Source organism: Primulina tabacum, chromosome 4 (assembly GCF_025594145.1).
Source record: "Primulina tabacum isolate GXHZ01 chromosome 4, ASM2559414v2, whole genome shotgun sequence".
Taxonomy (NCBI): Eukaryota; Viridiplantae; Streptophyta; class Magnoliopsida; order Lamiales; family Gesneriaceae; genus Primulina; species Primulina tabacum.
This window is the reverse complement of record NC_134553.1, coordinates 46,907,705-46,973,529: the sequence shown is the minus strand read 5'-3', so window position 1 is coordinate 46,973,529 and position 65,825 is coordinate 46,907,705. Positions and strand designations below refer to the sequence as shown.

General features: G+C 32.8%; 6 protein-coding genes and 1 pseudogene across 6 annotated transcripts; 2 read left to right on the top strand and 5 right to left on the bottom strand.

The window, feature by feature from the left end:
* Positions 1-4,027: 4,027 nt before the first annotated feature.
* Positions 4,028-5,761, bottom strand: LOC142543516 (putative methyltransferase TCM_000336). Its single transcript, XM_075650825.1, has 4 exons — positions 5,530-5,761; positions 5,068-5,460; positions 4,710-4,973; positions 4,028-4,584 (listed from the first exon to the last, which is right to left on the bottom strand). The coding sequence occupies exons 1-4, from the start codon at positions 5,638-5,640 to the stop codon at positions 4,240-4,242; spliced, it is 1,113 nt and encodes a 370-aa protein (XP_075506940.1). The 5' UTR covers positions 5,641-5,761; the 3' UTR covers positions 4,028-4,239.
* Positions 5,762-7,722: 1,961 nt separating this feature from the next.
* On the bottom strand, positions 7,723-8,950 carry LOC142543518 (uncharacterized). The gene has a single exon (XM_075650826.1). It carries the CDS (start codon positions 8,848-8,850, stop codon positions 7,870-7,872), a length of 981 nt encoding a protein of 326 aa, XP_075506941.1. The 5' UTR covers positions 8,851-8,950; the 3' UTR covers positions 7,723-7,869.
* A 5,164-nt stretch (positions 8,951-14,114) lies between these two features.
* Positions 14,115-17,855, bottom strand: LOC142543515 (protein argonaute 7-like). The gene is made up of 3 exons (XM_075650824.1): positions 17,277-17,855; positions 15,743-16,970; positions 14,115-15,666 (listed from the first exon to the last, which is right to left on the bottom strand). Exons 1-3 carry the CDS (start codon positions 17,614-17,616, stop codon positions 14,208-14,210), a joined length of 3,027 nt encoding a protein of 1,008 aa, XP_075506939.1. The 5' UTR covers positions 17,617-17,855; the 3' UTR covers positions 14,115-14,207.
* Positions 17,856-23,307: 5,452 nt separating this feature from the next.
* On the top strand, positions 23,308-30,357 carry LOC142543513 (serine/threonine-protein kinase VIK-like; annotated as a pseudogene).
* A 165-nt stretch (positions 30,358-30,522) lies between these two features.
* On the bottom strand, positions 30,523-33,685 carry LOC142543514 (transmembrane emp24 domain-containing protein p24delta9-like). Its single transcript, XM_075650823.1, has 4 exons — positions 33,280-33,685; positions 31,585-31,794; positions 31,011-31,087; positions 30,523-30,917 (listed from the first exon to the last, which is right to left on the bottom strand). Exons 1-4 carry the CDS (start codon positions 33,496-33,498, stop codon positions 30,773-30,775), a joined length of 651 nt encoding a protein of 216 aa, XP_075506938.1. The 5' UTR covers positions 33,499-33,685; the 3' UTR covers positions 30,523-30,772.
* Positions 33,686-43,929: 10,244 nt separating this feature from the next.
* On the top strand, positions 43,930-51,619 carry LOC142543511 (rhamnogalacturonan I rhamnosyltransferase 1-like). Its single transcript, XM_075650821.1, has 8 exons — positions 43,930-44,763; positions 45,607-45,674; positions 45,751-45,839; positions 45,919-46,081; positions 47,199-47,488; positions 50,298-50,502; positions 50,865-51,022; positions 51,121-51,619. Exons 1-8 carry the CDS (start codon positions 44,508-44,510, stop codon positions 51,392-51,394), a joined length of 1,503 nt encoding a protein of 500 aa, XP_075506936.1. The 5' UTR covers positions 43,930-44,507; the 3' UTR covers positions 51,395-51,619.
* Positions 51,620-51,935: 316 nt separating this feature from the next.
* On the bottom strand, positions 51,936-54,536 carry LOC142543512 (ribulose-1,5 bisphosphate carboxylase/oxygenase large subunit N-methyltransferase, chloroplastic-like). Its single transcript, XM_075650822.1, has 6 exons — positions 53,960-54,536; positions 53,835-53,863; positions 53,416-53,627; positions 53,164-53,289; positions 52,473-52,877; positions 51,936-52,392 (listed from the first exon to the last, which is right to left on the bottom strand). Exons 1-6 carry the CDS (start codon positions 54,457-54,459, stop codon positions 52,177-52,179), a joined length of 1,488 nt encoding a protein of 495 aa, XP_075506937.1. The 5' UTR covers positions 54,460-54,536; the 3' UTR covers positions 51,936-52,176.
* Between the last annotated feature and the right edge of the window lie 11,289 nt (positions 54,537-65,825).

The window sequence follows — 65,825 nt, the reverse complement described above, 5'->3', positions numbered from 1 at the left end:
TGCATGTTTTTAACATATGAATCACATAATTTCACAGTCATGTTCTATAATGTTACATATTATGACATATGAGTCATAATTTCACAAGTATGTTACATATGTTTTGACATATAAGCCACAATTTCACAATTATGTTATATGTTTTACCATATGAATCACAATTTCACGACTATGTTACATGTTTTAACATATGAATCAGTATTTTAACATATGAATCAGAATTTCACAACTATGTTACATGTTATAACATATGAATCATACTTTCACAAATTTCACAATTATGTTATATATTTTAACATATGAATCACTGTTTCACAACTATGTTCCATGTTTTAAAATATGAATCACAATTTCACAACTATGTTCAATGTTTTAACATATGAATCACAATTTCACAATTATGTTATATGTTTTAACATATGAATCACAATTTCACAAGTATGTTACATGTTTGAATATATAAATTACAATTACATAATCACAAGTATAGTATATTCTATAATGTAATATGTTAACTTATTATGTTACATGTTTTGACATATAAATCTCAATTTCACAACTATGTTACTATTTTAACATATGAATCACAATTTCAATTGAATTACATGTTTTAACATAAAAATCACAATTATATGTTATCACAATTTCAATTGAATTACATGTTTTAACATAAAAATCACAATTACATGTTTTAACATATGGATCATAATTTCACAACTATATTGCATATTTTAACATATGAATCACAATTTCATTACATAATATTACATGATTTAACATATGAAACACATATTTAACTTAGGTCGCCAAATTAGCATTTATGTACCAACTTGGGTCGACCCAAAGTTCCAGTCTTTTGAGTATACCTAAAATTCCAATCTTTTGGGTCGACCCAAAATTTTATTGATCGACCCAAAATTTTGTTGGTCGACTAAGAAGAAATTTCTTCTTGGTGGACCAACATTTTGGTCCTTTGGTCTACCAAGAAGAAATTTCTTCTTGGTAGACCAAATGGTGGTCCTTTGGTCTACCAAGAAGAAGACCACCATTTGGTCTACCAAGAAGAAATTTTCTTCTTGGTCGACCAACACCAATTTCTTCTTGGTCGACCAAGGTGTTGGTCTTTTGGTTTACCAAGAAGAAATTTTCTTCTTGGTCGACCAACACTAATTTCTTCTTGGTCAACCAAGGTGTTGGTCTTTTGGTCTACCAAGAAGAAAAATTTCTTCTCGGTCGACCAATTTAATTTTGGTCGACCAAGGTGTTGGTCTTTTGGTCTACCAAGAAGAAAATAGAAATTTTCTTCTTGGTCGACCAACACCAATTTCTTCTTGGTCGACCAAGGTGTTGGTCTTTTGGTCGACCAAGAAGAAAAATCGACCAAAAGAAAAATTTCTTCTTGGTCGACCAAGAAAACTTTTCTTGGTCGACCAATTTTTCTGGGTGGAAGGATAGATGGCTCGTAAATTTTAATTGGGAAATATGTGTGTCGACCGAGAAGAAAGAGAAAAAGACAATTAATTGATTAAGTTAAAAGTTTAATTACGGCTAATATAATAATCAGGAGTCAACTCCTTGTTTCTTAAAAAAAAAGTCAGAGTCCTCGTTTTTTAAATAACTTCTTTCTTACTCCTACTTTTTTAATTGTCCCTAAAATTTATTGATGACGTCAGTGCGTTAATTTTATGAAAATTTAGGAAAAAGGTACTTGATCGTGATTTATTTTAAAAAAAAATCAACAAGTCAATTTATATAAATGTCCTTCTGTTTAAGTATAAATATACTATTAACTTAAACTTTTAATATTAATTTCATCCATCTCATTCAGTCGACTCCAAACTAGATTTCTCTTCCGTCAACCTCTTTCCATTTCTTTTCCGATCGTATTTCCCTTCTCGGCAATTCTCTACGCAGATCCGTCCAATCTAAGCAAACTCAATCAGACAAATGGTTGACAAAAATATGATAATATAAACATTTATTTCGATTTATTGCTTCTGTTTTTTCGACTCACTTGAAAAAAAAAAGTCTACCAAATTTTAGATAGACCTGGGTCTTGATCGACCCAAGCAAAATTTTGCTTGGATAGACCAAATTTTGGTCTTTTGCTTGGGTAGACCAAATTTTGGTTGGTCTACCCAACATTTGGTCGACCCTTGCAAAATTTTGATTGGGTCGACCAATAGTCTACTGGTCGACACAAGCAAAATGTTGGGTAGAATCTACCCAAAATTTTGGTCTACCCAACATCGATCAAGTTTGGGTTGACTCAGTGCTTGTTTTTGTATTTGATTGAACATTGTATTGATCTTTTAATTATTGGACATTGTATTGATCTTTTTAATTTCGATTTAAGTATTTATGGTGGAATTTTGTTGCTGATCAGTTTTTTGGTCGACCAAGGTGATTTTTGGGTTGATTATGGGTCGACCATGGTGATTTCTGGGTCGACCATTTTTCTAACACATGAATCCATAGATTTGACAAATATGACCGATAATTATTTAATTTTGACGGATAATTACACAATTTTGATTAATGTTGCATGTTTTTAACATATGAATCACATATATTTCACAAATATGTTCTATATTGTTATATGATTATGTTACATGTTATGATATACGAGTCACAATTTCACAACTATGTTGCATGTGTTTTGACATATGAGCCACAATTTCACAATAATGTTATATGTTAATATATGAATCACAATTTCACAATTATGTTTTAATATATGAAGTTAAATCACAATTTCGCAACCAACTATGTTACTTTTAACATATGAATCACAATTTCACAACTATGTTACATGTTTTAATATATGAATCACAATTTCACAATTATGTTACATGTTTTTAACATATGAATCACAATTTCACAAGTATGTTATATAATATTACATGTTTTAACATATGAATCACATATTTAGCTGGGTCGACACAAAGTAGACCTTGTTGTTTTTGGGTCGACCCCTATTGCTTTGCTTTTGGGTCGACCCAAAGGTATATCCTACAAAATTTAACAAAAATTAAGAGATTAAGATAATTAGAATAGACAAAAATTAATATTAATAATAATAAAAAAAAAAACAAACTTTGCATAATTATGGGTTCTTCTTGTCGACCAAGAAAATTTTGGTCGACCAAGAAAATTAATCTTGGTCGACCCATAATACTTGGTCGACCAACTTAATTTTGGTCGACCAATTTTTCTGGGTGGACTCTTATTTTTTCTCAAAGTAGATTTTGGTTTGACTAAATTGATTTTGGGTCGACAGATCTCGATTTGGGGAAAAAGAGGTAGATGACTTGTAAATTTTAATTGGAAGAAGATGTGTGTCGACCGAAAAGGAAAAAAAGAGGAGAATTAATTAAGTTAAAGAATTTAATTGCAGTTAATGTAATAATCAAAAGTCAACTCCTTGTTTCTTAAAAAGAAGTCATAGTCCTTGTTTTTTAAATACTTTCTGTCTGATTCCTGCTTTTTAAATTGGCCCGTTAATTTTATTATCCCTGTTTTTATTTATAATTAATATGTACTTCGAATTTTATAAATATATATTTTTAAATAAATACTTTAATTATTTGACTTAATAAATTAATTTAAATAATAATTTTAATTAACTTGAGTAAATTTTGCCCCCTTACTTCCAATTTTTAATTTTTTGATCATCTATAACATCCAATTTAAATTCAACAACAGTCAGGTAATTTTTCTTGATTTGAATTAATAGTAGAAAAGAAGTGGAAAAGACAATCTAGGCGATGTAGATTCAATATCTCACACGTGAAACTACAATCTAATAAAAAATGATATAAAAAGACGGTCTCACGGGTTGTATTTTGTGAGACAGATATCTTATTTGGGTTATCCATGAAAAGTATTACTTTTTATGCTAAGAGTGTTATTTTTTATTGTGAATATCGGTAGGGTTGACCCATCTCACAAATAAAGATTCGTGAGACCGTCTCACAAGAAGCCTGCTCAAAAGAAATATCAAAGATTCCGGAGAAAACGAGACCCAAAATTGAATATATAATCTTAAATCGTTATGGAGTAAGCTAGTTCAAACTTTTAATTCACCTATTCAGCAATGATAACTACTACCATATTCGTTGTTGTTCATCTCCCAAAGACAGGTTTTTACACGTTACTCATCCATCCGTCTCTGGAAACACCACTCCCGATTTACATGATATATAGAGAAAGTGATGAATATATCATAGGTAGACCGTGTTAATTAATTTTAGTAAGAAGGAGAGCAATGGTAATGGGGCTGATACTATTATCTAGTTTGAGCATCTGTTGATCAACCAAATTGGCATAATGATGGAACAAATTGTCCAACATCAATGTCTCTCCAAAATGATTCACAAGCATTGATTCTTGAATGGATCTCACTGTTTTCGCCACCGCTGCTCCGTAGCTCGAACAATCTCCATAATCCTTGTCTGTTTCATACATTTCCACATTTTCCAGTTTGAATGACCCCTCTTTTCTCACTTCCTCTTCAAGTTCTTCCATCGATGGCGCGTAAAAGTGAACCTCATACGACTCCAGTTTTTCCTCCGAAACTTCACCCTGTCGAAAATCAAATGATTTATTATTTAATCATCTCCACTATACGTTTGAGTTTATATGTAAATAATTATGTACTGCTGGCCGAAGACAACGATTTATAAATGAAAGCCGATATATGTAAATACCTGGGCAACTAAGATAGCCAAAGATTGGTAGAGAATTTCCCAAAAGATATCGTGGACATGGTTACGACCAACCCTCCCCAACAAAATGAGCACCATTTGTCCTCCATGTACGAGTTCTCGGAACCTTGACTTGAGAAACAATGAAAAATCTCGTTGGAATTGTTTGTGGTACGCTTGTTGTACTTGTGGTGGGCTCTTGTCTGATATGTATATGCTCTTTTTGTTTATAGACATACCATGCTCATCATAAATACCTGAAGGAACCTGCAATTAATCAAATGGACAGAAGTACAAATAAAAAAAATGGAGTGCTAAACTAATTAATATGTAGCTAGTTAGGGGGAAGTAGCTAGCAGACCCTGGATAACCAATGCAAACTGTTTGAAGAATAGATGAAGTGCAAGCAACTATCCGGAAACAGCCTGCCATAAAACGAGCCCGGATAGGCAGCTACGTAAATACAACTAGGCGTCTTGAGCTCCCTATACCATTCGGGTAAGGCCTGGAAAACAGTGTTGAAATCATTGGTAGGAAGATCATTGAGATACACCCTGAATTCAGGTACTTCTCTAGCGGTGGCAGTTGCTGTGGTCTCCACAGATTCCACGATATCTTTGATGTTTAAGAGAGTGTTAGGCCCCGAAGAACACCCGAGATCGGCTATGCCTATGCTCTTGGGCCAGCTTGTTGCCACCAGAACTTTCTCTATGGCCTCTACCATTATGTGTTTTACCTTATCAGAGGCCTTTTTCTGCACGCATATATGTGTAACATTAGAATTTGTATATGACATGCAAGATGAGTAATCACAATTAGAAACCTGAAGAGAAGAATTCTTGGAATAGCTATTCTCTCCAAGCCCTCCATTCATGTGGAAAACATTCTCTAGATCCATGAGTTGGAGCAAAGTTAGCATCCAATGCCCCAACATGCAGCTAGTTTTCTTGGTTTATGCCACATTTTAAAGACACTAGCGTGCACGTATGTTATCAAAGTAGATATTGATGAATTAATACCACAAAGTAAAAGCGTGCCGTTGACCAATTGAAAGTGGGGGACTCCCCCTATTGTAGGAAGACATATGGGCATTTTTTTTATTATTTTTATGATGTGAGAATCCACGGACTTATCGATACATATTGGGTAATTCTCTGGATTAACACAATATCTTATAAACTACGTTAGCTAGGTAAATATATACTAAGAAATTCAAGTGAGAAACTCGTCTGAAAAAATATTGATAAAAAAAATCGAATTATTAATCATTGATCAAATACTCACTCGTCTCGCCGAATTAAACGGCCTTAGGAAAGCAATGTCTGATTAATTTTAGTAAGTGGAAGTGCAGCTTTGCTTTAATCATGACCAGCTAATAAAATTATTAATTCTTTTTGGTCAACTTTGGGCACTATCATATAAAAACTTTTTTTAAATAACGTGATTATTTTCCCAACTTAGCTATGATTCATTTCCTTTTCAGTTTGTTGGAAGAATGAGGGCCTCTCTTTTTCGTCCACTTCCAAAATCACCACCACGTTCGAATACTGTACTGACTTTGACAAGTGTCGGACAAGGGGCACTGAGTTTTTCACTTTTATCACATGAACCAATGACAATTTTGGGAAAAAAAAATTAGATTTTGACTGGGTATATTGTCTTTTCTTTCTTAGGTACAGAAATTTTGCGGAGTGAGTTTACGGAATATGAAACTAAAGTAGAGTTCGTTTTATGTCCTTTATCCAAATGTGTTCACAGTGATCGGGTCTATGTTACATCGAGAAATCTAGTCTTGATTTATCATCTTATTTGAAAATAAAAAAATGTGGAGTTTGTCAATATTTTTATTTTACGGTGAAATGATTCACCGATCTTATACAAAACACACCAAAAATAGCATAACCTCAGCCTCCAAATTGTATCATGATAAGGGTTCGGGAGCAAGACATTTTCTCTCGAGGCAAAATTATTTTTTTTAAAAAAAATTGAACAAGAAATTTTAAAACAAAGATAATGATTTAAAAAATAATCACAAAATAATACTAGTATATTTATTATGTTTTGACATATATTTACAAGAAAATTGGTTATAAAAATAACTTTACTTAAATATAATAAAATAAAAAAGCTATTAATTCAAAGTCTGTGATACCGGTCAACCCTACCGATATTCACAGTAAAAAGTAACGCTCTTGGCATAAAAAGTAATATTTTTTTCATGGATGACCCAAATAAGAGATCCGTCTCACAAAATACGACCCGTGATATCGTCTCACACAAATTTTTGCCAATATAAATAGACTTACAAAACATATCCAAAACGTCTATAATTAAGATGAAAACAAGCAAACAACAAAAAAATATGTCAACCTATTTTTATTTCGCAAAACGTAAAATTTATCGTATAAAACAAAATCGAAAGTTGATAATTTCTCGACCCGCCAAAATAGCAAAATGCCTCTGACCCACCCCGCCTAGTTGCATAAAACAAGTGGATGAAGTTGACGGTTTCATTATTCACAAATAAGGCCAGCCCCCTCATGACTTGCTAGATAAAATCATATTTTATTATTTTATTATTTTATTTTATTTTGTAAATATAATTTTTTGGAGGTGGCTTCAAGTCTTCAACCTAGCCATCCACCCCGCAAACGTCCTGACGGACGCTTATACCATGATTTTGGAGTATGCAACAACGAAAGAGTAGGAGGGAGCACAAATTTAAAAGCTGGTTTCAAATCCCCGGCTGAGCTACAGTCTTGTGAATACTAAAATGGAAAGTAACGCAATCAAGAATGACAGCAGAAAGGCCTTTAGGGATGGATACTGAATACATCTCGCGGCTCACAGGAAGGTGGTAATATGGCCTAAGTCATGTGCTGTATACTTTATACGATCAATGCATATAATAGTAGACTTTTTGAAGCCGAAGATTTCAGTGCTTGGATGTTATGATCGACGGGCATACTTTACGGATACCGCGCCACGGACATAGTCTAAATGCACGATAACATACTGTTATGAAACACAATCCTGCTAATGAATCAACTATCAAGAAATAACTTTGTTCAAGTAAACCATAACTTGGTTCAAGTACACCACAACATGATACAAAATCAGTAATTTTCTGTGATGATTAATCACAAGGGTCTGTTTCTCAGCTCTAGGCAACATAAACAACACGAGGAACTTTCCCGTCATCAAACGGCAAGCAAACATACTCCCGCGAGAACTCTTGCGCAATCTCCAACGCCAATTCACCGTGCAACGCCTTGCAATACATGAACAAGACGACATTTGAAGCCGCGGCATAGAGCATCCATAGAGTCATAATACCCGCCTGAACTATACATATAACGATGAGAAACGCCTTGTCAATCCACCCCGCACTATTCGGGACCAACCTAAAACACGAAAAGATATACGGGACCAACATCAAACACGAAAAGGACATGAGCCCAAGCCCCAAACCAAACAATACGATCATGGAAATTCCAACTTTCTTCATTCCCTTCATTAAATGAGAGCTCCTCTTCAATGGCGCAAACCCCCACTCTGATTCAACCACCACAATCACATTCACCAGATGCCATTCAGCTAAAACGTAAACCACCAACCCGATAAGCAACACCGCGATCAATATACCACTAACCATACAAAATAAGCCATCGTAGTCGATTTCAAATCCAAATAACAGGAGCCCATTAAACGCCAACCACGCAATAAACCCAACGCCAAAGCAAACCAACCCCACAAAAATGGCAGCTATACTAACAGTCACAAGAAGGGGGAGAAAAGAAAACAAAATTGACTTCATCGAGGAAACAAATTTCACAGGCCTACCGTAGAATCCATGGAAGGTGCTGTAGGTGATGGATGCAGAGGCGAAAAGGGAGAATACCAGAACAAAGAGCGCGTAAAGAACGGGGATAAATTTGTCGGCAGGAGGGACTTGTGCGAGAAGAACTCGGTTATAGCTGGACAGAATTGAAGTGGGATGAGAAAGAAAAGGGTAAACAATGATGGAAAAGGATAAGGGGAGGAGGAAGAGAACTGAGAGAGCTAAGAAGTGGCGGGAGTGGGCGTTGATTATGCATTTTGCTTCGGAGATGACTCCGCGGAGGTTTAGACTGTGGGTTGACATGGTCACAGATCGAAGCGAAGATGTAACGAGGGAGACGGAGATATGAAGAAATTAGACGACGGCGACGATGGAGAGTAGAGAGAATTACAAATTGATACTCCAATGTTTGTTAAATTGGCAATGTTGTCCTTCAATTAATTGTTATTTATTTTTATTAAATTCAGTAGTAAACTTAATTCCTAGAATAAGATAAAGATATCTAAATATTTATAGGAAATTGAAATAAAATCATATTGTGAATATCGGTAGGGTTGACACATCTCACAGATAAAAATTCGTGAGACCGACTCACAAGAGACCTACTCAAAATTAAAATGGAGTTTGAGAAATTTCAAAGTCAAGAAATTATATTATGTTGGATACTAAATTATATTATAACTAGAATTTAAATTAATAATAATAAGTTTTACGAGTTATAAAAATTAAGAATAAATTAATTATTTCTCATGATATAAATTGATCGGTACTTAAATCAATAAAAATAGATAAATAAACATCCATGTAATTGTTATTCTGATTAGCTTTCAAATAGAGCTCATAATATTTGATATTACAATAATAAATAAAATCCTTTATTTATTTATTTATTTTTGATAATATATAGTGAAAAACCTATTTAATAATTAAAAGATATTAAAATATATTATAAAATAATATAAATAGGTCAACTAGTTGAGTTACTTAAAAAATAAAAATAAAAAGTCCATTCATCCGTTGCATGGTTAGTTTTTAAAACAGAATTAAATGGTTGTCGCTCCATGGACCTGTTTAAATAAGCCCAAAAGAACTTTTCTTGGGCCTTTTGCCTAGAAGGCCCAATTTTTATTTATTTTTTTATTTTTGTATAACATTTTTTTCCCAATAATTTCACCAAATGACAACTCGAAATTATAGGTCAATACGTGACTTTGACTGTGATACTTATTACTAGTGAAATTGCGAAAGAAAGATGATAATACAACTTAAATTTTTTAAGTCGTAAATAAAGGAAACAATATGATCCGATTATTGAATTAATGCGTACTAAGATAGTAGATGCCAAAAGTTATGCAAATCGAAGGCAAAAACTGCTCAATGTAAGGACATCGCAATAACGACCTTTTTAGTTTATTTTCACCATTCAATTAGCATAAATTTTTTTTTAAGTTTACGATGAATTTGATTTAGAACAAGATATTTGATTTAAGAATGATCGATTTGAGATATTGATTCAAAATGACAACGATTTTGAGTGTCTTTAAAATCCATCACAATCACTATAAAATTTTCTAAATTTAATGTGTAGTAATTTGAAATCCACTTAATTTTCTCCATCAAAACGAAAAAGACAATGTATATGACTATTTGTATTTTGTCTATCCAAACAAATGCAAAAACTTGTGTGAGACGGTCTCGTGGGTCGTATTTTGTGAGACATATATCTTATTTGGGTCATCCATGAAAAAATATTACTTTTTATGCTAAAAGTATTATTTTTTATTTTGAATATCGATAGAATTGACTCGTCTCACAGATAAAGATTCATAAAACCGTCTCATAAAAAACTTAATCTTAAACAAAACAAAAATTTGAAATTCATCGTTTCGAACCCGTAAATTCGAAGACAACATATGACCGTATTAATCCAAAGATATTGTCGATGTAGTAAGATCGACTGTGAGTTGACTATTGAATGGAGAGAAAAGAATCTCTACTCTACTTTGCAGTGTACGTAAAATGACATCTCCATCACGTACATGGGGCCCGTGAATTGACAACCGTTAAAATCAGAGGCCCGAGATGCCAACTAACGGACTGGATTGAACACCTCTGCAGTTGATGTGATTAGCAAAAGGAGCATCTGCTGGATTCTTTTCTTTTTACTTCCGGGTCCCCGTCACCTTTGCCAGAAACATAATCTATTTATCATACATTATCTCTATCTCATTCATGTATATTTTTGAACATTTACAAATACTTTACGAGTCGAACTTGAGTCTAATTATTTAGAGTAGGTCTTTTGTGAGACAGTCTCACGAATCTTTATCTGTTAGACGAGTCAATCCTACTGATATTTACAATAAATAGTAATACTCTTAGCATAAAAAATAATATTTTTTCATGGATGACCCAAATAAAAGATACGTCTCACAAAATATAACTCCTGAAACCGTCTCACACAAGTTTTTGTCGATTATTTATTCGTCTTCTCGTGATCCATATGAGTAAATATGGAACTGGGATATAAAAAATGGTTAGTTTTCGAGTTATATTTTAATTATTTGTAATAAATTTATTGGAATCACACACACACATATATATATTATGTATAAATATTTTTAGAAGTAATTAATGTGACACAAAATTTAAAAAAAAATAATTTAAAGTGGCACTTTTATCCCAGTGGGGCGAGTCAGTGGTCTGCAGATGGAAAAAGGCTGGGAGAAATAATACTGCACGGCAAGGCAGAGGACGCCAACACATGCATGCACGTCTCATTTATTATTATCATAATTATTATATAGTCAGAAACATTATTACTTAAGAGAAAAAATTTAAATGAAATATATTATTATTAATAATTATATAAATATTGATGTGACTTGGGACAGACAAAATGTAATTATTTAGAAATAATATGTATATTATATTATATAGTAGGAAAGATGAGGAGACAGAAGAGGAATTGGAAGTCGGAAGCAGATTTTTTTATTATTATTGTTATTTTCACTTGGAAAGTGTCGATTTTATTCGGCCTTTCTTTTGTTTCCACCTTTCTCTCTTTTCTCAATCACATTCATTATCATTCTGTCACATTCTGCTTGCACAGGTCCTACTTCAGTTTCCACACCTATATATACAATTTTATCACATAGACAGACACACACACATACATATACACACATACACACACATATACACACAATCACTAATGAACGTTTCTGTTTGTATAGTTTTTTTTAATTAATTTGCTTTATATCAAATAAGAATAATATTATAGTTACAAAAAATTTATATTATCATATAAATGATAAAATAAATTTAAAAACAAAAAAAATGTAGACCAAGATAGATATATATAAATCTTTTTACTTAATTTTTAAATTCGGGAAAAAATTAATTTTAACTTCAATATAAATCATAAAAAAAAGTTCAATTTTTAGATCACTTGTAAATTGGTGGCGGACCTTGTGTCATTGCCACAAAAGTGGTTTTTATCTTGTGTTGAAATATATATAATTGAAAAATAAGTCTTTTGAAAGAAAATCTCACGTGTTTATATACTTGAGAAGAGCTTATTCAATTTAAATTTGGAGTGCAAAATAATACTTTTGACATAAAATGCAATATTTTTTCTTAAGGGGGATATAGTTGGATATGAGACGTGTCTCACAAAATAAATATGTAAGACAAACTCATATAAATTTTTGTGATAATTCAATTATGCGAGTCTCTTGTCTTTGGATGTGATATTGCATGAAGAGGGCTTAAATCATGTCATATGAAATACAAAACTATATATATTATGACAAAAACTTGTTTGAGACGGTATAGATCGTATTCTGTGAGACGGATATCTTATTAGGGTCATCTATAAAAAAATATTATTTTTTATGCTAATTGTATTACTTTTTATTGTGAATATCGATAGGGTTGATCCGTCTCACAGATAAAGATTCGTGAGACCGTCTCACAAGAAACTTATTCATATATTATTATAGATTTTTTATATTATATCGAGAGATCTATGCCTTAATTGTCATATTTAGTGACTATAAATGCACGAGGAGTAAATCTCCCGATAAATACCAAAATTTAATCCTATCATAAAAAGAGAAACGAGCTTTCTAGAATCTAGAGCATGGGGAAAGGCTCAGGTATGGGAAAAAATATAAAAGGATATATAGGCGGATCATCTATGGACGTCACCTCAGAAACACGCTTTTAAGTATTCAGTCAGACTTTTGTTTCGCGTTTCCCGAAAATGGCCCTAGATTCTGCGCCTCTCTTTGTACATTCTTAAATTGAGAATGCGACTATTCGTATTTGTCACAATGACACATTCTCAGGTTTCTCTCTCCTTTTTATATGTTACGACCCTTCATTCTCCCACTGCCAAAGGATGGTACTCTCAATACTTCCGCTGTACAAACTACAAACCTACTCCTTTATTTTTAAATGGAGAGCCCGAGTTTTAAATCCGAAATATCGTCTGCTGCTTGAGATTTTGATATCAGATGAGTTATGTTACTTGAGATTTTGATATCAGATAAGTTATACTTGATTTATACTCTGAGTGAGTTTTAAATCCAAAATATTGTCCGCTACTTGAGATTTTGATATTAGATGAGTTATACTTAATTTATACTCGGACTTGAAGTGAATGTAAGGGCGAGAGCCACCTTAAGGCCCAGTCGGCACCTCTCAATTTTTAAAATAAAATTTTAAATTGAGATTTTGGTTCAAGCTTGTATTTAGACCAGATACCTCAATTAAAAAGTAAAGACAAAAGGAAGAAAAATTAAAATTTTCGTATTTAACACAAGTAATCAAATAGAAAAAGAAAAACATATATAGTCCAATAAAATTAAGATTTTAATATAAAAAAATCTAGTTGCAATGAAATAATCGACACTTAATATTTTATATTCTGTAAGAATTTTTGCATCCATCACTTAGTTAAGTGAATGTACAATTTTGGAGCCATAAAAAACTTAATTATTCATTTATATGACGATATCAATAATCTTTATGCTAAAAATGTTTCATCCTCATGAAAATGGAAGCCCAATCTCCATTAATGTCAACTCAATATAAGTAGGTTTGAGTTCCATCACAAAACTTGATTATTAAATTGTCACAAAATGTCACATGTGCTTCAAGATATGTGTCCAAATTTTTTTTATGTATAGAATATATAATTGTATCCAACTGTCACCTGCATGTATGTACAAATTTTTTATCTCACCATCTGACAAATTTCTTGTATTACATGACAATTTTACTATGATTCTATTGTTTATATAACAGTGATGTATACATTTATTTGTTTAATCTGGCCTATGTCTGATTTTTGAAGCCATAAGTTTGTCTTTCTTAGGATTAGTTCTTGTCCTTTTATCATTGGGATGCAGTATTAGTCATTGTGTTTTGTCATTAAGCAAGATAATAACTAGTTGGAGGACCATTAAAATATTTAATATGGAGTGGGTCGACATGATTGTTGGAGGCAAAATAATTAAATTTAGAAAAGATGGTAGGAGCAAAATCATATTCTTATTTTTTTATTTATATAAAATATGAGAAAAAATTTGAAATGGAACTGGATTTAACATAGTTTAAAGGTATAATATTGGCCTAAACAAGTGAATTTTATATCAGCAGTAAAACATTAGCTTCCTAATATTCTCAGCAAGTTTGGGCAAAGGTGTTGTCTTAGCGGGCGATGTCCTAGAAACAGTGGATGTTGGGGTTGAGGCATTTGAATCCGAGTGCTCAAGATATAACCGGCCTCTGTAGGCAGCAAGATGAGCATAATATGCAGGAGGGACCAAAGAAATAGGCTTGGTGCACCTCACAAACGTGTAGCAAAGATTGTAAACCAGCTTCTGCATCTCATCGGATGTGAACTCATTTTCATCCCACAAAATGTGGTAATGAATGGGCCGACTCGTACCCTTTACACCCCAGTGGCTACAGAGGTAGAAGTCGAATGCTTTTGGATGAGTTATCACTGTATCCACCACGGTTCCAGGATGTATATTTTCATCCGAGAAGTGATTCTCTGTGAAAGGTGGATCGGTTTGATCGCAAGGGAATAGCCGAGTATGGTGCCGTTTCTGCACTACTGCGAAAGTGATCGGAGGGTTATAACTTGGGAATCTTGAACAAGCATTTCGAATGGCTTCTAATTCTTCATGCAAAACTTTTTCGAATTGTGTTTCACTAACCCCATCTCGAAAAAAGATGATTCTTTGTGGAAGTTTTGAGAGTTCTTCGTAAAAATCATCTAATATTTCTCCTACCATTGTGCTAAGGTCTTGAATAATCTCTTGCCGATGTGTTTGGGACCTCATTCTTGAAACATACTTGTTTGCCGAAGGCCAATTGACGCTTCCAACAACAGCAGCAACTGAGGGACTAAAATCGTCTAATGGATGGGGATGTGTCACATCAGCGCCCATAAAGATCACCGGATTGTCTTGCCTGAAGAGCCTTGGGATTTGAGAAGGTAATGTGTTGTAAAGTGCAACAGTGCATCCCCCAACTTTGGCATTTATCTTGAGAGCCAAGTTGGCAAGAAACTGTGAACTTAGCTTGCCAATATTCGAGTATAAACAGCACTGGCTAACAACTCCTATACTCGTTTCAGCAATTCGCTTCAAATCAGCGTATCCTTTGTGTTTCCTCTCCATAACACAGATAAGCAGTTGAAGATTGTTGAAGGCAGCTTTATGAATTTTCCTGAGTTTAGATTCCAAAAGCCTCGCATTTCCAAGGACGTGCATTGACTCGAAGATTGGACTCACAACTGTGTTTTTGTGGAGCAAAATGCCCAAATTTTCGCATCTTTTAGACAGCTGGTTTATGAATTTTGGAATGCAAGACTTTTGATCTGAGGTGCCACCAAAACTTACAATCGCCCACCGCTCAACTCGAGTACCCTCAAAGACATGGCTATCCAAAAGATTCCACTGTCGATCATGACGTGAAGGAGTCAGGTTTCTTACATGACCACCGTTGCCAAGCCTAAGTTTGGGAGGTTGAAGAATTCTACCGGTCAATCGTGTCATTTCTTTCGAAACTTTGAGTTTAAATTCTTTTTCATGATCGCCGCTGAAAAAATAAGAACAAATGAATTAATCACAAGCCAAAATACCATCCATAAAATGGCATATGTTAGTAATTTTACCTAGTTGGGCCGAATGATCCTTCCATAACACCGGCGATGATTTTCTTGCGTTCTCGAGGTTTTTGACAGCCCATTTTAAGCACTTTCACGGTCTGATCATCAGAGAGTTTACCAAAAAACTTCTGCCCTTCACAAATCACACAAAGCTCCATGGGAAGATAACATGCTTTCCTCCTACTAATCTGCAAGCAAGGCAAATTTCGATACTGCACATCATAATCATAGTGATCCTTGAAATAGCTAACAACCCGTAGTTTCGTCCCATCTCTATCAAGAAATGATAGATTTTCAGTAACTTCTTCGGTTAAGCTATAAACTCGGTATCTTTGAACGGTTTCTCTATGGCGAACAAAGACTCTGATGTTCTTCATTGTTTTCTCCACTTCTTTCCTCTCTTCGTTCGTCAAACTTTTGGCCTTGTTTTGAAAGACATCATGCATAAAATCGAAGCGCTTTTGCAAATAAGGGATCACACCGATACTTTCATGAAAAGCTGTCACCGAGAAATCAACATTTAGAGCAAGGCCTTGTTGTGTTGGCCTTAAACTCTGGAAGAATCCCCCAAGTGCAACGGCTCCACCCCCTATTTCTTTTTCCCCAACGATCAAACTCGTGTAAAATGACCTCCCTGCCGCTATACACTTTTCTGTTGGACTCTCCCGCAATGCGACATCCAATGCATGGATATACTCTTGGGGAAGGGGAGTGATATCATCTCCTTTACTCAAATAGCTACTTAAGGATTCACCATCAACCTTTGAGACGAGCTTCATACTAACTCGAAAAATCTTATGTCTTGTATTTTCTTGCGGATTCATCGATTCTACACACATTAAAACCGGTTTACCATCAGCTATAGGGAGGCTAACATAAAACTCAAGCCTGTCATCTTGGAATTCTACAGGGCTATAGATAGTCCTTCCACCATCATAGACCGGAAGAGCACCAGATAGTCTCGCTGAATTCTCCTCAACGAGTTTTCGCTTGATCATTCTCGAAATTTCCTTAGAGGGATTCGGAGATATTTCAACATCGTAATGAAAAATTTCTTGCGCTGGATCGAATTGGACTAAGAAATGATTAGCAAGGAGGCTAACAACCCTCCCTTCCACCCCGCCGGAATCCGGCCTTCTTGCAACAGCCAATGCTTTTGGCTTAGCGTCCGCAATCTTTCTTCCATTTCTCTTTTCAAAGGGCAGACAAATTTTCTTCTGGATCTCAATTTCAGCTGCAAAACTTCATGGAATTAGCGAAGCAACATAAACATCACCGACGCAATTCTTATCAACACAAATCTTACAAACTCAACAGAAAGCATAAACATGACCAATATCCTTAAAAATAATTAAAAAAATGTCGCACTTTTGACTGCAAAAACACTTTTTTTTATCCACTATCCACTCTTGGAACATTACTACGCATGATTGCAACACACCCATTTTATTGAAGTCCAGCACACAAAAGAGAATAAACTAAAAAAAACAAACAAAATCGATAAACACAAGAAAAAGGGCATTCGACACCATGAAATTACCTTGAGAAACCGAGAACTCTCGAACATGGGAATCAGAAGAAGTGGCGATACGAGGATTATTTTCCTCCAACGGGGATTTCCGAAAGTGGGTTTTTGATTCAAAGATGTGGTTTTGAAGAAAAGGAGGTGTTATTGTAAGATGAAGAGGTATAGCCGGAGGTAGAGGAAGCAAAGCCGGGTAAGTTTGGTACATATTCTGATAACCAAAACCAAAGCCAAAGCCATAACCATAAGCAAGCCTGTTAGAACTCTGCAACAATTGGTGATGATAATGGTAGGCATGAGCACTTCGATTTCCTGAAAAACTCTTAGTGGTGCTATTTGACTCTTCGTCTTCCATAACTTAGCTCAGGAGATGAAACAGCAGCAAGAGTCAGCAAAAGGGACTATTTGCATGAAAGAGAAAGGAAACTTATTCGAGCAAAAATTACAGTCAATGTCCCACAGAGAGGGAGAGTTCTTGGCTTTGTAGGTTGATTTTACTTGGGAAAAAACAGCAACAGCTTCTGTTCTTACTTCTTTACGAAGAGCTTTGTTCTATTTGTTCACTCAAATTCTATGTTTCTTGTTCAATGTATGACTTTGCCTTATGTTATGATTTACATTTCGTTCTCAATTTTTATCTATTTTTTTTGTATGAAAATGAGCAGTGTATGTATAAATAATAATAATTATTATTGTCGGTATAAAATATTGATTTATTTTATTTTATTTTATTTTGAAATCTTGACATTTTAAATTTAGGATGAATATTTTAGAAAGCTTGTTTTTGCAAGGGGAAGCTAAGTTTTGGGAGGGGTGAGCAAAACATTTTAACTTGTATAATTTTGATTGTTCTTCTAAGACAATTATTGTTACACTTAACAAAATTATCGAGAAACAAGTTTGATTTTTAAAAAAAATGATTGAAAACAAGTTAGTAAAAGAGACAAATTAATTAATACTCGATTTGACTCCAACACAAAGAAAGAATTGAGTAAGTTTCTTGTAAGAACGAGTTTATAATCGTGAGACGAGTTGAAATGATCCACAACTATACTGTATAGTAATATTTTTAGCATAAAAATAATATGAATTTTTTTATGAAAAACTCTATAACCGATGATATTGTCCCTTTGTCTTCGATTATTCATGCATTAATTATATAATGGGAAAGACCTTGTTGTCTTGTTTAAGGTTAAGTAATATTACAAATAATCTTGATATTGATTGGACTCTCTATTGATCCATTCACCTAAAATGACAAATCTAAGCAACAATGTGTTTGCTTTCTAATCAACAAATTATTCCACGGAAATCGTAATGATCGTCGTTATCGTCATAATTGTTGTCGTTTCGAAATTGATTTTTTGATAATCGTTTAGTCATTTAGTCATAAAAACATTGATATTAGAATGTTTACAAGATTAGACGTTAATTTGGATTTAGTGGACGCGACGTAGGCAGATTCTTAATTAATAAATTTAATATATTGATTTTAAAAAATTTCAAATTATTTACTAGAAACATCGTTTCTCAAAATACTTAGAATTTTATTTATCATAATTCTCCACGAGTAAAAATATAAGCCGAATCATTTTTTTTAAAAAAAAATCTAGGGGTGTGAATATTTTTACAATGAAAGTGAGAATTTAAAAAAAAAAATATTGTATTTTTCATAAATCATATGTTTTTTTCTGAGTTAATTAAGCCGGTGAAAGTTCTGCAAAGAGCCACAAAATTTTCGGTTGCTATTAACTTTAAGATAGTTTTTGACTTGCTTTATTGCTTGAAATCTGGCTTTTTTTAGGTTCTTTTTAAATCCCTATTCAAATTGCAATTTAACATACAAATTATAAGAATTGTGTGCAATTATTAAAAAAATATAGGATCGAGTGCTTGTCGTTTTATCAAAAGCTATAACTAGTAGTAATGGTACAACTCAAATCTTTTAAACCGCACAGCAGCTCAAGCATCAAGATTCAATCGCTCTACCAAGGAGAGACAATTATTGCACCCAACAAAAAACACCAAGATGATTGTTTCATTTTTTATAGAATTTTGAATTATATGGTGTTATATCCATATCTAAAAATTAATTTGAAGAACTATATACCTTAAAAACTATTATCATTTTTTAAAATAATAAATAATACATATTACCATTTTTTTCTTCACATTTTCTAAATATAATCATTATGTTAAATTTGACATTTATTGTTCCCAATAAATACCAATCATTATTATGTTATAACCTAATGCGTCATATTTGAAAATTTAGAATATCAATTCAAGTATAATTTAATAACAATTATCAGATAAAATGAATCGAGCCCTGTTGATTATTGCCCCTAATCCATCCTTTCTTTTTGCCTCGACTTTTGTCAACATGTTAAGTGGTGGTGGGTTACCAAAAGGGTGTGCTACATTTACTTGAAAATTCGGTTCCATTTTAAAAAATAATAAACCTTTTTGAAACCTATATGGTTGGATTTTGATGTCCTAAGAGACATTATTACAATGAGTTGATCATTTGTTTAGAGAGGACTGACTATCTTTTTTAAATTAAAAAACATTGAGGTAATGTTTGTTGACAAAAACTTGTGTGAGACGATCTCACGGGTCGTATTTTGTGAGACTGATATCTTATTTGGATCATCCATGAAAAAGTATTACTTTTTTATGCTAATAGTATTACTTTTTATTGTGAATATTGGTAGGACTGACCCGTCTCACAGATAAAAATTTGTGAGACCGTCTCATAAGAGAACCAATATATCACATATGATCAACACGTGATATTAAAACTAATATATCGACGTTCTTGAGGAAACTTATAATTCTCTGTAACTAATTTTTTAAACATTATTTTAGATCTGATATGAGACGATTGACTCACTCGACTCATATTATGTATAGGTCTGTGTATAATATATTACTATACATGAAATAGATAGATTATTTTTGGACAAAATCAAGTAAATACATATTGAAATTAGATATATATCTAATATTTTTCAATATAAAGTTTATCAACTTTCTACTAACACAATTTTTACATTATGGTTTTTATAATTCATTAATTGAGTGAATTTGGATCATTAAAATCCCATAAATTTTTAAAAGATAGTTGATGTAGCACAAAACCAGGGGCAAAATGAGATCATGGGAAATGGGAATCACTCTGCTCCATGTATGTTTGTGTGTGCTACTATCCCAATCCCTAACACCAAATATTCAATTTATTCCAGGCCATTAAATAATAACTAGCTATCTTTGGCAAACGTGCTTTTATATATATATAAGTCATAGGTTCAATTCCTAGTTTATTTTATCGATTTCTCGATATTTTTTACAATTACGATATGATCGTCATATATAAATTAAATTCATTAATATGGTAAACTCACTGCATTCACTAGGTTACACATAATTTGCTTAAGAAACTTGACATTTTATTAATATGTTGGTGTAAACACAATTTGAAAATATTAAAAAAAAAAAAATCATCAAAACTATTCATCATCCCCCTTTTAATAATAATAATAATAATAATAATAATAATAATAATCTACTTTGTTCTCAAGGAGAGACAAAATTAAAGTGATATGAAGTGAAGCAAGCTGTTTATCGATTTATTTTTTGAAAAATACGTTATAAAAAATTAGTAACTTGTTATAAATTATTGTATTTTTGGACTGATAAATTTTAAATCTATTTTTGTTGTTTTAAATAAACAAAATATATAAACTCGAAATTTATCACGTATATGTTTATATAATATTTCATGTTAATTAAGATGAATTTCAAGTTTATTAAATAATGGTGATATTTGAAATTTATTATATTCTGTGTAATTAATATATAAATAAGTAAGATATGAACGTAAGAATGAGACGTAAGCTCACCCTTATGCTATAGAATTATGGAATAAAAAGATTATTTTATCCATCAGGAGCTTGAAGAGAAGTCACAAAGGGGCCCGTGAAGAAAGATGTAGAATGAAAGGCACAAAATTAACTGTCATGTTTTTGCTTTTCTATTTTCAGATACTGGAACATGCTCTCACCGAGGAATCATTCGAAGCTAACATGTAGGACCGAACGCTTGTTGCTTTACCAAAAGCTATAGCTGGTGGTAATGGTGCAACTCAAATCTTTTAAACCGCACAGCAGCTCAATTACTACGGTTCGATTGCTCTACCAAGCAGAGACAATCGGATCCTACGTGATATTCGTGATTAACCAAAGCAAATCATATTTGTGACAATGAAAACCGGCGAAAGATTGTTGTCAGCCATGAAAACAAAAGGCCTTGTTCATGCATGTGCGATCAAGTCACTCTGCTGCTCTAGCGACGGTTTTGTAACAGTCGCGAAATGTAGACCGTCGCTAAATTTAAATACCGTCATTAATTTAGCGACGGATATCAAACCGTTGCTACTTTATCGACGGTGTCTTCGGTTTTAAACCGTCGCTAGTAGCGACGGTTTTGTCAAGTTGTGGGAGTTGGGGATTGGTTTGTTCTATGTTTAGCATGTGTGTGTGGAAATTTTATATATGGAAGATGATGCATATAAGACCTGATCATGTATATTTTCTATATTCATGTGTTATTTTGTCGTAACGAGATGGTCTCATGTGAGACGGTCCCACGAATCTTTATTTGTGAGACGGATCAAACCTACCGTTATTCACAATAAAAAGTATTATCTTAGCATAAAAAAATAATACCTTTTCATGGATGACCCAAATAAGAGATTCGCCTCACAAAATACGACCCGTGAGACCGTCTCACACAAATTTTCGCCTAACTTGAATGATGTGTTATATTGTCTATAATTGTGATATTTAACAATACAGATTTTTAAACATAATTTAACAATAAGAATTTTTTATTGTAGCTCATATTAACAAAGAATTTTAAAAAATGATCTTTTTTATTAAAAATTATATAATATAGTTTTTCTTAGTTTAATTAATTAATAACACTAAACTAGCTACCACATCTTTATATTTTTCCTCGATATCAATAAAATATTTCAACTTAGATAAATAAGATTACCTTTTCAAGATAATTGAAGTAAAACTATTTCATTAAGCATTGTTTATTTTTTAAAGAAATAATTCATGACACTGATATGATAATAATACAAATAATAATAAATGTGTTGTTGATTATTATCAACAATAATGAATTATTATCTTTATCAATTTTTATATGATAGTTTATTATTAATATTATTTTTATTTGTTATTAAATATTTTTTGTATATTAAAAATTATTGAAAAAACAAATAAAATTCGCCAAATTTAGTTGGCCAAATGCGGTAGATTTTTTCAAATTTTGAAATGCTATTTAGTTTAGTTCTTTCAAAATCAATCTTTATAAATATACACTAATTGATGTAAAACAAAAGACAAAAACTTGTGTGAGACAGTCTCACTGGTCGCATTTTGTGAGACATATCTCTTATTTGGGTCATCCATACAAAAATATTACTTTTTACGCTAAAAGTATTAATTTTTATTGTGAATATCGGTAGAGTTGACCCAGTCTTACAGATAAAAATTCGTAAGACCGTCTCACAAGAGACCTACTAAAAAAAACTCAATAGTCTATAAAACTTTTAGTATCAATATGAATTAAATAAAGATTAAATAAATTTGAATATTAAACAAATGCAAGAAATTAAAGCCCAATTGCAATAAAAAAAATCTAGTAACTCCATGATTATATATTGTATTAACTCAATTTCATATGCTATGTGTTAATGTAAAAATGATCTAAAAAATATATTTGAGACTTAAAATTAATTTTTAAATTTAACATTTATTAATGTATTTGTCATCGAAAACTATTTTAAACTAGACCAGGCTTGTAGCCCAACCTCATGTCAGATTAATCGGTTTTTTGGGTTCGATTTTCTCTCTTCGCGTGTGTTGTATTAATAAAAAAGAAAACTATTTTAAAAAACTCCTCGCAGCTAAAACATTTCTCGTCTTTTTGCATCAATAAGGTGAGACTAAAAACAAAAACTATTAAATGTAAAATGATATGTAAAAGTACAAAATATATTAAAATTAAACTACCAAAAGCAATGAGCGACAGTGGCGGAAGCTCGGGGTACTCGGCTACCGGAGATGAACATCCACCGCCGGAATCTGGGGCTGCGGAGAGGGTGAAGAAGAAGGAGAAAGCTCGTGTGAGTCGGACGTCTCTGATTCTATGGCACACGCACCAAAACGATGCCGCGGCAGTGAGAAAGCTTCTGAATGAGGATCTGTCTCTCGTCCACGCAAGAGACTATGACAATCGAACTCCGCTGCATGTGGCAGCTACCCATGGTTGGATCGATATTGCCAAGTGTCTTTTAGAGCACGACGCTGATGTTAACGCCCAAGATCGATGGAAAAATACAGTGAGATTTTTTTTTATCACATTTACTCATTTACACGCTTGTATGTGTGCGTAACTACCTGTTGATTTTATGGGTTAGCGGAGACGATTATATCTGTTGAATTTTTTTTTTACTGTGATTATTTTTTTCGTTGGTTTTGTAATGCCTGCGGAGTTATTGCGCACGTTCTCTCTGCAAGAATTTGAGAAATCAGTCTTTTTGTTTGGTGCAATTTTATGTTGGGATTGTGTGTATTCAGCTCTTCATCCATGAAATGTGGGTGTAGTTTGCTGAGATTTCCTTTTTCTTTGCTACTGTTTCAGCAAAAAAAGTTTGATTTTGATTAAATACAAACTTTTGAACACTTATTCTTAAATTGCATTTCAGCTCAACTTGGCAAGAAAACTAACTCATTCTGCTAGCTGGTAGTAGCCAGCATAGTGGTTGTGTGAGTAAGATGTATGTTTTTTTTAATCATGAATGGTTGACAAGGCTGTTGAAGCATAAGTTGATTTAAGTTAAAATTGGAGTTTATAGATATATTCGAAATCACATGGAGCATTCCTGGTCTTTAACATGCTACAATCATGATTTCCTGTCCATAAACAGCCCTTCAAATTATAATGGACATTAGCTATTTTTGTGCTACCTAGTGTGTTAGAAAAATCCATCTGGGTCTCAAAGTTCTCATCCAGGTCTTGAATTGCAAGGCAATCATGCAAAATTTGTGTGACGAGTTGTAGCATTAGATTATCTTCAATAATTAATAACGGAATGTTGGTAAAATATGGTTTCAAATTTTACTCGCTTGCTAGGGTGAAAGCTTCTATTTCCCAGGCATAAGGGACAAAGAATTAGCGCCATATCAAATAATTGGGAATAACTTTTTCAGAACTCATGCATGTTTGATGATGGCACACATACAGATCTCCAGATGAAAAGTTCATTTATAATATTAATTTTAATTTGAAAAGTAGAATATTATAAGTTTTTTTACCTATAATTTACATAGTCATAGTTAAAAACCTTGTGTCTCACTCATTTTTTTCTTAAGATCCAGATGTTTTATGAGAATACTTCACAAGTTAGGTGTTTGGAATTTTTCTGCACAACTATGAGTTTTAACTTTTGACTGTTAGTTTTACTTAAGTTGAACACTACAATTTATTGACGTATCTGAACAATGTAGATATATGAAGTGAAAATGAAAATTTCCACCTTATAAGCAACTTCTTTCCAGTTTTGCACAAGACATTGTCCCACTCATTATTTCGTGTGCAATGTTCTGAAGCTTCAAGCAGAAAATGTGTTTTTAAAGTGTGGGGTTGAACCTAATCGTCGTGGCGGAGCCAAAAATATGGCTCTGCCCGGGTTGTAATTTAAATTCTAGAATCTTTTAATATTTTAAATTGATCTACCCGGGCTAATATCATATTATTCCAAAATTATACAAAATTGAAATATACATTTTTTTAAAAAATAAATTGGGCCACCTGCGCTAAAGCCCGGGTAAACAAGCATGTGTCTCCGCCCCTGATCATTTACAACTACTACATATTCTTAATCACTATATAAAAATGATTAACCCGGATTAATATAAGATTACATTGTATTCCATTATATACTATTTTAAACCTATTTTTCTAACATTTGGTTTTTGATAATGCATGATATATTAATATTATATATGCACATATTTTATATCTCCCTAAAGTGTATGTATATAAACATCAATATCTCCACATGTACATGTAATACATGTATTGACATATTAATTAAATTAAATAATTATTATCTAATTTATATAATCTACTCATTGGTTAATTAATTCAAGACCCCTATAGAAGATTTTATGATAAGTTGTACATATTAGTAGTCACTACTACTACTAGTACTATCATTTAATTATATATTATACTATCATTTAATTATATATTATTTTAAACTTATTTTTCTAACACGTGGGATAAAGAGTAATGCCATCACTCATCCTTCAAAATTTGATGTACATGTCTGCCTGGACCTCTCAATCTACCAACACCGAGAATCTAAAGGTGACTTTTACTTGTTTTACTGGTTCAAGAGGTGGGTCTGTAGATTTAGCACTCGAAATAATTATTTTCCAGTGTTCTTGCTGGTGATCATATCTGATACTATTCTGTCACGACCTGGACTCAGACCCAAGCAACCGTGACTGCACAATAAGCTCCTGTAACAACTACTTCGTATTCGTCATCGCTTTACGAAAATGATTAATTTAAGTTGTTATTGGAGTACATTGTATTCCATTATATACCATTTTAAACTTTCTTTAACCAATGTGCGATAAGGGTACTACACTAATTGTGTAGTTCTTTTGAGATGATTTTAATCAAGTGTTTACTTTGTTGATAATATTTTCAATGGATATTAATTAGTTCCACAGTAACTGCTAATTTAGAAACTAAAGTACGCCATTAATTGGATAAATGTTCATTCAACGTATTGTTGTATGGAACTGGTATATAGGTTAAATTTTGTGATGTCATGTGATGTAATTGTTAAGTTCATCTTGGAGACTTCCGTTCTTGCTAATGGAACTATATCTTGCCATCACGTGCGCGAGAATTAAAATTTCTGTAATCTCTTTTTGATCATTGCTATGGAATTTACTATAGTCTGTGATGGAGAATCCATCTATTTGCTGTTCTACATTAGCATCATCTCCTCGTTATCTTCTTTCTGTATTTTTCAAACAGCCTTTAGCTGATGCTGAAGGAGCAAAAAGATTTGGCGTGATTGAATTATTGAAGTCTTACGGAGGTGTATCTGATGTAAGCCCCTCTCGTCTCATTTGCATTTTGATTGAGACTGGACTAGTACTAGAATGCTTTGACGTTATGCTGTCTTGGATTTCATTTTCATTTAGAGAAGTACTTTGTGCACATTACAGGGTCCGAATGGGAGTCATTTTGAACCAAGGCCTGTACCACCTCCGCTACCAAATAAGTGTGACTGGGAGATTGACCCTGATGAGCTGGACTTTTCGAGCTCGGTTCTTGTTGGGAAGGTCTGAATTCATTTGCAAAATATGATTTATATCCTCCTCGTTAGTCAATACGTTGGTCATTCTTCTTCTAGTTTTTGGAAAACTTGCTAATAAGATAATATGGCTCTCTTCATTTGAAATAACTCAAAAGCTTGACATTCACAACTTGTTCAACTATAAAATATTGAGGTTTTGCAATCTTCATGCTGGGGTGTGGTTTTTAATTTTCAGCAAGTAGAACAGTTCTAATGAGGCATTATGTCAGCCTGTTTACATTCACATCAACCCTACTTGGATGTGAAGCTTTTTGTTCGTTCATTTATTTCTTGTGTAAATTTATACGGATTTCATTACCACAAGTGTTGAAGAAATTCACCCACTCCTGCACTGTGTTTTCTTATTATTTATTTAGTTCTTTATTCGAGGTGGATCTAGAGGCAGTGGTGGGTACATTATGCCCTAGCATGCAATATTGTTCTGAGTGTTTTTCGTCTTTGTTTCTAGAAAGTACGAGCTTTTGATAATGTTTTTGACCTTTTAAATTCATCAATGGTTGTTTGTTGTTGCTCGTTACTCAAATTTATTTGCAAAGCACATTGTTGCCGATGGCAGCTAATATTTGTAGGGCTCTTTTGGTGAGATACTAAAAGCTTGTTGGCGGGGAACACCAGTAGCTGTCAAACGCATTCTTCCAAAGCTTTCGGAGGATAGATTGGTGATGTACGCTTGTCAACTTCAATCTTACAATGTTTAACTTTCCAGTTCTTTATCTTATCTACTATATATCAGAGATTTGAATGCTACTTCCCACGAACTCAATTTTAAGAGCTTGTGATGTAAGGTACAGCTACTTTAGTATTTGTTTGACAGTAACCGTAAGATTCCATATCACTACCACATAATCTGCTAAAGCTGTTTTTTTCTGCTTTATCGTGCTTACTTTAAATAAATTACCTTATCTCTTGCTTGCAATTCAGCCAGGACTTCAGGCATGAGGTCAATTTGCTAGTGAAGCTTCGTCATCCAAATATTGTCCAATTTCTAGGGGCAGTTACTGAAAAGAAGCCTTTAATGTTAATCACAGAGTTCTTGAGGGGGGTGGGTGAATGTGTTTTAAATCTCTTTAAAAGGATTATTTTTTTAGTTCGATAATTGTTCTAACTCTGGTTTCCCATACTATATTATATTCTTGTGTAGGGTGATCTTCATCAGCATCTGAAGGAAAAAGGGGCTCTAAGCCCATCTACTGCAATCAATTTTGCATTAGACATTGCCAGGTAAAATGGAATATGTTGTTTTTCCCGTTAGAGTTGATAACTCTAGCCTCAAGGTTCAGCAGTCTGTGATCACCCTTCTCAATCTTTTACACACTATCACCAATATAAGTCCTGATACTGATGCTTCAAGTTTTTAAATAAGAAAGAGAGTTTTATTTATAAATTCTCAACTTTAGTGGGATTGCATTTGAGTTCCGTACTTTCTTATTATTTTCATGTTTTATTATTTGGGTGGGTAGGTTGTGCATAGTGTGTGGGTTTTGGACTTTAATCTTTTTTCATGCAAATATATCATCAATAATCACCAGACAGGCATGCCTACAGAAGGAGTGACAATGTGATGTTCTAATATATCTTGTGACATTCAGCACCATAAAATGTGTTGTGTGGTACTCTTATTTGTTTGTCTTGTTGGACAGAGGGATTGCTCATCTCCATAGTGAGCCAAATGTTATAATTCACCGTGATCTAAAACCAAGGTTAGTTGTTATGCTTCTTACAATTGTTAAATATATACCATAACGATTCTACTGTCGGTCCTCATGTTTCTCAGCAAAAACTATTTTGTCAATGCTTCAAGATCTCTCTCTCGCCCCTCCTGCCCTTCTCTCTACGGGTGTATTGTGTGTGATGAATTTTGTGCCAAATCATTCTTTCATAGGGTTTCCTGGCTTATGGTAATTTTCCAGGAATATTCTTCTTGTCAACACAAGTGCAGACCATTTAAAAGTAGGAGACTTTGGGTTAAGCAAGCTCATCAGGGTACAACATTCTCATGAAGTGTACAAAATGACTGGCGAGACTGGAAGCTGTAAGTAACTTGAGAACAATTATACCCAAGTGGGGGTTTTGCACTGATGGTTAGTGGCTAAAACTAGTTTTTTTTAATTTCAAAAGACCGTTACATGGCACCTGAAGTCTTCAATCATTGGAAATATGATAAGAAGGTGGACGTTTTCTCATTTGCTATGATATTATATCAGGTAAGTTTTGAATTTTTTCATTGTTTGTATCGAATTAGACTTAGCTAACGTAATGTGAAGTGAACGCGGAATGTCGCAGATGCTTGAAGGTGATCCTCCAATGTCAAATTATGAACCGTATGAAGCAGCCAGATGTGTTGCGGAAGGAGACAGGCCAATCTTTAGGGCAAAAGGTTTCATTCCTGAATTGAGAGAGTAAGTACCTGTGAAATCTTTTATCATGTGAAATAAAAATAAGCATGGCTGGTTTACAAAACAGAAAACATATACCAGGATAACCATCGAGCACCTTTAATTGGTTGCATAACTACGTCGTAATGTCACTTAGGTTCCATAGTTGGAAAAAAGTGCTGGAAAGAAAAGCTGGTGGAATTGTGAGAATCACAAAATCGAGATTCCCTCTTTTTGTTTTGACCGTCTGTGAAAACAGGGACATGACAGCTAAATTTCTTGCTTAAATCACCAACAACACAATCTACGGCTACTTTATAAATATTGTTCTTTTGCTAATCTTCCTTCATCGGCTTTAGTATTTTCCTGGTTCAGTTTCAATGCATACATAAATTTCGCAAATGTAAAATTTTGGCATCACGGCCTCTAATATCAAGATGCCTGCTGCCACGAAGCTCTTTTCTAAGGAGTCACGATGTACTCAGTTTTTCTTGATTTCCCAGTTTTAGCTTCATTTTTTACTCAAGTAGTTTAATCCATCTTGATTATTTATTCCGAATTATGATTCTGTATTTGCATAGTTCTCGTCATTAGATTCCATCATCGTCCTTAACACACAAGGTTGACTCTAATGTAGATGAGGATGTAAGATACTGACCATCTGAACAGAAAAAGAAAGCTCCTGTAACAAATTTGGCAGAGTTTTTACGGACCCGTTAACCCTTATACATTGTTCTTGAATTTTCAACTGAAAATCGATTAGGTTAACCGAGCAATGCTGGGCAGCAGACATGGACAAGAGACCTTCATTCTTGGAAATTCTGAAAAGACTCGAAAAAATAAAGGAAAAATCTACCTTCTGAGCATCACTGGTCACTGGCAGTGGCAGGTGATCCGAAGAAGCACGAGATATCTAGATGACGAAGTCTGTATCTTTCAACCTCTCATGTCACCCCTTAACTTGGGTATTAAAAGGATCGTGAATAAAATCCGCCGGGCTAAATCTTACTCGCATCAGTTTCATGTTGTTCAAATTCAAAATGTTACTGTATTAATGCTAATAGGTTTCTAAATTTCTGCTGTCCCAAATATCAAACATATTTCTTCTCAGTTGTCCTGTTATTGTAGTTTTCATGTAAAGCCGAAGCGAACCCACTGCAGGAGATTTTAAAAGTCATGTACTTAATTGCCTGTTGACGTTTAGAAGTTCATAGACAGGTATTATTTGTTTTCTTGAAGACATATTTTTTTTTAAAAAAAATCTTTAACAACAATATAAATCACTTTGATAATTTGTTGCAAAGTATTATAATTTCAATTTTTCTTCATGAACTTTTTTCTCCTCTCTCTCTTCTTTATAAGATCCCAAACATGAATCTGCAGCATTGGAAACAATCAGATCAAGAAGTGAAATACAAAGCCATTCACTATAAAAACATCAAAAAAAAAAAAAATACACATCATTTCCATTGCTTTCGATTCATTTTTCCTCACCAAAAAGTGTAAAACTGGCTTCCTAAATAATACCACCTCGCAACTCAATAATACTTTACTTTAACCCTGATCGCATTGAATCGAAAACGTGAATAGAGTTGAACCTAAGCTCAAGGAAAATTGTACTGCTGTCAATAAAACGATAAAATGACTCAGAATTGCAATCAAATGAGCTTCTTTTTCTCAAAGAAGGATTTCAAATGCCATAGCTGCAGCCCTGCTACAGATAAGCAAACGAAAAGGGAGAGAATGCTCAACCAAGCCATTTTTGAGTTTGTAGATCTGTTGAGTTCCTGCATCTCTTCTTCTCTGCAATCGCGACCGAATGTATGAGATATCGTGGAAATGTAAATAAAACATCACTTGTTGAGTGAAAAGAAATCGGAAATTTAAAGCACTAACCTTTCACGTAGAAAAAACATCTCATCGTGGATGGATTGGACAGTATCAAACATTTTCTTCAACTCTAATTCCATCGACTAGTGGCGAGAAAACAAAGAACGCAATATTAAATAAGGAAGAGAAGGTTTAATATTTCAACACAATCGAACTGATGAAGTTCAGTAAACATAACTCCCCAGATTTAAATCCAGCATTTCCATCTCACTTCATTCTCTTTTCCCACGACATATTTTCCTCACTTCCACGTCTCTCAACATAATTATTCATTTAATTAATATTTTATTACTTCCCAATAATATGCAATTATTACATCATACTCAACACAAACACATCGTCGTTTTAAAATTCTATAATAAATTGATCTTATATATGAAACCTTTGTTAGGCCATTTTCTCAGAACAATATCAAACGTACATGTATTCCCACACAATATTTTTCTACAATTATTTACCCAAGTTTCTTTTTCAAGAACACAGTAATAGAAACCAGACAAGGCCATATAGTTCTGACTAACCTGTTAGGACATAAGCATAAAACATGAAGCATGAGGATGGATGGAAAATGACAACTTACTTCAACAGAACCTTTCTTGGCTACATTTGTCCAATCCTTGGCGGCAATACCAGATTTCCAATCAAAGTCAATGGTGATGGTAGTTGATGGTTTGTTATCAGCAGCAAAAAAGCAAGCCATGTACTCGCCTGCCTCTGTAGCTTGAAATGCAAAATGACCTTCGTGGACATGGTCTGAATAGTGATAGCTATTGCCATATGATGATGTTACCTATAGTTTCAACAAAATAAAGACAAAATTCTCATAATTCACATCTATCACCGAAAGAAAAGGAAATTCTCGAGCAAAATTCAATCAAAAACTGTTTTCTAAGCCAACTAGCAAAAGCAATAACAAATTTACCAATTAATTCTGAAAGATCGTGTCATTGACAGTAAATCGCGACAAAGAAACACGAGAGCAAAAATTCACCACCAAATGCAATGTTATTCTTAATCTAAACAGTACAGCCATATGAAGACTTAATACATAAGGCAAAAAGAACATCTTCTAAATTTATTTATATGGATTCATTCCTTTACATTATTGGTTAATCTCTACAGCCAATATAACACAAACATAAAGATATAGCATTCTAAATAATAAACAATCTTCTGAACTTAAATCCCTTGCAATCTGGGAGAGCGAATGTGTAATGACTTGCAATAGAAGAAATGTTAAATGATACAGGCCAAAAAAGGTGAAGATATATTGTAACAATTTCACTCCAATGAACAACTAACTAATCGCAAATCCATGTAAACAATATCCTTAGATTTCAAGCTATGAGTTATCAACTTTATTTTGAAAGCTTAACTCTCATTTAAATCCCATGCAATCAAAAAGATAAATGTTGTATTGAAATCTGGAATATGAGGGGTGCAGTTAATAAAGCAAATAACAAAATGATATAATTACCAAGTTAGAAGCGCAATTAAAGAGAGAGAACAAAATACTTGATGATTTATGTGGTTAGTTAGATCTAGAGCAAGTCCAGTGAATAGAAAACAAAATTACCGAATTGTTTTTCTGTAATTGTATTTCTAATAATCCCCATATAACTGCTCAGATACCTCACACAATGTAATTGTGATTAGATACTTAGATTCAGTTGGTGACTTGTTTAAGCAATAAAAGATACTGTTTTGGAGCTACAATCGTTTATGCTGGTTATCGAGGGGTATCTCACACAACAAAAGACCCAAGCAAATGCAAGATGCTATTAAGACCGTGTTTTGTTTTGACGGAGGTAAGAGTAGAAAACGGATTCAGTGCATGCAGCATGCTACAAACTAAAGTGGGCAATCGTCTTCTGACAAGTCTCGCTTAAAACTTGTTTATTGTTTCAATAAATTGAGTGACTATGGAGAGTTGGAGACTGGTAAATGGTGAAGGTGGATCCACTCATCCATCCATTAAATACAAGCCAAATTTAGGATTGGTTAAACTAACTCAAGCCACACAGTGAGAAAATCTCCAGTATAATAAAGAGCAGACGTGCAAAAAAATCAACTCGCTAATAGTAGAACAAACCAAACAATTAATAACGTGAAAATAACTATTACGGGGAAGAACTTATAAGGGAATTTCATCAAGCAAGATAAACCTTTTCAGCAAACCCGGAAATCAATCTAGTAATCTAACCCACAACGTATTTCCAATAAAACGAAAATTGACTATTAAAAAAGATCAGAACTTCGGATAAATAAAACTTACCCGGACGGTAATTTTGTGAGAATCAGGCAAAGGGTTGCCCTCACTGGGATTCACAACATGATACTTTCCAACAGTCATGGAATTGCTCTTGATATCCTCGGTTATACATTTGGTGTGACCCGACTCCAGATCGAATCTTATCGATTCGACCAAAATGCAGAAACCCAAAATCAAAACTAGGAAAAGACTCCTTTTTTGGGTTTGAATTTGAATATGCATATTCGAAAGTAAAATAGCAAAATAACCAAGGTTTCGAAAAGATAATGCTCTATTATATTTTGGGTTTTGTAATTCAAGGTGAAATTTTGGATTATACTTATATTTTGCGGGAACAGGAATTGGATTGATCTGGAAACGTGCAGGACGGTAGGGCGGTCTAGGTTTCTTGAATCTAAGCTTCTGAAGGTGAAGGTTAAATTTATATAATTGATTTATTTGATCGTCTCGTATTATTATTATTTTTTAAAAAAATTGATTTTATTAATTTGATATTAATTATCCTTTTGACCATCAAACTTGATTATTTTTTTTTATAATATTACAATTCATCTAAATTTATCGGCTATTATACTACATTATATTATTGTTTTACCATATTAATTATTAGAACTTATATATAATCAAGTTAAAAATATGATAATAAAACGTTTTTCTTTTGAGTAAGTCTTTTTTGAGATCGTCTCATTTATACGCGTGTTTTTTTATATTATTTTTACGTTTTGACTTGAAATAGGAAAAAAAAAGACCAATACTACTGATTATACACCAATATATATGACCCAAATGGAAACATGATCTATTTAATTTATCTTAATTTCAATAGGATTGTTCAAATTAGACATCATCATATATCTATATATATATAAAAGTAGAGTTTTTGCCAAAAATATTAATTTCTCGCCAAAATGTCATTTCTAAAAAATGAAATATTTATCATGAATATTGACATATGTGTACTACAATAAATGATCACTTTAATTATTGTTTGCATTGATTATATCAATTCATTTAATTCAATTTTTAATTTAATTAATTTTTATATTAATTCAAATGTAATTTACGTATTATATGTTTTTTTATTTTTTTACTCAAATTAAAACTAAAGTCTATTGAAAACGTAAACTATATTAAAAATTTTGCATTGATTATATCAATCAGTTTAATTTAAAACTATGTAAATAAATTTAAAAGACAAATGATTGCAATGTTCAGTATCACTCATAAGTTAAATCATTCAAAAATAAATTTTCTATTTTAAATAATTTCCTGCCCAAATTACTTACTAAAAAAGAGATACAATATTTAATTAGTTTATTTAATTTTTTTAAAAATAAACTGGTTGAGTGTTAAAAGTTATCACTACAACAAGGTTTTCTAATGGACATTAATTTAACATTTAATAATCATAATTTTTTTAATCTCAAATACATATTACTTCGAAATTACCTTAATTTGAAAGAATTAATGCATTGTAGTTTTATTCCAAAACCATATGTATATTGTATATCTTGAATTCAAATAAGAGAGCACAAGAAAATTAAAAGAGATAGATTCAAAAGAGTTTCAAATGGACATTAAATTACTCTCAATAAACATTTATATTACCCTCAATAATCAGAAATGTTTGACACCCAATGTATCTAGATTTTCATAATTTGAAAGAGTTAATGTATGGTATGATTATGTCAAAAGCATCCAATGTATAATTTTTGTTCATTTGGATGTCTTATTTGAATTTTAAATTATAAATAATGCAATTTTGCATATTATATTAGAAACCGATTTTATTTTATTTATCTTACTAAATTTATTTACTCCAAAATTGAATTCTGAAATGACTCATCTTTTCAGCACCATATATGAGTTGAATCATTTCAAGATGTAATGTTCGTTTAAATTTAGATTTGTTCATTGTTATGAACTACCTACATATGGAAACAACGAGAAGAACGAGACATTAAGTTTGAAATCTTTCTTTCATGATCGAGAAGTAAAAAATATTATTCTTCTATTTGTACAAAATTTTAATTATTATGTATTACTAACATGATAATTTTCTTATATATTACAAAGTTCACGGATACATGATGTCCCATAATGAAAATGATTAAACCAATTTTAAAGAAAGTAAGCATCTTATTAGTACACGCCTTATAAAATTTATTGACATTGTTTTGGAATACACATAGTAAATGTTAATAAAATAACTTTTCTGATTTATACATAATTTATATATGATCACATGTTTCATTTTTCTTTCGGAATAATAGGCTGTTGTGTATATTATGAAGAGATTTTGTAAATAAATTCACAACACATTTGAATAAAGATTTTGATGAAACAATTATTGTTATCATTCAAATGTGTCAAACACGTGTCATGTCACAAAATTGTTTGTGAATGTAGATTTAGACGAAATTACTAAATTTTTAAAAAAATATTTCTCATTAATTTTATTGAATGTGATTTAAAACTATTTTTTATCACATGTTAAAAAATAATAATATATAGCTTCTCGAAAATTAAAAAATTAAATATGTATTAAGGTAGGTGGTCGACATCAATACACTAAGCACGATAAGCATCATGTCATTGACATAAGCTAACACAATCTAAAATTTTGATATATGATAGTGATTATTAGCCAAAAAAATTAATCGACATGCGTTGTATTTAAGAAAGTTTTTTAAAATTAGCAAAAAAATAGTTTTATTTTTACTTTTTATAATTATATTATTTTTTTCAATTTAAATATCTATTTATTTTTCACTGATTTTTAATAATATCATCTCGTGCATCTGCACGGGTTAAATACTAGTACTAAATAATAATAAAGATCGATAAGATAGAATGATGGACAAACATTGAGCTACACTAGCTCAATTTTTGAAATATTAAACTCCAAGAAATTATACCTGTGGGGACACGGACGCTAATTCAATTCTTAATCATCATTAGGATCAATTTATTATTTCAAGTAATTTGGGTCATAAAAAAATCTTTCTTTAATTGCGGAACGTAATGGAATATAACTAATATACAGATTCGTATAAATAAAGTACAAGTCCTGTACAATCTACATTCAATAAAAACTAAGGTTTAACAACTAATTATCAAGTGTTCAACCCTATCTTTAATCCAAGTCCGTAGTCTCCACTCTAATCATGATCTCTCTCTCTTCTTGTCTTGACCCTGATCCTGTCCCACCTATTGTCATGCACACATACAAACAAGACAACAGCCGGATAACTCCGGTGAGAATTACATTCCCAGTATAAATCATGTATACATGTCTTTCATATAAACAATATAAAAGCATGAAATAAACATTCATAACATGTATCAAAATCCGAACATGAATCAAATATTCATCACATGTATTATAATCCTAAACATGAATCAATATCAAGAATAAATTATATTCTAAACATATATCATCATCAGGAACATAATTCCATATCAAGCAACGAATCACTCTCCGTGATTCTTGGACTCAGACTCGACTCAGTCCTAATATAGGGATCCCGATCGGAATAAGAACATACACCCACCTACACTCCCGATCGGGGTGGTGGTATGTTCTTATTCACGGACTTTGGCTCTTTCCATATCGAACACCAGTAATAGAAGAAACTCCAATTCTATCCACTCCGATATAACCAAACGTCCGGTGTCTTAACCTAACCGTCACAGACTTTGGCATTTTCACCAATATCCTATCTTGTGACAATGTGCAATGTGCCAGTGACGATTCCATCACTATCCGGCACTACTGTCACAAGATTACTCATGTACGACTAGACTATCCGCCTATGACTCCGTACATAAATCAATAAATCAATGATATCAATATCATTCAATTGCAAATAACAATGCAATAAAATAAAGTATGTGATTTTAGGAGACTCAAGTCAAACCTTACTCGAGTTGTGCAATCCCAACTCAACATTAATTTATACCTTTGTCTTCTCGGTCTGACGAAGTTGAAGTCTCGAAGTCAAATCTGTCCATATCAATCTGAAATACAATATCGCATAGGCACAATCTCAATATGCAACTCAATTCAAAATCTATTCTGATCAATACTCAAATCAAACATAATCTGATCAATATCGAATCAAGATACAATCTAATCCATATCGACGATATCACGATATAATTGAAATCACTACCGAATCTGATCAATATCAATTTACTGATTTTCGACGGTATAACAATACAGTCTCGATAACCCCGTCAATCTCAACATCACAGATATAATACCCGAATTCATAATCAATATCGGTACAACTTATAATCAATAACAATACAGTTCTGATATCGAATCTCAATCAAATCAACTCCGAAAATCATAACAAATACATACACAGTCTGTTCTTCAATCTGACTTCAATTATATACTGATCAGTATACTCAGAATATATAATACCAGTCAAATCACAATTTTCCCCAATATCATAATTTCAAACGATACCAGAATTCAATAAAACTTACGTCATGTTGTAGCTGTCGTCGCTAGAAACTCGGTGTTGTATTCGGATTCAATATCAAACGAATGAATTTGGCACGATCGGAATTGGAATCATAAAGAAGCTAAAGCTTTTCCCAGAAGTTCTTGGCAGCTCGCGCATATGCGCGCCCCTTCGCCGCGCATATGCGCGAGACCTACTGTCTCGTGCATTCTACCACTCGCGCATATGCGCGACTTCACCCCGCGCACGCGCGCCCAACTCTCTGCCTACCTCGCGCATGTGCGCATGCGCGCGCAACTCTCTGCCTACCTCGCGCATGTGCGCGGCTCACGTCGCGCATGTGCGCGCAATGTTCTGTTCCAGCCCCTTGGCTACTGGACACCTCGCGCATATGCGCGCCCTCACGCCGCGCATATGCGCGGGGTCTTCTGCCAAACCCGCGCATGTGTGCGCACCAGATCGCGCATGCGCATGTGCGCGGATGTCATCTCCCTCGCACATATTTCGCGTCTTTTCTCGTCTTTTCCGGTCTGATTCATTCCGTCTATAATCACATCAATTAATCACTAAATAGTTTCGGATTAACAGGATAAATTTCTCGGGCCTTACAATACCGAATTTGATTTTCAAATCAAGCGAAAAACACTAAAATAATCTCTCGTAAAAACTAATTACACGTTCTGAAATTTAAAATATATGCAAGTTGAATAAGTAAAAATATTTTGGTTGAATTATTTTATCAAACATTTTGTATGCCATATTTTGGTATTTGAAAAACACATAATATGGGTCAATAATGTATTTTAAAAACAATAATAATAGTAAGTAAATGCGAAAAATAAATAGACACGAATTTGTTTTATGAATTTTCGAATATTAACAACTCATACGTCACTCATTCCACCTATAAATGATTCAGTAATTAGACTTTGGGTATAAACTCGCTTTAACTTAGGATTTATCCATTGTCTAATTAAAAGTCACAGTACACTCACGATTGTATGTTGCAACCTCATAATCCGCTTAATGTTTAATGTCACTTATGTCAAATCTGCAAACACAATATTTAATATCTTTGTGTGAAGAGTCACACATCTAAATTTTGAAGCTCAACTCTCATGTATATGTTAAGAATTTTTACAGTGTATGTATATATCAAATGTATGCTCACACAAAGTATATATCAAATGTATGCTCACACTTGGACTTACTCTCATTCTAGCTAATTTCTTCCCGTAGGCTGTGAATTCTCTTCCAAATCTTCAATGTGTTATATGTAAGGCCTCCAATAATGATATAGACGTCAGATACAAGAATATGACCGTTCGAAAATATTATGTATGAATAATGATATTGCAACAGTCACATTCATATTTCTGGTCATTTTCTGAAACTGGTCTGATCTTATATGAGATGAGCTGAGCTGTGTGATTGAGCTGCTCTGATCAGCATGAGATGTTGATTTGATATGAGTCGTTCCAAGTGAGTTGTTCTCTTCTTTTGATTATAACTTTTGATTCGATTTTTGGACAAAATGATGAACATGAAAGTTGTAGCCATTTATTTTAGCTTTCCATGGAATTCTAAGTTTTTATGAGAGAGATATGCTTGACATGTCAAATTGTCTGCAATATAAAACTTGTTCTTCATTCAGTGCAAAACAAGCAATTTCATCTTGGTTTATTAGCTTCTTTTTATTTGATTCTAAATTTGACTTATAAAAATGATTTCAATTTGTATAACTTCGACTTATAAAAATGATTTATAGATCATTCTAGTAGCTTCGTAACTCATACTAAATCATTTTATTTCGATACATGAGCTGAGAAATATGACTAAAATACAAGAACTGGTTAAACTGAGCTGATTGATTTTTTCTTTTTTATCAGCTCGATTTTTCGCCTAATATTTCGTGTAGATAACATTCGAACCAACTGAGCTGTTGTGAAATATGACTTGTGACAAACTGAGTTTTCTAATCATTAGTTTTGGCGACTGGTCATTTGCATCATTGAGTTATGAGATATCAACAAAATACTTCTGATCGTCAGAAACTAATTTGTGTTGTAATTATATTTGTAGGACCGAGCGCTTGCCGTTTTACCAAAAGCTATTGTTAGTAGTAACTGTGCAACTCAAATTTTTTAAACTGCAAAGCAGCTCAAGCACCACGATTCGATCGCTTTACCAAGCAGTGACAATCATTGCACCCAAAAATACTTCAGCATCCTTTCACTTCTAATTTGACATCTATCAACTACATACTCAATAAATATGTTAGCAACACAATAACAAATTTTGTTATTATCAAATTCAAGATTGTTAGTAATATGTAACCCAACAAAGATAATGCTAAAAATAAAAAATTATATACAATAAACGAGACTATTGAAGGATTTCATTTTATTTGTTACCCTGTCATCCCGCAAATTTAGGGGAAATTGTAGACGACATTAGAAATATTCAACAATTTTTTATAAGTTGACTAATTTCAAGCCACGAATATGATTTATAATCAATGTTTGTTTCTTTGTTCTATTTAACTAAAAGATAGAAGGCTTGACCATCGAAAGATTAAACCATTAAATAATTTTTTTTATTGTGACACCCCGAGGCCGAAGAAGATGAGGAGTGATCACCTGTGCCAAGAAGTTGCACAAACAAAAAGCGACTCCTGATAGAATTTTGGCGAAAAAAGAACATGAATGAACCAATCTCACACTGAAATAAGAGTGATTCCAAATATGTGCATGTATGAAACTATATAGTTGAGAAAAACATAAAAGATTTGATAAGTAATACTCGTACCAACAAGATGCATCTTCTTTTCAGAAACTAGTCACTTAAAAACTTTAAATTCAAACATGATTGACTTGAGACAATTCTGATATAGGTGACCCCTTGTATGTTTCTCAGGTAGTGCATGAACGAAGACATAATCACGTTGTAAAAACTTGTTTCGGTACAACGGGGACAAATACGAGTCATTGTAGAAAATGGTATCAGAGATGATCTCTCATACTACAATTTGGTTCGGGGAGGAATCAAGCGCAAGCTAATGGGCACGTGATGCTTGGGGCCGAGGAAGGAGGGGAGTGATCCCCGTGGCCGAGAGGTTGCACGGACAAAGAGTGACTCCTGACATGCTTCTAGGTGAAGGAAAATATGAATAAACTGATCTCACACCACAACTTGAAAATTCAATAGTTAAGCATGCTTGACTTGTGACAATTATGAGATGGGTAACCTCAGTGATCGAATATAGGCTATTATACTTATATTTAATTTAAATATAAATAAAATTATTGTGTGTTAAAATATATTTTTAGTTGTGTATATAATTTATTTATTGACATGTAATTTTATTAAAATATATTAAAATATAGATGAAGAAAAAAATATATTTTTATAAATATTTTAAATTTGGTTACATAATTTATCATTGATATTATATTAATTATGATTCTATCATTTTCAAAAAAATGTATGATATTTATATATTATAATCTAATATTTAAATAAATTTAAATATATTTTTCTATTTTCAAACAATAAAATAATATTGTAAACAAAAATATGTACTTAGAAAAATTGATGATTACAAGATCAAACTGATTGTACGAAAATAACAATTAGTTGAGCATGAGCAGTTGTAGTATTTTGATAAGCCTGATCAGCTCGACAATCCAAATACAACGATTCAACATGCGTTACGAAGATAAGAAGATGATATACAAATCATTTTCACAAGTCAAATCTGAATCGGAGTGCAAGATGCTGATTCCGCGCAGAATGAAACGAGAAAGCTGATTTCAGCAGACCTCGTCAGATTGGTTCAGTTGAGTAAAACTGAATGTCCAGTTAAGCAGGTCCGGTTGAAGATTAAATACAATCTTTTGAAAGGGATTCAAAGCATGGACAACCTAAATGAAGAAATGAGCTAGAATGAGAGCAAACCCAAGTGTGAGGATACATTTGAGAGATACACATGCTGTAATAGATTAAATCATCACACACAATTATTCACACATATACATGAGAGTTGAGCTTAAAATTTTAAGTGAATGAGTTTTCACACAAAGACATTAAAGATTGTCTTTATAATCTTCGCATGAGAGACGTTGAACATTATTCGGATTGTGATGTTGCGACATATAATCGAATGTGCTATGAGTTTAAATTAGACAAGAGATAAGTCTTAAGTGTAAATGAGTTTATATAAAGAGTTGTATAAATCAAAGTCTTCAAATGGATGTTTTCCTAGGGAAAGAAAGGGTGACTTATGAGTTGTTATTCTACTAACATCCACACAAAAAATCGTGCCTATTTATTTATTGCAATTATTTACTCGGCATTGCTTTTGAGATGCTTTGTTGAACCATTTTATGTATTTTTCAAATATCCTAAATATTGCAAACCAAGCGTGTGATAAAATGATTCAATCAAAAGTTTTACACTCATTTTATTAGTTCTTAATTCTCTTCATTCATCCTCTTTTTTCCTCTTATTTCATTTTGAAACATGATTATAAATCAAAGTTCTACTCATGACTAATTGGACTATGGCGTCGAAGTGAATATTATTTATTAAAAATAGACATTATACAAGTAAACAAATTAATTTATATTTTAGATTTGTTATATAAATATGTGTTCAACTTTATCACCATTTATTATTTGTATTTACACACGATAAGATTGACTTATATAATCTGATTTTAAGTATTTGATATATTTGTTTCGTTTATGATGATTTATTTTTTATTCATCGAAATTTTTATTATTTTGGGACATAATTATCCAATACATTTGAAGGAAAAATTTAAACTACCATTATTAGTTTTAAAGTGATGCGTAACCTAAAATATAAGATAAAAAAGACCAGTTTTGAGGTCGTAGTAATTGTCACTTGTCTTGTGAAAGAATAATACTATGAAAATAACATATTTTTTGTGGAATATATAAATAGTGAAATAAATAAGAGTTGTGCGAGCGTAATATTAAACCAAATTTTTTTTATTATTGTAAATTTTATGTATGTGTCTAAAGGAGAGACCTGCAAATTTATTTAAGTATGAATTTAGTTCATTTATAGAGAAAATATATGTCTAAACTAAAGAAAACCTAATATAAATAAACAAGAAACACCACAAGTTTTATTTCAAATTATACAAATTAGTTACTAAGAACAACGATGTGTTTTCAATGGTGGTGAAAGATATGGAGAAACCAAGTGATACTTCAGAAAACAAGAGGAAATAAAATAGAGTAAGACCCGAAGTGTGAAGACTCAAATAAACAAAATAAGAAGGCCATAAGAAAAACACGACAAACATCAAATAGATTAATCAACTTCAAATCTGATATGAAAAAGAAATATGCAAGTCACATATGATGACGAGATTACTGAATTTAATCGAACAAAGAAGCATGAAAAAAGTAAAAATAAAATAAAAGATAAAAAAGATATTGAATAATTCAAAAATCAAATAAGGAAACAATTAAAAAAATTAAACCATGATTTCTTGAAATGATAAGTAAACTGCGAAATAATATTTGTTATTGAATAATTTGTGAAAAAATTATGCGTCTACATTGATTTACAAATTTATGACTAGTATTCATAATACACTCAAATTCATTACTCACATACAACATACATGCTTTGCTACTAGTAACATTAAACGAACAAGGGTTTTGAATACGTATTTTGTCCTTAGAAAAATAACATTTATGGATTTTGGATATGCCATGGTTAGAACTTTAATTGGATCTTCGATTTATATCTAAAAAAAATGAAAAAAATTTTAAATATCAAATTCAATTATGAAAAAATGACTTTAATTGGAAAATATTCTTTATATAACTGAAATTGTTATATATATATATGAAAAAATGACTTTAATTGGAAAATATTCTTTATATAACTGAAATTGTTATATATATATATATATATATATATATATATTTGTATAATATAATATAATAATATAATACACATGTAAAATGTTTTCCAACATTGCTTCTATCTAATCTTACTATAATAATAGCCAAATAATAAATATAGATAGATAGATCATAGATGATTGCTTAACACATTTTCTTGATTTGCAAAAATAATTAATTGCTAAGTGAAAAATAAGCAAATAATTTGAAATTTAACGCCTCTCTCCCCCATCATTCTGATCTCTGTCCTTTTGTCTCTCACACACAGTGTAAGAGAGTTGAAGGGGAGAGGGAGAAAGAGGGAGCTGTGTCATCATTTGCCTCACAACAACGAATTAGCTATCATTCTCCGCACCCCAACTATAGATCATTTGATGAAAAAGAGAGAAAAGAAAAAAGTTTGATCGGTTTTTTTTTTTTTTCATTTCTTGAAAATCACTCCTCATTAATGTCACTTCTTTCACCCTCGTGAAATTCACCGTTATCTACTTAGATTTATCAGTTCATTTATCCCTTTTTCATATGAATCCCACCTGCTCAATCTGGTCGCGAAATTCCCCACGTATTTCTATGCTATAAATTTTCGTTTTAAAAATAAAAATATCTTTTTTCTCCAATTTTCTTGGGCAATTGGGTTTTGTTCGAAACTCGCTTGATGTGATGTGCCACAAAGTTTGAATCTTTGGCCAGCCCACATTCCAAATTTCACAACACAGGGAGGTACACATGTTCACCACTGTTTGTGAAAAGAATGTGTTATACTAGTGACTTGAATCCGTGATGAATTTTTGGCGTCGGAAATGAGGGTTAAATGGAGGGGGTTAGATCGGAGAGATTTGTTGAAAAATTGCCGCCGCTACAGGGGCATGTTACGCCGAGGACGAGATTGCAAGTTTGGTTTATTAGGGTGTGTTCTAGCATTTTGATATGGACGTGTTTGGTTCAACTTGTTACGGTTGGGGAGCTGTGGCACCCCCACTTGTTGGGCGGAATTCCGGGTTTCACGAAAATGTTGATTCGCGTTGAGGGATCATTACCTTCTTCCCCTCCGCCTCTAGTTCCTGCCAGTGAGTAGTCTCTTTTAGGTCTAATCGGGTGGATTGCGGTTTCTGAGTTGGTGCATTGTTTGCTTGTTACTTGATTCTTTTTAATGAATCTGATTTGTGGTTGCTTTGCTATGTATGCAAGAACTGCAATGTAGAATTGCGTTGAGAGATTATTGCATGTAGAAGAAAAGGAACTATATTGTTGGTGGCCTGTTTTTGTAGAATCTGAATTCTTCATCTGTCTATTTTCGCTTTAACGCTATCTCATGATTTTAGTTGTTTAGTCTTTAGTAGAATTGTGAAGAGAGATTGTTTACTGTTTTAATTGATGTGGTCGCCATACTTCTATGATAATTGTTAGATATTTAGAATGTAGCATCAATGTTGCCTTCTCTTCATTACGATCCTACCGCGAACCAGGAATTGTTTTAGTTTGGTATTTTATAAAATTAGGAACTGATGGACTATCACCAAATTAATAGTTTCTCTAGTTCTTTTTGGATCTTGTGTTTTACCTAGGAAGGGGACTAGTGAAACAAAATAAAAAAAAATTAATGTACTCTTATGAACTTTTTCTCCTATACCAAAAAAGTCTTAACTTCGCCATAATTTCACAGCAAAAAGTGGGTGTATTCATTTTTCTCTGATGAAGTTTATTTGTATACTGTTTTCATGTTTTCAAGTAGCCTTATGACTTCATACGTTGAAAACCACTTCACATATTCTTGTTTCAGGTCTCCCTATCAGCATTTAGAAGGATTTAAAATTTTAAATGTGGTTTGAACTTCTATGTGGCATAGTAACATGTCATCAAGATAAATTTGGTTAGATGCAAGCTGTTTAACTTAATATAATTTCTTGAAGGAAACTACAAAAGCAATGGTTTTTTAAAAGTCTCTTGCAATGGTGGCTTGAATCAAATGCGATCCGCAGTGAGTTTTATACTCGTCTTTCTCCATATTTAACTTATTATGTTTCCTTTGGCTAATTAGCTGCCTGAATGATCAGATTTGTGATATGGTAATTGTTGCCCGGCTTTTAAATCTAACATTGGTTGTTCCTGAGCTTGATAAGACATCATTCTGGGCTGATCCCAGGTAGACATCATGAAATGGAGTATTTGTTTTCATATCTATTTCATTCACACATTTAGAAACTAAATGGTTTATTGTGCAGCAATTTTGAGGATATTTTTGATGTGAGACATTTTATTGATTCATTAAGAGATGAAGTTCGAATTATCAAGAGGTTACCAAAGAGATTTGGCCTGAGATATGGATATCAACCACTTGTGATGCCTCCAGTTAGCTGGTCAAGTGAGCAATACTACCTGCAACAGGTCAATATAACTTGTATTATCACAAAATGTTTTTAGTTTCAGTCCGATCTTTTAATAAACCATGCGAAACTGGAATGTATTTGTTGTTTTCATTGTTAGGTATAAAATATCAGAGAGATATGTTATAAATATGTCTTTTGACATCTCTGCAATGGTTAGTTTGACATTAATTTTGGTTTTTATCTCATCTATGCGTGCTATAGCAAAGGGAAACAAAGTGATTTTCTTTTTTGGAGATGTTTCTTGTTAAATAGGATCAGTTGCAAGCAAATGCAATTCTGAAGCAAGTGATCAGCTGAAAATTATTTTGATTTGAATATTCAAAATTTGAAAATAGGAACACTGATTTCACTTTTCAGTTTGTTTATTATAAACTTCAATATGGAAGCTCTTTATGAGAGCAATTAATGACCCATGAGCTTCTTTAACAGCATATCAACTTTATTTCCAATCTCAAAATTTTTGTTTATGCAACCATAGAAAGTGTTTTTTGGATTTAGTTCAGTTTCAGTGTTCGATTTTCCTTTAAGTCTGATGTGATTGTGCCATGTACCAGAAATTAAGCATATGTGAAGGTAAGAGGGAAGGGCTGTATTTGGGTTGTTAAATATCACATATTAGCAGAGAGAAGAAATGTCGAGTTAGGAACAACAACAAAAAATAATTGAAAGGAAAAGCAAATAAATGAACACACACTGAAAAGGAAATGAAAAGAGAAAAAACACTGCTGGCAGGAAAATTTCTTTTACTTATGAAAGCTTTAATACGATTACGAAGCGTGAACACAACGCACATGTATATAGCATCTTAGAGCTATGTGAATTACAACTGAATTCCCCAAATACCTTTATTATAATATCTCTGTGGTTGTCGCCTGCCGTACAGTCCATATTCCATTTGTTTGTCTTTACAAACTCTATCACATGTTCCTTCTAAGACTTACGAAATGGGGCACATGATTGCTTAGAAAATTTAAGCTCTGTTTAAAACTTGACCAGCACATGTTATATCAATGTTAGTTGAAGAGATGTAATTTCTGTTTCGTCATGTGTTTCTTAGTAATCTTTTCACAAATCAGTAATTTGTTGGAATTATTCATTTTATATACACCATACAGCTTCTGCCTCTCTTTGAAAAGCATAAGGTGATTCAATTCAACCGAACAGACTCACGGTTGGCAAACAATGGGATCCCTCTGGAGCTCCAGAGGCTTCGATGCCGTGTCAATTTTCATGCATTAAAGTTTACGCCTGAGATTGAGGCCCTGGGAAACAAGTTGATCCGTATTATTCAACAGAAGGGACCTTATTTAGCATTGCATTTGAGATATGAGATGGACATGTTGGCTTTCTCGGGTTGCACTCATGGCTGCACCAATGAAGAAGCAGAGAATCTCAAACGACTGAGGTAACTGCTTCTATGAATTTAACCATTAACCAGTAATTATTCATGGATATGCTTATGAGAACAAAAGATTTGTTTCTATAACATCTGTTTCATGGTGATAGAAAAATTCACTTTTTAAAACGCATTAATGTACCTGAGTTTCTTGCTTTGATAAAGAAACTAATACATATATCTATCGGAAATTTCTCTAAAAGTCGAATATAATACTATCCTGATAATGGTCACAATACTTGGAATTGATCTTTCTCCACTTGTGCAATATTACTGTTGCGTGTTTTCTTAATTGCTCGCAAGCGCACGACGTCAAGTTATAGTAAAATGAATTTTTAAGTACGAGTGTCGATCCCACGAGGAGTGTAAACTAAAATTATATCAATGCTTGTAATTAAAATAGTCTCAACTTTATTTAGAAAAATCAAAGGAGATTCGGTTGACTTAAACGAATTAATTGAAAACAAATAATTAATCTAATCACCGAATTGAGAAATAACAATGAGAGAAGAGATCTAGAGAAATGATTTCATCAAGTTTCCACGATAATTATTCCCAGTTAACTTTATATTCACGAATTCCAATTATTTAATGACCAATAACACTTAATTATTTTATTCCCCCTTTCCCAAGTGACGAATAAATTGTATCAATCAAACTTCGATTTAATTATTCCTAATAAAATCTAAGTTTAATTGATAAATGCAAACAATGTTCTTACCTAAGCCTCGCTAAAGTTATACGCCTTCCGAACGCTATAAACATTCAACGATGTGTCTCTAATGATCTATAATTCTAGTCCCTCTCCCGAGTTATAGAATTAATCAAACAACAAACAATTTATGGCCAGTAAATTGCAGAGAAATAAACACAGAGAAACACAATTAAATATAAAATGGAATTCAATCATATAAAATAATCATGTCAAATTATCGTATCCACAAAGCTACATCATTCTCTAGAATGGAAATTTAGTTCATCACGAAATCCAAGCGAAAACAATACATATTCGTAGTTCTAGACATCGCTACACAGTAGAATATAGAAAGCGAAGGAAAAGATAACAAATCCGAAGTGTCGTCTCCGTCCCCGGATCCGTTGTTCTTTGTATTTGTGACAGTTCTTCGCACTCTGAATCTTCGTCTCGTGTATGCGCTCCGATTTCTCGTGCTTTTCTCCAATGACGGCTCTCCCGTGTTTCTTTCCCCAGGAAGCCCCCGTTTCTGACCTAGCCATCGCGCTTTTATAATAATCTGGTCGCACGGCGCGCGCGGTGGCGCGCATCATTCTGGTCGCTGGTTCTTTTCTGCGCGCGCGCTCGTGCGCGCGATCTCGCGCTCTCGCGCGTGCCTCTCGTGTTTTCTGCTGCTTCCGTGCGCGCGAGATGTCGCGCGGTCGCGCGCAGGCTTCTGGTCTCTCGCCTATGTACCTGTGCGCGCGGCTGCGCGTGAAGTGGCGCGACCGCGCGCGCACTTCTGTCCAATACCTGCTCTCAGCTATTCTTTATGGTGCACGGCTCTGTTTTCTTGCATCTACTTGGCTTCGTTTCCACTATTTTCTCCACTCCTGGAATGACAACAAAAACAAACCAAAAACGCATAATTCTGTTCGAAACAAGCATAATTCAAAATGGATTTTAATGTAAATTAAGTGCAAATCTTGCACTTATCAATTACCATTATACTGTCTTATGTAGCTAATGCATTTTTGAATACGTGTTTTCCTATTTGAATTTAAATCCCATGAGGTTCCTGTAATCAAGGCCTCATGTAGACGAGCTTTATAATACCCCAAACCGTAATATAATGCAGAACTGTTTATGGGCCTGGCTTGACTTTTTTCACAAACTGAGTTTTGACGGGGTTTTTTCTACTACCTGATAGAGAAAGATTAACAATTGGGTAAGTTTGGCAGGATTTTGAAAAGAGAAAAAGTCACGTGAGCTTATGATTTACAGTCTTGGACTTTGTTAATACTATCAAAATACAGGGTACTCCATACTTTAATACTTCAAGATTGCTATTTTTTCATCCAACAGTGAGCTTTTTCTAATATTTTACATGTTGTTGATTATGAAACGTATAAATTCTTTCATCTGCTTTTGTTTCCAGACCACCCTGCTTAAAGTTCTCCAGAAATAAATATAGCATTCATTTCCATCATATTGTCAATTTAATCACGTTCATGGTCGGTAGATGGGTGATTTTACCATCCTAGGAAATTAAACAACCCCCTTAGGATTCGGTATCGTTGGAGTGGTTATATATGCTTATTAATAAGTTTAATTTAGTCCAAGATCAGCCGTATCTAGTTGTGGCAGCTGCAACTTTGATCTCCTTTCCTCTCTCTTTCCCAACGTTTTTTTTTTATTTTACTTGGATTGGCTTTTGGTTTTATCTAGTTGTTTTTGCTTCAGAGGTCAGGCCCGACTCTCTCTCGATACCTAGTTCTATTATTTATACAAGTCTGGACTGCCTCAACTCCATTCTTAAGGTTTTTAAGTTTAAAGAAAACATCAAAATTTGCTTTTTTTTACTGTTCAATTTAGGCCACTCAAGTGGGAATAAAGAACTTAGATATATATGATGCTCGTTTTGGTATGGTGATGATGATGATACAAATCTTGATGCATAAACTATGATAATGGAATTTCTTAAAGTACTTCTCTTATTTTTAGGGCTTTTAGCATTGTAATTTTGTAACTTGTCCCATACCTTTGTCTCCTGCTAAAAGTTTGCAATTTGGGTTCTCCAAACCTCCCTTCCTCTCCTTTGTTTTAGCCGCCTCCTTTGATTTCTTCACATCATTCTTGATTCAGGTACGCCTTTCCTTGGTGGAGGGAGAAAGAAATAGTATCAGAAGAGAAAAGATCTCATGGCTTATGTCCTCTCACCCCTGAAGAGACAGCTTTGGTTTTGCAAGCATTGGATTTCGATAAAAAGATTCAGATCTATATTGCATCTGGTGAAATCTACGGTAGTGAAAGGAGACTCGCAACGCTAAGAGCTGCCTTTCCGAGGATCGTGAGTCATGTCATTTTCCACATCTTTTTTTCTCCATGTGCCTATCGAAATTAGTGCTCACATGAGATAGTTAGGGGGAGTCATTTAGGTTGCACTTGATTTAAAGCGACAGATTTGATTTCGGGAAGGATTTCAAATACATCAAATCCACCACAATTACTATTGAATTTGCACAACTTAATGTGAAGTGGATTTAAAATCCAATTGAATTTTGTCCATTAAAGCAAGACAATTAATGTGAAATACATATTCTTAAATCCAAACACAACCTTAACGAAAAGTAGAACATGGTTTGCCGTTTGTGCTCATTATCTGTCGTTAAGTTCTTTGTTTGACGAAATTTTACCATCTCTATAATACAGTTGAAAAAGGAAATGTTGCTTGATCCTGAAGATTTGCGGCAATTCCAGAATCATTCGTCTCAAATGGCAGCTCTCGACTTCATGGTTTCTGTTGCCAGCGATATTTTTGTTCCCACTTATGATGGAAATATGGCAAGAATCGTGGAAGGTCATCGTAGGTAACCAGTTTGAACTTTGAGATAATGGATATAATACTCTCGATGAGATTAATCTTTTAAACCATCTCCAAATATATTTCTCATCCCATCTTTGGCAGGTATCATGGGTTCAAAAAGACCTTCCAACTGAATCGTGCCAAACTTGTCGAATTGTTGGATTTACGTCAAAATGGAACTTTATCGTGGGACGAATTTTCCTTTGCTGTTCGGCAGGCTCATGAAAAAAGAACGGGTCAGCCAATTCGTAGAAGGGTTATTTCAGACAAGCCTAAAGAAGAAGATTATTTCTATGCAAATCCTCAAGAATGCCTATGTGAAGTTATGAATTGTGGATACTACTCATCGAGTACCGGCAATACAACCACAGTATAATCCGGTGAAATATGTCTGAAATTTGTTAGATATTCAGTAACTCGACCTGCATACGTGCCCCTTTAGTGGTGAGATGAAAGAAATGATATCCTCTTTTATAAGCCAAGCTAGGTATGGATATGGACAGCACTTGTCGTGCATTTTAGGAAATTGCAAGATGTTTAATTGAAAGGTCTTGCCGAGGAAAGTGAAGATGTGGGCTTCATTCGAGTTCGGATAACAATGGAAGAAGGTAAAAATGAGAGAAAAGGTGCTACTGCCTCAAGGATTTAGCATCCGTAGTGTTTTTTGTTTTTCTTTTCTCCTATTTGTTGAAGCAGTGTTTCTCCCTTGATAACACAGCTATATTATACACACTAGTTTACTTGTACTTTCTATCATGAGAAAGACACGAGCAGAACTAACCCATTTATCGAAAGACTGTTATGGAATAAACATCAAGTGTGCTTTTTATTCAATTATTCGGGTTTAGTATATTGAGACGTGCATTGCCTTTTAACATTCATGATGTACAATTGACCCCTGTTAACACTCGGCAGGTAGAGTACCACACAATGCAAAAATATCTAAAAATTCCCTCATCCGTAACTATTTTACAAGAAGTGAACCTCAATAAACTGTTTACAGTCCCCTTTTCTCCAATAAATTATCGAAGTGTGCTGTGAAATGCTAGATATGTTCTGCAGTTCCTGATAATTCTTTTCGCAATTTTTGCACATGTAAACATAAGTTTTGCCCTTTGAAGAAATCACTAGATTCATATGAGAATCGATGTTATCCCCTTACTTCGGTTCCCAGAAGATTATATCACCTTGCTCCCCGACCAGACCAAGATCTTTAAGTCTCCTTTCTTGGTAATATTCCAGTACATCTAATTCCAACTCCCTTTCCTTGAAGACATCATATATTTGTTGTAATACCCTTTTCTCTCCTAATCTTACACCAACTGCAGTTTGAAGCCTTGGACTAAGAATCCCTCCCTCCTTCAGCTTTTCATCCTGTCATTTGCTTGAAAATTTATTTGTGTTCTGGAAGTCGAATGGATGAAACAAAGAGGATAAACAGATAAAATGGTTACCTCTTCAACGGTCGTATGATATCCAGATAATGCAGATTCACATGCTCGGCAAACAGTTTGGCATATTAGCTCTTCATTTGCACGGCTAACAGGCAATTCAAGGAACCCCCAAATGGAGTTTCTGAAAATCGACTCCAGAAGAAAAGCATCCGTTCCACCAAGTGCTACGAGCCGAAGATATGGAAGCATAGCCGTTGGAAGAGGTTGGCCGTACTTAATGTCAAAATAAGCAGTTTCCCCTAAATCATTTATCTCAGCTATATCCAACTTGTCAGCATAAAAATCATCAGTCTCTGATATTCCCAACGTCAATGTGAATGCATCACGGCTTGAGATTGAGTCACAAAACCCATAGTCCAGAGCCATATCAGCATTACTCTTATTCAGATCATATTGGATGAAAACCTGTCATGTAAAAATCAGGATAGAATGGAGTGAGCGCCTCCAGCTGTTTAAGCTCTAGCTGACGATAACAATTCAGTTAAAATATTTTAAATATCAAGTGTCATCATAGCAAATTCTCAACAGTTTTACCAACATGAAATTACTGGAATCGAACACGTGCCTTGGATTCAATACCAATTAAAGACCGAGCATCCGCTGATCAAAAACCTACAAGTGATGCACGATAGCTTGGGCAATTATTGAACTCTAATATAGAAGGGACTCAAGACTTAGTAATGAAGCTAACCTGCTCACCAGCCTTGAGTGCTAACGGACTCCTCAACGCAAACAGGTAATCCCAGGAGAAAAGGCCTGCAGGTCCTCTAACCTCCGAGGCATGATCTTCTGTAGTAACTCTAGCATTGTGGTTAATCTGAAACAATTAGATCACATTAAAAAAAATCAAAATTTAAAAATGAATTCATGAATTGTAATGTAGCATAGCACGAGGATACTTAAAATAAAAAGTGTAGGAGAGCATTAAGACCACAGAGTTTACCAGGTCCGCAAAGGGGATAACTACAAGATTTTGATTACGAAGACGTGAAAATGCCCTCGATCTGAGCATTCCAAATGCCCAAAAGAAATCATCCAATGTCATGGGAAATGGAAAAAGCTGCTTGTTTGTAAGAATGACTTCTTTTGTCAATTTATGGAATTCATTCTGAACATACTCTTTGACACCTAAAGTAGTATTCAACAGCTGAGTTCCTGCAGAATGACAATGTTGGATGTCCAAAACTTAAGTGATATACAAATGTAAGAAACTAATATGTATCATTCTGGATGCCATCTTAATTTTATTGCAAGAATTGTCGAATAAAGCAAGATATATTCTTTAATCCCAGACTAAATTAGTAAAGCTTAAATATTTTTACATTTCTCAAACACCCAGCTCAAGTATAACAAGATGCTAACCTTGAATTTCGAGAAGCTCCTCTTCTGACCTGCACTGGAGTAAAACACAATAGAATACTCATCAAGACAATTTCAAAAATTTCTCCCTTAACAACAATCAACAAACAAATTTGAGCTACACCCACCAATATATTGTAGAATTAGTGTACTCTGGAAGAACATCAATATAAAATTTCCACTTTGAATCCTCCCCTATATACTTCTCCCTCAGCAAGAACAAAGCCACAGCAATCCAAGGTTTCAATCCAGAGCACACACTCCCAATCGCAGAAGTCGCCACAGCATCTTCATTAATCCAAAACCTCTTGGGAATCTCTAAAACAACCTCGTTTCTGGAAATATCCCTTGTTGCGACAAGTCCCAGCCCTTCAGGCACAACGCCTGGCTTAACCGGAGTCTTTGCTGAAACAACCCCTTCATCTTTCAACCATTGCCAGAAAATGTCCACTGCTGGTGGGATTTTTGTGTCGGTTTCCGTGGAGAGAACCGAGTTTACAAAGACTGGTCTTTTCCGGTTCAATTTTTGAAAAATGGGCTTCGGTTTCAAGAAAGTGAGGTGGGTTTCTCTTGAAGTTTTGACTATGGAAGAGGATGCTGGCGGGGAGAGAAAAAGGAGAGTATTCATAGTATCGGCAGATGCAGAGGTGAGGTTGGTGGTTGATGACACGATGTATATTATAGCTTCCGGTTGTGTGGATAAGTCGGGCGATTTCTGATATTTCATAATATCTTTAGTTTTTTACCGTGTTCTAGAAAACATGCTTGACCTCTATTTAAGTGTGTTTAAGCATGAAGCTCGACAAAAACGACACGGTTCAGAGGAAAAAAAGAAAAAGCTGTTAAATCGTAGTTTGTCCGAATTAAATGTAATTAAAACGTTTAATTAAGTGTGTTTAAGTACAATTAATCACATCTATTTATTTTTAATTTTTTTTTATTTTGAATGTATGTCTTTTTATTTTAAAATAATAAATTAGATTGATAATTTAGACGTTTATTTTAAATTTTAATTATGATTAAGTATGATTTGACAAATATTTAACATTTTTTAATGTGATCTTGTTGCAAAAACAAATAAAGATTGCAATTTTGAGATTTTTATGCTTTTATAAATATGAGAATGAATGCATCAGACTTAAATTTATCATATTTATATATTATTTTATCTATTTATTGGTTTGAAATAATTACAAATACATTTAAAATAAAAAATATTTTTTCACGCTTAAGCATGTGTTAAACTCGCTTAAGCTTGAAAAGCTTGGAGTTCGACATCTGTGCTTCCGGGCGCTTCACGCTTTTTAGAATCTTGGTTTTTTATATTCCAAATTTCTCCTTGATAGTTTTATCATCTTTGTGAAATTCCAATTTTAATCACATATTTTTCGATTCTTGATAATTTTAGTCTTTTTCAATCATTTTTAGTCTTTTTTAATAAAAAAATACCTAAGTAATTCACAACACCACCACATCAACTCTGTTTGTGACACATTAGCGCTATATAGGAAAAATGATTAAATTACAATAAAAACAAAGTTAAAAGACTAAAACTAATATAAAATTGAACATTATAAATAACCAAAATCATAAAAAATCAAATTTATAAATAAAAAAATGCAATTTTCTTATATACACTTGTAGATTATTAATATCAAATGTAGAACATATCATATATACACGTTTGTAAAATTTTAAACGTCTAATATAATATTTATTCCATAAATTCAACACAAGATTATTAAAAAAACTTATATGAGATGATCTCACATACTAATTTTTGTGAGACAGATCTTTAATCAGAACCGATTCGTGAAAAAAATATTAATTTTTAAACCAAAGTATTACTTTCCTTTTAAATATGGATTAAATCAACTATTCCTAGAATTAATCCCAGTAGGGATGTAAACGAAAAAATCCGCTCACGAGCTGCTCGGAGAACGGCTTGGCAAAAGCTCGTTCGAGATCGTTCGTTAAACTTACCGAGCTCGAGCTCGTTTATACGACCCGAATTCGAGCTCGACTAGTTTGTTGAGCTGATTTATTATGTTGTGAATTTAACAACATCAATTGTTCATATGTTGTCATATATTGTAGTTTCAGTGAAAGATATGTCATGTGAATTCTATAAAATGAGAAATTCACCATTCAAATTTTCATATATTATTTGACATTTTGGCTAAAAATGCACAAAGTGTCAGAAAATGAACTTGTTTAACGAGCCAAATTCTAGTAAACATGATAATTGATATTAGAAGCTATTAACGAACCGAGTTGAAATTATCTCGAGTTTTGTAATTTTCAAACAAATCGGACTCAAGCTAATAATAAAAGCTCGAGCAGAGCTTGAACCTATAATCTTCAGTGACCTCCTAAAACACCGGAGATCGGTTTTAAAATTAAAAAATATGGGTAAGAAATTGATATGTCCGTATTCGGCTAAAGTTTGACATTTCTTATATATTAATCTTATCTTATAATAATAATAATAAATATAAATGTATATAAGAAAGCAGTGTCAATTCTCTCTTAAATTCGCGATCCACTCATATAACCAATTTCCTTATTTTATTTTTAAAGCGAAAGGATGCTATGGGCCATAATGTAGAAGCACTCCCCGAGGTTATTTGATTTCGGATACATATCAAAGCTCTTGTATTTATTTAGTTTATTTATGATTTATAATTAAAATAAATAATTTGAAATCCTTTTTACTCACCAAGTACATGTTTTTGCCCCGATTTGAAATCTACTTTCCAGTTCCCGACCTAATTAATTATTTAAATCCATTAATTTCAACGGAAAAATTAAACTTTTGTTATTCTAATTGGCCATTTTTTTTATTTTTGATCATGTTAAAAATATATTTGTATTTTAATCTTGTAACTTGCATGTTTTTTTGTTTCTCGGTCCTGTTAACGGCGTGGTTGAATTTTTAGTCATTTAACTTGTATGTTTTTTCATTTTTTGTCATGTTAACGATAAATTTGTTTTTTTAGGTATCTAACTTTCATTTTTTTTTCTTTTTGGTCCTTTTCTTTTTTATTAGAGTATGTCGTGGAGCCTGAATTTTTTTTGCAAAGAAGCTTACATATATGTCGTGATTTTTTTTAAAATATTATCCGGAAGGAAATACGAGACAAAAAATAGAAAAAAAAATGAAAATTAAAGCATAAAAAATGCTAATTTACCTTTAAGAAGACCAAAATGAAAAAAAATCATGCAAGTTAATGGACTGAACTGCAAATGAACCAATAACATAATCAAAAATGAAAAAAATGCAAGTTAGGAGACTAAAAAATGTAAATTCATTTTTAATAAGACCAATTAGGGAAAAAGGGTAAGTTACATAACCAAAAATGTAATTAGCCATTTCAAATACTATGGTTTTAAATATTCTCCAACCCAAACACATTAATCTAAATTCAATCTCAATTTGTATTTGAGTTGATGAATTTGATTTGTTTAAAAAATGATATTATGTGCATAAATCTCAAATGACATAGATGATTAATTATTTAAAATTAATTACAATTATTATTGAAAATATTTAATTTGATATAGAGTGAATTTAAAGTTCACTCAAATTTAGTGTATCCAAACAAATTAAATTAGAAATTCAAAATCCATAATTTCAAATCCAACCTCAAAGAATTCGTGTATTGCACACACATGGCAAGCCCTTATTTCCTATAATTCAAAGGTTCACGAAACAACTTTCTTTCCTTCCTTTCTTTCTTTTTTTTTTTCTTTCTAAAAAACAAAATAAAATGAAATAGTACGTACAATTAAAATATTTATAAAGGTGGATTATATATAAATATATTCATTTTTCATACAATATATCACAATCCATTTCAGCACTTCTATGTTATTATTACCGCCCCGACTTCATTACTTATTTAAATTTCATCCCACATATTATCTCATGTGTATATATTTTTATTTCTCTATTCAATTTGTTTTTTCTCTATTCAATTTGTTTTTAAAATACAAAATATTTCTAGAAATATAATAGATTAGGTAAACACAATATTTGTGTTGCATAACTTATCTACACACCGACGTGTTCTTAAATAAAGAAAACGTGGCATCGACGCCTCACTATCATCTTCCACATTTGTCTTAATCATGACTACATCTAACTCGTTGTAGTAGTCCTCGACACTCCCTGTACCAAGTTTCAGGTTTTGTCACTTCTTAAACATCTCTCTATAGTAGTGGTTGGTCACAAACCTCTTTCTCATGACCCTTGTCATATCATCCCAAGTTTCAACAGGTCTCTCATTATATCTCCTCCTAGTGGTCACCAGTTGATCTCATCAAATGAGAGTGTGGTCTAGAAATTCAACAACCGCCTATCTAATCTTTTTATGTTCGGAGTAATGGTGATATTCAAACACAAACTCCACCCTCTTTTTCCACTCTAAATATGCCTCTGGGTCAGATTTATCATGGAACGATGTAATCTTCATCTTAATATTACCCATCTTATCATCTTACCTATTCTCATCATCGTATCTACCCCGTACTGCTTCTCTTCTTCCTCTATCAAATCCTCTACCTCGTCTGTTCCCACCCCAATTTTATTTTTGGCTCTCCTTGTCTGATGCGATTTTTTGACCACGAAAAGAAAACGCACTTGAAAACAGAGTCACGCCCTCGATTCCATGAAATAAAGAAAAGGTTGTGTTTTTCCGATCTTTTTGAAACAAATAATTTTGTAATATTCATCTCTAAATTACGAAGAACTTAGCAACAAATATTAACGAAAATAACAGTCGATCTCAAGCGAACCTTCAAAGAACTCGTCTTTGACAATCAAAGTGAAAAACAATCGACAAACTCCACAAATTGTTAAACTTTGATAAGTTTGATTTGAGAAACATACAAAGGTGTATATAAAGCCAAACTTTGAAAATGAAAACTCAATCAACATTATTAAAGTTTCATGTCAATTGTTTACAATGAATAAAATTCGTCCATATATTGTTTACAAATCAGAAAGATACTCAAAATCTAATTACCTAATTAACTAGGACTCTAAACTAGGTAAATATCAAATATAATATTAAAATATTAATAACAAAAATAACCAAAACACAAGAATGCAAATATTTGTTGCTGAAATTCGGAGCAATATAAAAATTCTTCAATCAACACTTTGTACAAATGTTGTCTCCAAATGTCTCAAATACGTCACGGCAACACAGTGAAACAACGATGATTCATCTTAGCGAGTTCTTCAGAAAATTCTCTCTTTGTTCTCTCGTGTTTCACTCGTCTCGCTTTTTTCCCCTGGTGTAGTAGTTATTCTTCAATATATGTAGACTTGTGTTGATCTTGATATAATTATTTGAATATATTCCTACAAGATAAGGAAAATTGTCTTTCACTAGGAAACAATTTCTTTTAAATGTTAAAGATCTAATTTAGAGTTTAAGAAACTCAATATTTTATATATATAAAAAAAAACTCTTATGCAAAAAATTATCAAAAAAGAAAAAAAATTCAGGAGATAAATTGTGTATTGTAAAGCAATGCACGTTTCTTTTTAATCTTCTCGATTTTGCATTTCTAGAAAAAAAAAATGAGCACATACAAGTCCACACAAGTTGATTCAACTCCAAACAATTCCATTTAACTCCTCCTGAGTTTGACAACATATCTCCCCTGCATTTAATTATGTTAGCTCGAGTGTTGTTAGAAATGTTGACAAAACGGGAGCAAAAGTACTAAATTAGAGCATAACATTAAAAACAACTTAACACCTAATGAATTAACAAGAGCTTAAGAAACATGAAACGAGCTGAAAAATGAACCTGCCCAGAGCATATAAAATGGAAAAATAAAATCACTGATCACTATCAGTGTTATTAGCTTCTTCAACTCCGTCTTTAGTGTTATCACCTTCTTTAGTTCATGATGATCCTGCTTTCGAAGTTTGTGCACCACACATATTTATCCCTTTTTGTTTAGAATGAACAACCAAAAATATGCGATATTCTGCGACTTGGGCTTTATAATGAGCGATTAACTCTTTGGCCTGGACAATTGTTTGAAGGCAAAATCAATCTAGGCCTCAAGATGTGCTGGAGTGATCAGTATGAAGTTAGATGATGAGGCCGTGGCACTAACATCTAGGGAAACACATGACTCATACCAGGGATGATCTATCTTCTGATTACCTTTCAACAGGGCATGTGCATTTTCAGCAGATCAATTACATCAAGCAGCTCCTCATCAATGTCTCTTATGAATCATTGAGACTCAAGGATCCCATAAATCAGCGATAAAAAAAGTTTGGAAGATTTGAAACCTCTCTTAGCAAATTGGAGGACAATTTTGAATTCCAATTTTTCAAAATTAAAGGTACTATGAGTACCAATGGAGAACAGAACTAATGCATGTGGTCTCGTCACCACTGTAGAATTGGTTGAAGTAGTCCAATGGCGTAATGAAATTTTGTGAAGAACTAAGTAAAAAGACATAATGTTGGCTGCAAAAAGATGGCTTGAATGTGTTGGAAAGTGAGTGATCATGCCTCTGGTTAATACTAAAGTAACCTCATGAATGTCAGGTTGAAGGCCTTCTTTACATCGGTAAAAGTATGGTAGAGGTTGTTAATGATTGCGGAGACTGAAATTGCATGCTTTATCATGAACAAAAACTTTTCCAAACTTGCTTGATCTCTCATCATCTACATCGGGTGAGAGATATGTGTAGAACTAAATAATAGACTTACAAAAGTAGGATACCACTACAAAAACAGTTGAAAATAGCTCTCGGTTGGTATACATAGACCATTGAGTCAGAGATTTTTCAGTGTAGAACTTAGTTAAGAAGACTTTTCTCAAATCATAGTCTTCGTTGTTCACTCCAGATATGCACTTCCCTTTACTCCATAGGGCCACGTATACTGAATTGAAACATTAAACTAAAATCCAAAATTTTTACTTCTCGTTCTGGCAAACGCGTAAGTAAACGTGGAACTATAAATACTGGCAACATATAACTAGCAAATATGTTCCTCCCCATTTCAATATTTTGTTGTTTATGGGAAATTTGTTGTCTGGAATGTCATAAACATCACTGCAACATCTTCACTTTTAGCATCATTATCAGCACTATCATCAAATTTTTAATCAGTGTAGGTGGAAGTTGAACTCTTGAGGACTCAGGTATGTTGTCTGTGAAATCATGTTGCATTCTACATCAGGTTCATCTTCGGACTCGTCGGGAGCTTATACAGAGGCAATACCCTTGTCTTTCTTCAAGTTTACCGAAATTGAGCAAGAGAGATCTCTTCCTGATAAAAAAAGTGGGTTCATTTGACTTATCATATCTATATTATACAAAACTTTAACATTTCATATCACGAACCAAATAATATCTTAAATCTTGATATTAACAGTCTTGAATACTCTCAGGCTAAAATGGCAAGATATTACACCATTGAACATACTTCTGCGATGTCTCAAGGAAAAATAATCAATATAAAATAAATCGAGTTTATAAAACTAATATTAATTAAGAAACGAAAAATTATCTTCCTTAATAAGTTAAGAAAGTAAATTGCATCTTAAAATATAAGTAACAAAAATAACCAAACACGAGAATTAGGGATGTAAATGAACCAAACCGTTTGCGAGCTATTCGAAGCTCGAGTCGAGAAAAAGCTCGTTTGAGTTCGTTTGTTAATCATATCAAGCCAAGCTCAAGCTCGATTTTGAGCTCGAAAAATTAATCAAACCAAGCTCAAGCCTAAAGATATTCGGCTCGTGAGCTCGTAAACATGTTTGATAATAGGCTCGCGAGCTCGAGCTCGAGCTCGAGCTCGGCTCGTTTAGGTGGCTCGTAAGCTTGAGTTTGATTCATTTGTTGAGTTTACAAATAAAAATATTAGTACTAATGTCAATGGATGGAATTGAACACAAGACAAATAAAAATATTAGTACTAATGTTATTATGAACTTTGTAGGATACTTGACTAGTTGTTATTGGATATGATTTTGTAATTCCTGATTTTAATGGATTCTTTGACGTCCTCCCTACTTTCTCACTAGACTTAGTTGAAGTATTAAAGGGGTGAAATTATTTCATTGTTATTTATATGGTGATATCAGTGTATGATGAATATTCTAGATGTATTATTTTAAAATGTTCAATAATATATTGATTTATGTTTTTAGCTCTTATTTGTGTCGTTTTGGTTATTTATGAATGAATTTACATTTTTATGCCTGATTTAAAATTATTTTATGGATATATTTAATTTTTAACAAGTTCGAATCAAGCTCAAACTCGAGCTCAATTTTATGCTTTACGAGCTCGAAAACGAGCCGAGCTCAAGCCAGGCCTGTTAAACATGCTAAACGAGCTATTAATGAATCAAGCTCGAGCCTGGCTTGATTAACATGCTAAACGAGCTTTTAACGAGCCGAGCTCGAGCTTTTCCCGAGCTTGGTAATTTCAAAACAAACCAAGCTCGAGCCTGATAATAAAAGCTCGAATCGAACTCGAGCTCGAGCTCGAGCCTAAAACAATCTTAAACGAACCAAGCTCAAGCCTGATACTGTTGGTTTGGTTTGGATCGTTTACATCCCTAACGAGAATGTCAATCTGTCTGGCTAAAATTCGGAGCAACAGAAAAATTCTTAAATTAACGCTTTGTACATATATTGTCTTCAAATGTTTCCAACACGTCACAGCAATATTGTGAAACAACGATGCTTCGTCTTTGCGAGTTATTCAGAAAATTCTCTCTTTGTTATCTAGCATCTACATCGTCTCGCTTTTTTCTTTGGTGGAGTAATTTTTCTTCAATATATATATACTTGTGTTGATCTCGATAGATTCTTATAAAATAAGAAAATTAGTTTTTCATTAAAAAACAAATTATTTTAAATATTAAACATCAATTCTAGATTTTAACAAACTCAATATTATATATATAAAAAAAAACTCTCACACAAAATCTTATATATATATAATATATATATATAAGAAAGAAACAAATTTAAGAGCTTAAATCATATCTTGTAAAGCAAGACACGATTTTTTTTCAAACCAACCCTCTTGCGGATTATTCATAGTCTATTAACCCTATCGTAGACCCATAGATTGCTGTCGTTCAGACTTCATATGCCGACAAGAAAGAATCCAAAGCGTTCACTTTTCCATTCACACATGAATTTTTCATTTTCCTATTCATTCCCAACTTGTTTTTCTATAATCTCTTTCAACTTTGCCCGCAGGTTGTAAGACAGCCTCTAGTCATAATTTTCCAGTATGTCATTTTGTCCTTTTGCATATCTTTTGATAGATTAGTCCTCATCCACTCATTAAAGTTTAGGTCTCAAATCAGCCTTGTGGCTTACTTTTGGGGCTTTCCTTGCATTTGCGGAAAATTAAAATATTTTTTAAGAAAATATTTAATTAAAAAATTATAAATATATATAATAATTTATATGTACACACAAAATAATTGTTATTATATTTTTACATATATGTTCTTAACAAAAAAATATTTTATGATTTAATAAAATAAAAAAATTAAAGCTGTGATTTCAAGAAAATTAACTAAAAATTGGAGCAATAATATATGGTACGAATTTTTAATATTTCATCCACAACATGTTTTTAACTAAATAGGAATCAAGTTTCCAAAAATTAAAACAATAAAATTTTAGTTTATTGTAATTTATTTAGTAATATAAAAAATGAGCGACAAAATAATTTATAATCACAATTTTTTAATTTTTTTAAAAAATTAAAGCATAAGCACCATAAAAGCTTGAAAATAAGAAAGCGTGGGAGAATTAAGGGTATTTTAAATCAAAGTGATAAAGCTGTAGAAGAATTGACGACGTAAATTGAATTTGGGTTTATAATTTATTTTTTCAATTTTAATTATATGTTATTTAAATAAAATAATATTTATACCTAAAATGAAATGGGGTGAGGTTTATTTAATAATTGGTCACTTTTGAGGTTTTTTTTTTATGATGAAACTCACCATCGCTATTTTTTCGAAACCAACTGAGAAAACATTCGTATTAACGCAATAATTTGCAGATCATGCTATCCAAGTAAAAACCAAACGCACTTGGCATATATTGTGTGACAGAGTGTTGATAGGAGAAATTGAACTATTAATCATTAATTAATAACAAAATATTAAAATAACAAAATTTACGTTTATATATATTGATACCCCATGAATGGCCTAGCCTAAATGGAAGACAAGTCCATCAAGGGTCCAGGTATTCTCCTATAAATACTCATGGATGGCCTAGCCCAAATGGAATACAATCTCATCAAGGGCCCATGTATTCTCCTATAAATATCAGATTTGAGTGTTCAGTTAATTCATTCACTATATAATTTTTCAGCAGTAAGAATTCTTTATTCTTATTGCTCAAGATGAATTTTCGAGAACTATATTTGGCATACAATAAGAATATTTTATTAACTTAATTAATCCAATTAATCAAGTAAATGAAATATTATTATTAAAATAAGGATTTCTTATCCTTATTAAAAGCATGCATTCGGTGGAAATTTTGGTTAGCTACACACAACAAGAATTGAAGCTCTCGAGATCCCTTTTCCTTGCACAAGATTTTTTTTTCGAAACTTTTGAATGTCGGAGGGGCTACGTCAAGACACCCTCCTGGTCCCCTTTTAACGGTCTTATTCGTGATTTCAGGCTCATGACAATTCCAAAACCTGCATCTGGATTAGTGACATTTGTTGGAATCGGATCCTAAATTTCTCGTTAGTATCATATATAATATATCATTGAGATTTGAAAGCAATATGTCTTAACAAGGGTCGGAACAAGATTCATAAACATATCGTATAGATATTCGTGAAGATTCGACACAGATTCTCGTTTTTCAGATTTTAGGACAATATTTATGACCACCTGTCGATTCACTTGTGCATTATATATATATATATATATATATATATATATATATATATATATATTTGCCTTATTTTGATAGCAAAAAAAGTAGATTTAAAATTCATCTCAATGCATCGAGATTTACAAAAGTCTTATATTTTGAAAAAAAAAATGATTTTTCTCAGAAGTTTGTGTAGAAAAAAGACAGTCATTTTTCCAGAGATTACAGACATTGGGTGCCCTTAAAATATTCATTTTTTAAAATCTTTTATGGTCTCATGACTCAAAAAGACATACTTTTTTCTTTGTTTTTATTTATTGAATATATAATATAGTTAGTTGAAAAGAAAAAAACTTGACCAATTACGAAACTTCTGAAAGTATGAACATGTATAATAATATTTAATTAGACCTATACTTATCATCCCGCCACCAGTACTGAATATGACTGAATCCGAACACACACAGCCACAGCTCCCTGGAGAATTTTTCAACCCAAACCCTGTAAGACTGAGTATTGCAGGTGGATTTTGTATACGCTGTCCGCGGCAATGCACAAATTTTTTTAAAAAAACCGTAACCGTTGTTAAAATTAGCGACGGAAACTGAGAACGTTGCAAATTGTCTGCAATGTAAATAATCTATTGGCATATATCAAAATTGAGACAGCTTGTGAAAAATCATTGCTAGAGTAAATAGTATGATCGATAGATTTTTTATTCGGAAATTTTGAATAATAAAAATAGGAATGCTGGGAAATAATCGGAACCTGTACATATTTTATTTCTGCTGACAAATCAACCCATCGTCAAAAGTTATGTATTTTAAATTAGTACGTTACTTGATCTTTGTTTGAATTAGTATTTTCCAAAAGCTGGTAAGAAAAATTCAAAAGACAAATTTTACGTGTAGAATTTACGGAACTCTGGAGTGTATATTTAGAGCCAAAAAAATAGCAATAATTTATTACACATAATTGGTATTATAAATTGGTAACCTCCGTATGTTATCAGGTATGTTTATGGTATTTTCGGTTCGATTTTACGTAATTTATTTTGATTTTAAAAATATATAATCTAATA

What these genes read in the sequence shown, in the direction of transcription:
- LOC142543512 (XM_075650822.1), bottom strand. Translation starts at nt 54,459, where the DNA reads ATGAATACTCTCCTTTTTCTCTCCCCGCCAGCATCCTCTTCCATAGTC. An exon ending in GGAGCTTCTCGAAATTCAAG is followed by an intron (nt 53,628 to 53,834) that starts GTTAGCATCTTG and finishes GTCATTCTGCAG; the next exon opens with GAACTCAGCTGTTGAATACT. An exon ending in ATCATACGACCGTTGAAGAG is followed by an intron (nt 52,393 to 52,472) that starts GTAACCATTTTA and finishes AGCAAATGACAG; the next exon opens with GATGAAAAGCTGAAGGAGGG.
- LOC142543516 (XM_075650825.1), bottom strand. Translation starts at nt 5,640, where the DNA reads ATGTTGGGGCATTGGATGCTAACTTTGCTCCAACTCATGGATCTAGAG. An exon ending in CCAAGAATTCTTCTCTTCAG is followed by an intron (nt 5,461 to 5,529) that starts GTTTCTAATTGT and finishes ATATGCGTGCAG; the next exon opens with AAAAAGGCCTCTGATAAGGT. An exon ending in GTTTGCATTGGTTATCCAGG is followed by an intron (nt 4,974 to 5,067) that starts GTCTGCTAGCTA and finishes GATTAATTGCAG; the next exon opens with GTTCCTTCAGGTATTTATGA.
- LOC142543514 (XM_075650823.1), bottom strand. Translation starts at nt 33,498, where the DNA reads ATGCATATTCAAATTCAAACCCAAAAAAGGAGTCTTTTCCTAGTTTTG. An exon ending in CTCACAAAATTACCGTCCGG is followed by an intron (nt 31,795 to 33,279) that starts GTAAGTTTTATT and finishes TTGAAACTATAG; the next exon opens with GTAACATCATCATATGGCAA. An exon ending in CCAAGAAAGGTTCTGTTGAA is followed by an intron (nt 31,088 to 31,584) that starts GTAAGTTGTCAT and finishes TCTCGCCACTAG; the next exon opens with TCGATGGAATTAGAGTTGAA.
- LOC142543518 (XM_075650826.1), bottom strand. Translation starts at nt 8,850, where the DNA reads ATGTCAACCCACAGTCTAAACCTCCGCGGAGTCATCTCCGAAGCAAAA.
- LOC142543511 (XM_075650821.1), top strand. Translation starts at nt 44,508, where the DNA reads ATGGAGGGGGTTAGATCGGAGAGATTTGTTGAAAAATTGCCGCCGCTA. An exon ending in AGCAATACTACCTGCAACAG is followed by an intron (nt 46,082 to 47,198) that starts GTCAATATAACT and finishes TACACCATACAG; the next exon opens with CTTCTGCCTCTCTTTGAAAA. An exon ending in ATCGTGGAAGGTCATCGTAG is followed by an intron (nt 51,023 to 51,120) that starts GTAACCAGTTTG and finishes CATCTTTGGCAG; the next exon opens with GTATCATGGGTTCAAAAAGA.
- LOC142543515 (XM_075650824.1), bottom strand. Translation starts at nt 17,616, where the DNA reads ATGGAAGACGAAGAGTCAAATAGCACCACTAAGAGTTTTTCAGGAAAT. An exon ending in AGAGTTCTCGGTTTCTCAAG is followed by an intron (nt 16,971 to 17,276) that starts GTAATTTCATGG and finishes GAAGTTTTGCAG; the next exon opens with CTGAAATTGAGATCCAGAAG. An exon ending in GGATCATTCGGCCCAACTAG is followed by an intron (nt 15,667 to 15,742) that starts GTAAAATTACTA and finishes TTATTTTTTCAG; the next exon opens with CGGCGATCATGAAAAAGAAT.